The sequence below is a fragment of the Argiope bruennichi genome, chromosome 9 (assembly GCF_947563725.1).
Source record: "Argiope bruennichi chromosome 9, qqArgBrue1.1, whole genome shotgun sequence".
NCBI classification, from domain to species: Eukaryota; Metazoa; Arthropoda; class Arachnida; order Araneae; family Araneidae; genus Argiope; species Argiope bruennichi.
The window spans coordinates 75,568,825-75,640,913 of record NC_079159.1 but is presented as its reverse complement, the minus strand read 5'-3'; the positions used below and the strand labels follow the sequence as shown (position 1 = coordinate 75,640,913).

The window sequence follows — 72,089 nt, the reverse complement described above, 5'->3', positions numbered from 1 at the left end:
GATGAAAATTAAGATGCATCAAGCTCATACACTCTCTTCTAATGATGAGATGCAAGGAATTCAACATTGTTGTATATTTATTATAAACTACTTATTTGTCAGCAACTCTCAAACTGTTGCATGCTTACCCTTCTCAGAGAATAGCTCATTTATCTGGAAGGGAACATCATGCACTAACTCATCAGAGTCACGCTATAACCAATTTCCTTTTTGTAGCATGTTACCTTTTTGTTAATTTTTCGTCAGTTTAGAGATGACAAACAAAACAAGAGCTAATTTCTCTTTTATCCTCATTTACAAATAAATAATTTTAAAGCGAGGTGATTTTTCTTAAATTATTTAGATTTGAAATACTTTATGGGATCTTTTACAATGATCTATTAAACATAAATTGCTCTGTATTTAGCCATTACTATACAATTTCAGAAGGAAACTTTTTCGGTCACTTGCAAATAGTTTTATGGGCACAAAATTTAGAAATCATATTGAAGTACCAAAATGTTTGTTTTATTTAATTACTTGGATTTTTTGTTATATTCATATACTTTAATTTATCAGACAAAAATTTTGTCTCCGTTAGAGAATTTTAAAATAAATTTTATTTAAAATGAAAAAATTTTCTAAAGCATTTTATGGAAATATACAAATATCTCCATTCTAAAAATATGAATTAAAAATTTGTGAATACGACATTGGATGTCCAAAATGTTTTAAGTCACAAAAAAATGCATTATTTACATGATTATATCTTATGACTTGTTAATTAAAAAAAAAAGAATATTTAGAATAATTGTTTATCGACACTCTTTTTTTTTTATCAAAATCCACAAAATAAAAAAATCCGAAAGATTCAAAAATGTTCGATGTGTGCCTGTATGAGTAAGTACGGGCGTGTAAATGATTAATATCTTGCTTTGGGGGGATTCATTTTTTTAAAGTATCCGACTAGGTTGAAAATACGAAATTTGGATTAAAATTAGCATTTTTATTGGGTTTTTATTTTTATTTTATTTTTTTATTTATTTATTGCAGTTTTAAAAAATAGATACGTTTCTGTTTTCAGTGATATCTTCATTTTGTCTGTATGCTAATTAGAAGCCAAATTATAACACTTTTGACATGTAAGTATTTATAAGCATTTGAAGATTTTAAATGCATTTTCTGAAAAACGAGTTTTTTTTTTTTTTTTTTTTTTTTTTCATTATTCTACCGTAAGTGTATCATGATATCTCAGAAAGTAATTGAGATATCTTAATGAAATTTATAATTAGTATTCGTTATGTTATATTGAATGCAATAAACAATAAATTTGATGTTGAATGGTCTAGAAGTAGATTTATAATTATTTAATGCAAATATTGTTGAAAAAAATTCCAAAATTTCACGGATAATTTCATATTTTATACGCAAAAATTTTATTTTTGAATATAATTCTTAGATAGTAGTTAGTTACACTCTAAGATATGTTACACATGTGATGTTACACATATGATGTTACAAAGAAAAATGAAAAACAGTTACAATTTGTTTTCTCTAGAACCATGTTAGTTTTTGTAAATAAGTGCTAAAAGTTACATCAAAATATATTTTTTCTTCAAAAGCTACATATGTATTTAAATAATTTCACTTTTGTTCATCATTTTATCCTTATTGTAGCTGTGTGTGTGTGTTTAATCCAAGGAAAAATGCTTTCTTGTCTTTTTCTTATTTATTTTCGCGCGCACACACACATATAACAACACACATGGACGATGATCACACATAATATATGCATTTAAAAGTAGATATTGCTTCTAACAAAGAGCGAACGAATGATTCTTTTTGCCGCTAACAAAAGAGCGAGCGGTGCCTGCTTGCACCAGTTTCACACCAACTCTAAGGTTCAAGTATTTACAATAAAAAAGCTTAAGTGCTCTTCCCTCACATTCCAAACATACAAATGGTTTAGAGCATACTGCGCCATCTATGTTCAGTATTAAATTTTACTATATGAATGAGTATACAAAGAATAAAAATACAAATAAAATAATGAAATAAAAACAAAAATTACAAAAAATAAAATCACATAAACACTTATATTAATAAAAAACTTCAGAAAAATATTAAAATATTTCTTTTTTGTAAAAATTCTCTCCGAACCTAGTCGGATACCTTAATTAAGTTACAAAAAAAGAATCCAACATAATGAAAAATTTAACTCAAATTTACTTTTTTCTCCCAATAAATTACAAAAAAACACTTCCTCATCTTTCATCATTCTATCAGTGAAAACGCTCTGCCCCTCCCCTCCTCTATCTTTTTATCGACGGTTACTGTAAATACATTCAAATTATGTTGCAAAATACTTCCATTCATATTCAGAGTATTCAAACTCTCGCAGTTTTTGAATTAATGAAATCACGTGCTTTCAGAGTTATTTTAATCAACCGTAATTTCATGACTGACGACATTTAATTACTCGCCAGGAATGTGATTACCTTCAACTATTCAATTGCTGGACGGGGGAATGATTTTAATTACAATTTTGATTCTCATCGGGAGAAATTCGATTATGTTCGTGAGAAAGACAATGTGTCCTCTAATTAAAGAAATCCGGTTTTTCCTGATTATTATAAATCAATTAGTAAAAATTCCGATCAAATGAGGCTCATCAAGGTTACATTCCTGTTAATTGGTGCTATAATCCTTCCTTCATAATACTGTATGGGTGATTTTCCAATAAACTGGATGCTTTGACAATAAAACTTTGAAAATAGAGATTCCTAACACTAAAATTATCGCATATATGTACTTGTACTCCTTTTGAAAGCGTCATATAGTAACACCTGTATACTTTGAACTATTAATCAATATATTTTTAAATAATATTATTTCGCATATTTTCAATTATTGTAATTATCATTTTATTAAAGACATTTTGAATTATTTTATCATTTAAATATCTTCTAACTTATTTAATTAATTTTTATTATTATTTAATTTTTGTTATATCGGACGTTACATTATTTTTAAGCTATTTGTTATATCAGTTCATTAATGTTATTATGCTTTGAATTCAGCAAATTTAAATTTATTCCTGAAATTCTATATAAGTATATGTTTAAGTAATATCAAAACAACTTAAGAATTCGTTATAAAAAAGAAAATACAATTCTTTATTCTTGTAAAATTACGCTTTGTGTGCTAACTTCATTTAATTTTCCCTAAATATTACTAACCAAGCTCCAATACCTTTTTGTTTTCAGAGAAAAAGGGTGGAATTTAGTTCAGTTATATTAACATTCCCTTAGCAACACTATAGCTGTTTTGGGACGGACCTTGTAATTTTGAACTGTGGGCAGATGACGAGGACGATACTTGAGTTGGCACGCCTTCTCTAAAGTTCCATACCACACTAGCTGGAGGAGATTTGGCTCGACGGATTTAATGCGCACCAGACCCACTACCACGACGTTTCTTCGGTGGAATCGAGTTTGGAACCTAGAACTCTAGGATCTCGAAGACGAAGCTTTGCCACCAGGCCACCACGGTCTAGAAAGTAGTGGAAATATTCTCCCTTTGACTTTATCTTATTTTTTCACATTACAACATGTTTTGTTTTAAACTTCGTAGTATAGTAAACGGAATCGAATATGCATTTTCTTCGTCTTCCCATTAAAGATTAGTAGTCAAAATTTGATATAGATATCCAATTTCGTCATCAAGACTTGATACCAAATGTCTTTTACTTTTCTTTTTGATTATTAGATAACGCCCTACAAACAAAACTTAAAATGTCTACAAATTAAAGAATTTAGACATAGACTTCTAATTTTGATGGATGATAATGTATTAAAATTCATCTGTTCCATTAGTTACTTTTTTGAATTATTGCATCACGTATGCACGAATAGACAGATGTACAGACAATCAATAAGTATAAGTATGATCTAAAACTTGATGTTCAGCTATGATCTTAGAGCCGCCTTGATAAACCATGTGCCAAATTTCATTTATGTAGCACATTCTATTTTTGAGTTACAGCATTCGTAGTCACAAAGAAGGACACGCTGGAAGTCTTCATTTGATGAATTTCACCAATGACTTGATAGATATCCACACTTTTTATTAAAGGACAGCATACTAAATTTATTCTTTTAATTTATTTTTTTTTAAGTTTTTGTTGAAAGTTGTAACGATGTCCTCCAGCATTGATATTATATAGTTCAGCAACGGATTGTAAAACCCTTCGTGCTTTTGCGCATGCGTTAGGATGGGTTTAATCCTTCAAAATAGGGGTAAAAGGAAAGATGAAAGGAGGAAATGTTTACATTTACTAGTATCTAATAGGGGAAATCCAAGGTCAAAGGCAATATCGGAAATGCACTCATCGTTCCCCATTTCACCCTTTAATAAGATGGAATAGTCGAAATGCGGTCGTCTCAGAATCTGTTGACAAACTATAATAGCTGATGACTGATGGTTTATTCCGGTTCCGCCAAGGTCATAGGATATTATCAAAAAAATTTCAAAATATCTCCGAGAAATAAACCGAAAAATGTAGGATTCTGAGAATATGATAACTGGTTGCTACTTTTACTTGTAGTATGAGAGCAATTCAACAAAATTACGTGATTATTGTAATTATCCTATAGGGTCCTGACGATCCGATGAGGTCTCACATAATTCAACATGAACTGATTAGCTCGGGTAAATAATCTAAATAAATCGCTTAAATAATCATACGAGGGCTATTTCCTGAAACAAGGACAAGTATTACTTCCTAATCTGTGAACTTGCCGTATATTATAGTGGTCGAACATTAATTTAGAAGAGCAAAAAGACCAGGTTTTTCTGAGAAATTATCCCCATACGTTAAGGGTTTAAGAAGAGTCAAATGAATTAAATTATTATATCTCTCTTTGGATAATAAATCAAATATTACATCTTCTGAATGCTGTTGCCGGTATAGTGATTTTCTTTGCATAAAGACATTACTGTGTTATATCTAAAAATTTTCAATTAAGTGCTTTTTCAGATGACTGATAGAGATTTGGCTATAACTCAAAGAAACATTCCAACAATTTTGGAATTTCCAATTTTGGAATGATCTGTTTTGAGATGTTTTTGTGTTGCCATATCAAAGAAGAAATTAAATGGATCTAAAATTTTCTGGGGGGAAAAATCGCATTTATGCAAAAATAAAGATATCTACTTTTATAGCTCACGGCAAGTATATTGTAAAATAGTCGTAAAGGATCAGCGATCTTTACGACTATTACCCTACTTATAAAAATTTTTTGCACAAACATGCTATATTTAGACATGCGTTTCTTTTTGTAAAATTCTTAATTAAATATGTAATAGGACAAATCAGCTTTACAATTTCAACAGATGTTGGATGTATTTGTAATTTTAATTATAATTATCTTTATTTTATTAGTTCTGTTCTCGTGTTTTCCCCCCTGTGTTGTCTGTCTGTGTGTGTGTGTCTGTGTGTGTGTTTTTTTTTAAATTATTATTCTTTAAATGTATGACATTGTATCTGGCAACCAATTCAATGTTCAATTTATATTATGTTTTTGGCAACGGCTGTTATATTGCTTTTATTTGCTTGAGCTGCACTCTGCTGCAGGCATTCTGTAAAACTTTATTCTAAATGGAAATCAAACATGTTTGTACTTTCAGAAGCTTTTAATTTGATATGTAACGATCAACTTATGTTCACTTTATATGCATAAAAATGTCTTTCTAGTTCTTTCAATAGATTGCCCTACATTTGTTATGTAACTCTAGACACAGCATCTGTTTCTAAGTCTTTAATGCTTGATTACAGAGAAATTATGTGGTAAAAATCCATAACATGCCTAAATTGAATAAAACAGCCATTAATTGAAATATCTGATTTCACAAAGTCATTGCATTTTTTTTTCTCTAATTTCCATTACTTAAAATTTTAAGTTTTAATTATTCACATGAATATACTATATTAGTTACATTATTACTAGAGAAATAACTTTATCAAGAAATAGAAGTCAGTTTTTTTTTCCCTCTATTACGATATGTTTCATTGTTTTCATTTCATTCATCATTTCATTTCAATTGTTTTTTTTCCTCTATTTCATATGTTTCATTTTTTTACAATAATAAAATACCTCAAAAAATAATATAGAAAACTAAACAATTTTCATATACATTTTTTTAAAAATAACGTTGTTTCTTCAAATTAAAGAGTTTGGCTCTTTTCGATTTTTATAATCTTATTTGTCTTTATTTATTTTATTTTTAATTCATACAAATAAAAATTATTCTTATTTCTTATTACTTCTCCTTAAAACGTATTTTTCAAATATTGTTTCACTGGATTGTACGGCTTCATTTCACTAATCACCAAGAATGTTGATTATGTGTCGTGCTGCCATCTGTAGGCAAGAAAAGAAATATAAACTCATTTTTGATGTGAAATAAAATTGCAGTTATAAGTAATTTATAGGTCATTATAATCAAATGCAATTTTTACACTTCATGAATATATTCAATTTAAATGAAAACAAATAAATTATAGGTAACTACTAACATTTAACAGTCATTTCTTCAAAATTAAATATTTTGTACTGTATTTTTCACATAATGTTTAGAGATAAAAAGACAACGAATTCAGTTTTTTTAATTGAAAATTTATCGTTTTCCAGCCCATTTTTAAGGGACTATTGAAAGTATAGACGCTGAACTTCTAAAGAACACTCCTAATTACTGATGGGACTCATTATAAGGTAAAGGTAATATTCTTATTTTGAATGATACAGATATAAAATCACTATGTCATCAGTTTGAAGAGACCCATGTACCTTATGCAAAGCCATATCATGAAAAAAACTAATGGACAACAATTTAAGAACTCCAAAATTCAGTTGTGCTTTTTGAAGTATTTTCAAAGTAATTTAATTTAGTACTTTCATTCAATTCTTAAGAGACGTATGCTCAAGTTTATTGAAATTAAAATGAAGTATCATTTAAATTTTGAAACATTATTCTACCAACTTTCATATTAATTTTCTTTTGTATGTTTTATATTAAGTTATTTTATAATTCTAAAAAAATTGTGATATAATTTATAATCTAAAACATATTCGATATTATAAATAAAGTTATTTAGACTGCGTTAAGAAAAAAGTTAAAAGCAATTTTTCAAATATTTTGTTTAAAATTATTTATAAATTTGAATTCTCAATTTTTTATATACAAAATAAAGAAAAAAAACTCTCTTGAAACTGACACGCAAATAAATATTTGTATCATTCATTTTGCCGAAGTTTGCAACTTAAATTAATTATATAGAGATTAAATCAAAATAATTTAGAAACATAAATAAACCTGGCGTCTTAGCAGATAAATAGTTTCAAAAAGTGACGGTTTAATCATTTTAATTTGAAGACAGAGGCTTTGAAGCAGAATTGTTTAGCACATTCGCTACCATAACAAATACCTAATATTTGGACAATCTAATTAAATGCATCTTTCTTTGCCAAATATAGTAATCATCTAATTATATTGATATACTTTTCGCACGCGAAAGTATCCAGCGGGCACAGTCTTCCCAAAACTTTCCCACATATTTTGTAATATGGGTGTTATAGCCAGAAACAGGACCGGCCTTCTGGCGGGTGCCATGATTAAGGATTAAAATAGTGCTCTAAACAATAATAGTGTTTACACGTTCTGAAAGTATACAAATTTGTTTCCCCATGGCTGGCTGATCGCCGACTGACGCAGTTATTAGGCAATGATTGCAGTGATACCTATAAAAAAAAGGGAAAAACTTCATTTATGAATAATGAAATCCCCTTCAGATATGTTGAGAAAGAGCGGCGCGACTTCTGAGCTCAAGCGGCAGTCAGAAGTGGAGGCTGAGGCTGGGTTCAAATGGACTTGTAAATCATCAGGTATTTACTTTTTTCTACATCTAATGTAATATTTTTTATGCGCGCATCTGTATATGTTTGTTTATATTAAGTTGTTGAAACAGAAAGTAAAACGAAGATAAATAAAACGATCAACTCCTAGTAATGCACATTGCATTACTGCTTTACCGGCCACGACCGGAATGAAAACAATTAAGAAAGAATTTTGAAGGGAGCAATCAACAGATTAAGAAATATACGAAGTTTACAGTATATATTATAATCTAGTACAAGTGTGAAAAATATTGTTAATATTAGGTAAGTACCTCATTGTTAATATTAGGTAACTACCTCATTGTTAATACAAGGTAAGTACCACATTGTTAATATTAGGTAACTACCTCATTGTTAATACAAGGTAAGTACCTCATTGTTAATATTAGGTAACTACCTCATTGTTAATACAAGGTAAGTACCTCATTGTTAATATTAGGTAACTACCTCATTGTTAATACAAGGTAAGTACCTCATTGTTAACATAAGGTAAGTACAGTCACTTACCTTACCTACGTATAGGTAATAGCGTATAGTATAGCATATAGTAATTTGATAATTCATTCTATAAATTGTTTAATACTGTTAGATATAACCATGTCCATGCCAAGGATATATCCCCTCTGGGTGTCAAAAAAGAAAATTTATCAGAAAATAAAAAAGAAGGAAAGCTAAACTTCAAGAAGTCACAAATAGATCCGTTTTCTTGGCTACGAAGTAAATATGGCAAAGAAATTGCTTCGACTTCAGAAATTACAATTCAAACTTCAACTGGGGAAGAAAGTACATAGTCTTGCAATGAAAATGTTGAAGGCGGTGAAATTTGTTGAAGAACAGTGTGTTTATACAAATATGACAGAAAATAATGATGGAAATTACAATAACAGATACGATCAAGAAAGTATAAATGATCCTGGTTTAGGATCAAGTATTATAACTGATAAATTTAGAATCTTTTGTGTTAAAATCGGATCCGAACAACACAAAGGAGTTTATTGCTAAAAATGCTGTTCCACCCCGTACTATTTTAGAAAATTCCAAATGGTGAAACCCAACTTCGCAGCTGGTTAATTTATTCAAAAACGCAAGACTCTGTATTTTGTTTTTATTGTACACTGTTTTCCAAAAAAAAAAAAAAAAATTTAAAAAAAAAAGAAATGACCAAACTACACGATTTATAGATAGCTGTAATAACTGGAGAAAGCTGTCAACTGTAATCCAAGACTATGAGCGTTCTAGTTGTCAATGTTTATTGCTTGGGAAGAATTACTGAAGCTACTTTATGTTGGACTATTGATAACAAAAATCAAGTTAATATAAAAGGGAAACGGCATGACTTAAATTACTATTTCAAAGAATTGCAGATGTGATTCTAATCTTCTACTTGTAGGAACCCACGAAATTATAGGTACGCCTAATAATTGAATTTGTTTTTAATTTAATCGAATTATTTAGTAAATACGACCCTGTGCTAATGGATCGTATAAACGAAATAATAAATTCTAAAAATAGAATTGTGCATAGGTCACAAAAACAAAGTCCTTAACAAAACAAATCCTTACAGTCCTTAACAAAACCTTAACAAGTCCTTAATTAAACATGATATAAAATCAGCCATACACTATAGTACCCAAATGGATTGTACGTTTGATATTTTCCATAAAAAACAAACTTCAATCATTATTATGTATGTAAATTTTCAAGAGAAAAGGTTAAATATAAATGACTCATTTATAGGGTTTATTGAAGTAACTGATGTGGCTGGCGAAGGACTAGCAAAAACTGCAATGGAAAAATTAAGTGAGATTGATTTAAAAATTATGAATTGTATAAGGCAAGCATAAGACAATGGTAGCAACATAAAAGGGGAATATAAAGGTTACAGTCTAGAAAACTTTCTCTAAACCCGCATACAGTGTATGTGCCTTCCCTATCACATTCCTTTAATTTGTGGTGCCAATTTCAGCAGTATATATTGTAAAAATATTTTGGAGGTATTGCAACGCTTATATTGTTTACTTTCTGCATCTACAAAAAGATGGTAAATTATACAAAAACATTTGAACATTACTCTTAAACTATTATGTGACACTCGTTGGGAAGCCAAAATATATTTAATTATAGCGATGTATACACAGTTTGAACAAACTTTTAATGCCCTAGAAGAATTTATTGATGTAAGTAACGATAATTCGCGGTATCCGAAGGTAAAGGTTTATTGGATGCAATACAAGAAATGCCTTTTATTTTATGTTTAATAGTATGCTGTGCACTATTGTCCAAAATTAACACTATCCATAAACTATTTCAAGCAAAAACAATTGCACTGGACTCGGCTTTCAATTCAGTCAATAAAATTAAAACTGAAATCCAAAATTTAAGAACAAATTTTAACGCATTTTTAGACGAAACAAAAGTGCTAACACGTAATTTGAGCATTTCTTAACATTTTCCTGCAAAACGAATTCGGAAAATGGAAAAGATTATATTCCGAATTTGCCAAAGACGAAGTTATAAAAAACCCGATAAAGGAATTAAGGTATTAATTTTTTAACACTGCAATTGATACTGTTATTGTACAAATAGAAGACAGATTTGAAAGTATACCAAATATTATTTCTTAAATTAATCACTAATATAATAACTTTAGAAAAAACATGAATTAGAAGAATGGTCTAAAAACTTCGTAAATTTTTATAACAAAAATGTAGATGAAAACCTAATACAGGAAATTTGTTTGCTACGGGATTTGATTTTGAATGAAAGAGATGTAAATAATGCACAAAACATATTGCAATACATACTAAATAATAATTGTAATAAGTTATTTCTAAATGTATTAACTGCGTAAAAACTTTTCTTTACGTTGCCAGTTACTACAGCAAGTGCTGAGCGTTCTTTCAGCAAATAAAAATTAATAAAGAATTATCTTCGGTCAGGCATGTATTCAGAACGCTTAAATGCACTTGCTATATTAAGCATCAAAAAAGAAATTGAAAAAAAATTGTAATTTTTCTGAAATAATTGATGTATTAGCAAAAACAAAATCCCACATTAAATAAACGTGCATTAATAATATATGTCCGTGCTTGTATATATATATTTTTTTGGCTTCACAAAAAAATTAAGGCGCCAAATGGCTTCTTGTATCCGAACCCTTCATAGAGAAGGCTGGCTCTGACCAGAAAACGCCTTGTGTAGCATTGGCGTACAATAGTTACGAAATATTAACTTCGGCGTAAATTGAGCATTTTTGCTGAATCCATCGAGCGATCCTTCGTGAGGTTTTCTTTTGCTATTAATCCATGTCATGTTGTTAATATATCTGAAAATCGGATGTGTGTTTTAGACTCTTTGCTTCCAACCGACTGAAACCAAAATTGCATATAAAACTGCAATTGTTATCAAAAAAATCACATATCAAATTTGATGTATTTAAGTCATTACGTTTCGAATAATTGCGTTTACTTGTTTCTAAAAGTATACACTGACAGATAATCAGATCTTGTTCTATTCGGCTCAAAATTTGATAAGTGTTTACCTCATATATGTTAAATTTCTGTACCACGGTTCCTCAATATAATCCTCTTTGTTGCGACTCTATAGCATTATTTCTTATTCGCAAATTTGTCCTTGATCGCAACTGTGACGTCACAGCCTTTAAGTAAGAGAATTTGAAGGGATGTGATCAGACGATTTCTGATTGGTCTTTCATTACGTCACTGTATGGTGTCAGAGTTTGAGCTGATTGAGCTGATAGTATGAGCTGATTAGGGTTTGACGGTTTTTCAAACCTGGTTTTAAAAAACCGGTTTTTTAAGTAAATTTGTCACATTCGAAAACCGGTTTATAAAGTAAGAAAACCGGTTTTCCAGAACGCCTGGATATTCCAATTTTTCAAATATATATATATATATATATATATATATATATATATTGGTGGGAATTGATTTGTCTAGCAGCTGGGGGCTTAAAGCGATGAGATGCGAATTTATTATCAAGTGTAGGTATAATTGAATTTCTGTTAAATGAACTAAAAAAATTTAACACTGAAATAAGTTTCAAATTATTATATGCTTTAGAAGAACGAATTCAAGAAAGTAGAATTAGCGACTCTTTTGCTGTATTCGCACACTTCTAGTTCAGCGGAGAGATCTTGTGTACTTTCTTTAGTTTCAAAAAGCGAAATTATTAAGTTATCTGTAAAGATATTCTCTAGATTATTTCCAAATTCTTATGTGGAAACCGATTCTGATGAAGAGCAAATCTTAGAAACTATTCGTCAGAGTAATGCTTTTTTAAAAGAAGCCATGGAAAAATCAATTCATAAGTTTCTTGAAGACCCTGAAGAAAAACTTGCAAATCCAAAGACACTGAAAGATGAATTTTCATTATTTGAGGCAACGAATAAAAGAAAAAAAATCTTAAATTTGTTATTTGATGCCATGAAAACTATAAAACCGAGCTCAGTAGTTAATGAACAAGTATTTTCAGGCAATATTGTGTCCAAAATTAGACTTAGCTTTAAAATTTAGACACCTTCAGTTGACATTTTATGTTTTTTAAAATCCTATTTTCTTAGGAGAAATTAAAATTAATGAAAACAATACAAATATTATTCAAAATTTTTGTTTAAGTTTTCGTTATTTTGTGTAAATAATATGTATATGTAATCTTTAATTTCATTGAATTTGATATTGATTTCGTTTTTTTTTTTGTTATTTTATATAACTTTTTTTCCATATTCTATTTTTTTGACAAAAATTCGGAAACCGGCTAAAACCGGTTTTTTTGGAAATATGGAATTCGAAAACCGATTTTTCAAAAAGTCGGTTTTTGTATAAACCCTAGAGATGATGTTAAAAACTCTACAGCATAATTCTGTTCGTGTTCCTTTCATGTGTTGATATATGTCTCTGCGCTGTGCTTTATGTTAATAAAGAAATTTTAACTCGTAAGAAATGAGTATATTTTATTCCAATAACCAGAGCATAAGAAATGTACAGAACCTGCAGGTTACAGTTGTAACACTCTTCGTTTTGTTGTTGCAGTGTTAATTTATATTCAAACAGCCGAACAAGCAGACTTCCTCTGTACGGATTTTGTTTAAAATTTGACAGACATTTGCAAATTTGCTGCAAAAACCGTATACTAAGTATTTTTCAGTCCCTTTGTGAAACTCTTTTTTAAAAAATGCCGCAAGCCCTTCCATTTATGAAAACCAATCTTCTTCCTCCCCACTTGCATTCAGCGAGTACTCTTTTTTACATTGATGATCAGTTTTAGAATAGTACCAATCCACTGGCATATAACGATCGCGAATATGCTATTTTAGGACTGTACGAAGAATTTCGTGAAATTAAACATTTTTATGTATTGACCGTCTTTGGCAACCAGCTAGTTCGCTGAAAATATTGGTTAGTAAAGATTCGATTGTAGGTGGTCTTAATGCCTTTCTGAGCAAAATATTTCTAAATTTCAAATTTTAATAATCTTTTAACTCGTATTATTTTAGAAATCTAATACAGTTACGCTTATTGTACCATATGATTCCCAATTTTTCCATAATTTCAACCAACATTTCAGTTTAGTTTTGAAATGTATATAAGTATACATCAAAATTATGCAAAAAACATAATTTAAAAAATTGCCAATTTTCAAAAAAATTTGCAAGACAATAAAATTGGTACCATCAGGGAGATAATTTTACAAATCAGTTCTGTAGAATAATATTGTCAAGAGTTATTGCAGAAAAAAAATGACTAATTTTTTCTGATTTTTTAATTAATTAAAATTTTAAAAAAAATCGTTCCGAGGTAAACATTCCCAGTCTCCAAAATATATATAGTATATATACCAAGTTAGCTCTAGGTCGAACGGCATGGCCTATAAAGCACCAGCACACAAACATTCATCTTAATTAGTAGAGCTAATTTGTAGTAAAAAGGATCCGTATAAAAATTTAAAATTCATAATTCATCAGAACATTTAGTCTCAAATTAATATAAGATATAATTCTTCATTTCATTAAGATCGTTTTTTTATTATTAGATGTATATGTCTAATACTAATGCTTTAGAAATTAACTGCTGGGCAAAATTTAGTGTGGATATTGTCTACATGCAGTATTCTGAATACCAAGCTAGCTTCAAATCATAGATAATTATTGAATTTATCTGAGATATTTTAAAAGGTCACAGAAATCGTTTTCTTGAGTTTATTTTTCTGAAAACAGCATGTTTCACATTTGCTTGATTTTATATAGCCCTGTAATGAAACTTATACTTTTCTAAAAATAGTTTGCAATATGAGTTAACATAATAATTAATTTCAGCTTCTGTCAAAGTGATAGCAACAAGTTCATGAAAGCTCATTTTTCTTATGCATGACACTGTAGCATTGATGAGTATGTGTATGTTAAATTTTGTTTTTATTTTGTATGATATATATTATTGGAAAATATGAATAAAATATTAGTTAAATATTAATTAAAAGCAGAAAAAATTCAGTAGCAAAATATTAATATCATTGAAAAGATAATTTTCCAACTTAAAGATGATATAAAAAAAAATTGAGCTGCAATATTTCCGAATGTTATATGGACACACAACAAGATTTCGCTTGATTTTTAATCAATTAAACTTTTTAAAAAATCATCATGGGGGTGAAAAACCGTCCTGAATTTTTAATTAATTAAACTCACCAAAGGGATGAGAATGTTCCAAGATTGGTAGTTTTAGGTCAAACGTTCTGGTCCCCTTATACACACTTTCATCTTTATCATTTGATTTTTATTTTAAACTAGCTTTTACACGCAACTTCGTACGCGTGGAAATAGATTGGAATTTATAGCATCAATGGCTTTATCTTTTATTACTCCTGCGCATGCTTGAATTTTCAACGCCAATTGGAGCAACACAAATGTATGAATTTTCTACGCCATTCTACGCCATAGATTATAAACTTTTAATTTCCTTTATTCTGTTATATTTTAATTCAAATGTACTTCAGAATGAATCCGAAAGATCGATTAATTAACAATGTTTAATTTTAAATGTATCGAACACTAAAAAAATAAACAGAATCGTTTGAAATAATAGTCAAAATCATGTTAAGCCTAATCTCATTGGCGTGGAGAAAAAAACCGTGAAGCTTTACTCATTTGGCGATTTTTGGCGGGAAAGTTAGTTTTTAATTAATAAACAATTAATCACTCAATTAAACGGAATAAATAGTAGCCAATGTCCTATTCCAGTCTATAATCTATCTCTCAGCTAAATTTCATCCAATTCTGTTCAGCCGTTCCGGCGTAATTGACTAACAAACATCCATCCATCCAAACTTTCACATTTATAATAGTAGTATAGATAGAGATATAGCATTGATTACCGGTGATTAAAACAAAATCTTTTTCAAATACAGCAGCTAATTTTAAATTAATTGTGATCAAAATTATTTAACAGGGAGAAACGATAGATCACTATCAACTTCAATCACTATTACTATTTCTTCTAATAGTGTTCGTGCATGCGTGCTCGCGCGAGCTCCATAAGTCAGACTATTTGACCTATATCAACCAATTTGGCAAACTGTGGACCTCGGAGTGATTTTTTGGAACTTTAATTTGAATTTAATCAATTAAAATTTACACCGAATTTTGTCGTTATTCCGCTATAGCTTACTAAAATATTATTGTTGAAAAATAAATGTTATATCGTTTCAAAATTTAAAAAAATTATCTTTTTAATAATTCCAATTTAATAAATGTGCAGGGTTTTTCTAAATTTTAACAATGTTCCTTTTTTTTAGCCTAATTTCCAACATTAGATTATATTTTGCTGTGAAATGCGAACCATTTTCATTGTCTCATGAAATATTTAATCGCATTTTCTTCCATTGCTGATAATTTAGGAAGAAGGATTCTATTTAATATCTTGTAGTTTACAAAACGATATTTTTTTTTAAAAAAAGCGAAATTGCACTAACGCGGAAGAATTAAAAAGCAAGATTCATGCACACAATAAAGAGGAACTTAAGCAAGACAATTAAAAAAAAATATAACTTTAACGTCGGTCGATTTTGCGGAATCGTGGACATGAAATTATATCCAAAAGATTTATCTGATTTTAAATGCAATCAATATTCTCAATGAAGATCTGGTCGCCAAAGTTGACTAACAGGTAAGAAAGAGGATTAATTAATCACACAAAAAACAATTGACTTTATTTTCTTCTTCGTTTCAAATGACATACAGACATAATATCTTTCAGATTTTTAACATCTTTATCAAGATACTGTAACATCAAAGATATCTCAAAGATACATCAAAGATATTTATGCTTTTATACGGTATATGCTAAACCTTCTGCTCCTATTTTTAAAGAAAATTCTCTTCTTACCAGTGAAAGAAGGATCGTATAGCGAAAGGCAGTATGTAATTACATAACACGTGACTGAGATGCCATGTGATTTGTCTTTCATTAAAATGTGGTTGCAATGATTTTAGAACACCAATAAGAGAAGTCACATGACTACTATTAATTATATTGTTTTAACATATATAAAAGTCACGCACACAGTCAAAAAGTAGTGTGTATTGTATTCCACATCTTTTAAACAGTTGGGCCGAATGCTACCAACCTTTACATCATATTAACTAAGACAAGAAAGCAAATGCTGCCATCCTTCCAAAGTAGAAAAGTTAATTAAATATACAGTTAGTTAGGAATCAACCAAAATGTTCTAATTTTTCAAGAATAACTTTAGAAGAAATTATGACATAAGAAAATATTTTAATATCGTTTTGAAAATCGAAATTTTATATTTTTAACTATGCAGTTTTATTTTTTGTGATCTTCTTCTCTAATTTTTATAAATTTTTCAAAATATGTAATTGAATAGATACAGACGATTTTCAAAATAAGGAATTTTTAAGTACTGCATTGCTAGGTAATGTTGAAAATTTGAACATCTCTATATTTAAACTTAATTATTTTATAATCGTTTTATTTTTTAGTGTGTGTGTGTGTTGGCGCTCTACAGGCCAGACCGTTCGACCTACAGCTAACAAATTTGTCACATTTATATCTTGGAGGTATACACATTGTCGTGGCTGGTTCGTGAGTGCCTTCGATAAATAGGCAAATAGAAAACTTAACAAATTTATTGCAGATTCGTTCGAGTTACTCTGCTCAGTAACTCCTTCTCCTCCAAGAGCACACACTCGAATGACATCACTCTTTTAATTACACTCGCGCTAGTGGTCTAGCGCCATCTATGAACGTTTATTTCCCAACGCTTCAAAATCCAATCACTACACCCTCAACGTAAGAGTAATGTTTATATGAAAACATAAACATACCTCTGAATTAAAATTATGAATTGGATTTTAAAACGTATCTAATAACATCAAATTATCCAAGTAAAAATAAACACAAATGCAAAGTTAACTCGAATGAATAACTAATTACTAACAAACATTTAAGAAAGCAATGTGGTAAAATAAGAAATGCACAATTGAATATAAATACCATCTTGATAATAAGAAGCTCACTTATCAGCTAATATATACTTAATAATGTATATAATCACTTATCAACTAATAAACACAAATTTATAATGAATATAATCACTTAGTAAACATTAATACATAATTAAGAAAGGATTTCACTTGATAACATTACTCAAATGATATTGCAAATATAACCAAAACTGCTGAATGAAAATTTATAACAAACAGTAGAAAAAATTATATTCCTGTAACTAATCCTATTTCAAATAGTTTTGCACATTATACTCTTAATCAAACTTGCGAATACCAATTATTCAACATATTAAGAAAATGATAAACAAAACAAAAAACATTAAAACAAATATACATAATATCAAGCATAAATTATTATTATTTTATAGTCACTAATCCCATATTGATATATAAAACAGAAAAATGATATTAGTACTAAAAAATGTTTTTCAGTCTATTTTGGTAATAAACGTGACAGGGCATCAGCATGTGGCATTTTAGAACCAGGGCAATGTTTTAATGTGATGTTGAATCTCTGCAAGGCAAATACCCACCTTTGTAGTCGAGATGACTGAGGAGCGCACTTGGTCAGATGAGGAAGGGGGTTATGGTCGGTAAAAATGTGGATCTCGGATCCAAACACAAAGGTTTCAAACTTTTTCAAGCTCCAAACTATAGCAAATGCTTCTAGTTCGATTGTCGACCAAGATTGTTGGCTTTTGTTTAATTTTTGACTTGCATAAGTGATAGGGCACATTTTTCCATCAACAGTCTGTGATAAACCCGCGCCAATCCCGATTGACGAGGCATCACAATGAATCACAAAAGGGTTTGCTCATATTCGGAGTGTGTAGAGTAGGAGCGTGTAACAATGCTGATTTTAATTTTTCAAAAGCAACACTATGCATTTCACACCACGGTAATACATCAGGGCTTCTTTTCTTTGTTAGTTCCGTTAATGGAAAGGCAATCTCGGCGAAATTCGCAATATAATCACGATAATAGTTGAACAGGCCAAGAGCACTACGTAGTTGTTTCTTGGTTTCAGGTACGGGCAAACGAGAGATCGTTTCCAACTTAGCTGGATCAGCTTGATGCTTTCCTGAGCCAATTATATGTCCCAGGTATGAAATTTCAGATTTCGCGAAAGCACACTTTGAAAGATTAACAGTGAATTGCAGCTCTTCCAATCTATCCAGCACCAAATGAAGATGTTTCAAGTGAGAGGGAATGTCATGGGAGAATATAGCAATGCTATCAATATAAGCACGGCAAAATTCTCTGTATGGCGACAATGCTTTGTTCATTTCCCTTTGAAAAGTTGCAGCTGCATTTTTCAGCCCAAAAGGCATTACCTTAAAACGATATTGTGCTCTATGGGTCTTAAAAGATGTATAATCCCGCGAATCTTCTTCCATGGGAAGCGAATAGTACCCCTTCAAAAGATCTAACACACTAATCACATTTGCCTGTCCTATGGAATATATTAATTCCGTTGCGTCTTCCATGGGGAAATCGTCGGTTTTAGTCGCTGCATTCAAAGCTCGATAATCCACGCACATCCTGATAGATCCATCCTTCTTGTTTACACAGACTATAGGATAAGCAATGTCAGCTGAGCTCTCTTCAATTAGATCTAGTTTTAGGAGTTCTTCGATTTGGGAGTCTATTTGAAGTTTCAGCGCTTCAGGAATCCTGTCGACTGCGCCAAATGTCATGGCTGGTTAGTGAGTGCTTTCAATAAATAGGCAAATAGAAAACTTAACAAATTTATTGCAGATTCGTTCGAGTTACTCTGCTCAGTAACTCCTTCTCCTCCAAGAGCACACACTCGAATGACATCACTCTTTTAATTACACTCGCGCTAGTGGTCTAGCGCCATCTATGAACGTTTATTTCCCAACGCTTCAAAATCCAATCACTACACACATTATACACGTATAATACGTGTATAATATTGATCTCATGGCGATTTTTTTGAATTTTTAATTAGAATTTTAATTAATTAAATATTAAGTAAAATTTCGGCGTTTTTCCGCCGGAAAATATTACAGCACAAAATTTATTTTTACATTATATTGAAGATCAAAAAATTATCTTTTCAATGATACTAACATTTTACCAACAAATTAAATTTCTATTTTTAAGGAATTTTTAAAAATAATTTAATTATATTTTTCAACCATTTATTTCACTCAAAATAAATATAAAATTTAAGCTGCACGAGCACATTACACGTTAATTGGGAAAAAATTAGCTTTTATCAGCGTGTTGCCATCACATTACAAAAGTTCAGATATGCTTTCAGATATCTATACTTATATAAAGATCAATGTGTGTGTGTATGTGTCTGTGTTGGCGCTCTACAGGACAGTCCGTTTGATCTACAGCTACCAAATTTGGTACATGTATACCTTGGAGGTCGGGAATGTGCACTTGGGGTACTTTTTTTTAATTTTTAATTAGAATTTTAATTATTAATTAAAAGCTAACTTTCCCACCAAAAAATCTTCATTTTACCACCGCCAAATGAGTAAGGCTGCAGTTTTTTTCCCAGGCTAAAAAAGCTAGGCTTAAGATTTTTCGGCCGATTAATTCAAACGATTCTGTTTATTTTCTTAATGTTTGATGCATTTAAAATTAAACATTGTTGATGAATCGATCTTTCAGATTCATTCGGAAGTACTTTTGAATTAAAATAACACAGAATAAAGGAAATTAAAAATGTCTAATCTGCATAGCGTTTCCCCAACTGGCGTAGAAAAATTCACGCATGCGCATTATGTTCTGATTGTTGACAATATTATCAACGGATGATTCTTGATTTAAATTATTTTTAGGTTAGTTGCATGCTTTTAATGACGTTCAGATTGTTTGAAATCATTTTCGAGAGATAAAGAAATCTTGCCCGGTTGTTAAACATATGAATATTTCCAGATTGTTTATTCCAGATTCTGCCAAATCTTTACTGTTAATCATCACAAAGTTCTCTGGCAAACCTTGCGATATGCGCAAACTGGGTCCTCATGGCGCTTACACACTACTACTTCATTTATAATGTTTTCCTGCGATTAAATCCTTAAGGAAAGCAAGAGCACATGAACTACCCTTCAAGTTATCCAATCAAATTGCGTGTTTTCATGATATCAGATGACAAATTTTCAGTTCCGTTTTCTTTCCGATCAAACTGCCATATTGACTTTTTAGAGCCATTTTTTGGAAATTTGTTCTTTAAACGTGACACTATTTTTACGGTAATATCTACTAATATTACAAAAATTATTATGCATACTTCCGTACTGTTAAAATCATCTTAAAAATAGCTATAAATTGATCGGAATTTTACAATTTTTCTTGTAAACTTCAGAGAATGTTATACCAGGAAATGGTGTTTTACATTGCATTAAAATTTTAAAAAGTATCTTTTCGATCGTACCATATTGATCTACTCGCAACTTTTTTCTTTGATTTTATAACATTTTCAAAATTAGTTTTAAGCAATGCCAAAATGAAAAATTTTATTGCTTCTTTTGTCTTTTTATTATATCTATTTTTTTCACCATTGTTAAACTTCTAAAATATTTTTACATTTTGCTATAAATGTAGGTACAAAGTACAATTCATAAATAATAATAGAAAAACCTTGAAAAACGCCCATTGTTAATCATTGCTGTGGGTTTCTTTTTAAATTATAATTAAGATATTCATTGCTCTCTCTTCATTTCTGATAATCTCTCTTGTCAGAAAATTTTCAATGTCTTTGATTCGTACTTGGTTTTAATAGTTCCCCTTGTAAAGTGTTTTAAATCGAAATATTTTAATATACATTAATTCAATTATTTGTTTATTACTGTGTTATTAATTGACAGGGTTTTTTTCTATCTGTAGTCTCAATTAAAATTTTGGCTTTTAATTAACAAGAAATGATTATACTTTAAATGATTAAAAACCTTGCTTACTGACTAGAAAGTTGCTTTTGCATGCTTTCTAGAAAACTACCCGTTTTCTTAAACTTCAAAATATAGCTTGCAGAGCATCTTAAATTCTTAAAATTAAATAATACTCCAAGCAATTTAGAATTCCACCGGCTTGTTTATTCTTTCAACATAACAGCGTATCTTACAAACATTGCCAGATTCCAGAAGGTTTACAATTGATCATCAGCTATTATACAAAAAATAAACAAAATATGTTTATCAAAGAAAAAATCGTTTGCCTTTACTTTTTAATAATATTTTAACAAAATAAAAATGGTAGCGGTTATAAAATGCCTCAAAAGGAATCGTCTGCTAAAAGTCTATTAACAGATTTAGATTATGATATTTACCGAACAGATGCTAGATTTCATGCAGAACAAATTTCATAACTTTTGTAATATATATATATATATATATATATATATATATATATATATATATATATATATTTGCTGATTCAATAAAAACGCTGGGCTTTATAATAATATTAAATCTTCAGCCTTAGAGATAATATAATTCAATATATCTAGTATTTATTACAGAAAAGAGAAGAATGTAAATTGCACCAAGCATAAAAAATGTTCATGTTTGCTAATTTTTGAAATTAATCCATAATTTGTAATAAACAGAAAATTTAAAAAAAAAGTTAGAAATTTTTACCATAGACATGTTTAGTAGTTGGAGTAGTCTCCCGAAATTTTCTTGCATATTCCCTGATAAAATTGTCATCTCACCTCACCCTGGTTAAAAAGCCATGAATGCCTGGAGAGTTCAGATTTTTATTTTTAAAATCCCTCTTACGAGCGCTTTATTCTTATTAACATAAAAACGATATTGCGAAAAATATAAAATGATATAGTAAAGAAAACCAAGTATGGACATTTTTCTCTTGACTGAAATCAAAATTTGATACAGATAGTTAAAAATTTTAGCAATAAAATCATCTAACAAATCTCATGAGTCTACTAAATGGTTGTATTTCTGGGTTATCGAGAATGCAAGCTTGCGAACGAGCTGTATCTCTATTAGCACAAGAGATTATATGATATCTTCATAATATTGCTCAATATTCAGAATGCCGTAAAATATCGTGAAAATATTGTAACAATAGTTTTAGAACATTTTCTGCGAACACAGACAAGAGAGTCGACACTTTGACGGATTTGGTTCAAAATTCAATACGGTTTTATATTTTAATGTTAAAACTGTATACGAAATTTGATTCAACTAGACTAGAATATTTTGTTATTAGCCCATTTTTTTGCACTTGGGCAGATGGATGGACAAATTTACTAAGAATGGGTTCCGTTCAAAATTAAACAGAAAGCTACAAATTTGTTATAAAAACCGCATACTAAACTTTATTCATCTAGCTTTAAATCGCCTTTTAATTATCATATTCAGAGATAAACTTTTTTACTTGGATGAATGTATTTTCTATGTATTTCAGTAGTTTAAAATCTGTTTTCGACTGGCAAAATTAAAGTTTGCCCTCGATGCTTTTCAGTAATTTCCATAGTGTGTAAGACGCTGTAAGCGACTAGCACACTGTCACTTTAATTGCAAAATCAATATTTATGGTAATCATAATAAATCACAATAATAAAATCAATATCAATATTATTAAAACTGCAAAATCAATATTTATCTTCTTCGAGAATAACTTCTCCTTTTTTTGTGGATGTTAGTACCTGCAACAAAATTAATTGTTTAAGGCTGTTCTAACAAACAACATATTTCCTTTATTTATATCTTTTATATTATTTTCTCTTATTTTATGTCTTAATAATATGTTTGTTATGCCATATGTCAATATATTTCTTTAAGCAGATACATGATTTTATTTCGGAATAAACTGATTTTCATCTTTATCATTTGCGATCTAGCGTTTACCTTTGTAATTTGATAAAATATATAAAACTATTGGAATATTTATTACATGCATTAATATCTTTCTGTTTGTCGGTTAAATAGCTCATATTTTTCGTAATTATAATTATTTTTATTTGTATATGAATAATTTTTTTAATAATTTATACAATCAGAATTTTTAGTCAAATATATCTGTCGTTGGTAACTCTTTCAGACTTTATAGTTCGCGCAAAAATAATTATCTGTTTGCACACAAATAAAAATTTGTTACATTCGATGAAAGCATTATTTTTGAACTCAAAAGCAATCCTTAACATAACATTTAAAATTTAGAAATAAACCTTTTTTTGCTAAAATTTTTAAGGGATGCCCCATATTTCGTACCACAGTGTTTCTAATTTTCTCACACGTAATATAGAATGATTTAAACATATCAAATTAATCAAAGTTCATCATTTAATATCATTTTTTTAAGTAATCTAACAGTTATGATTTAAATTAATTAACCGAAAACAGAATAATAATTAATAATAGTAGAAAATTTTATTTTTTAATTAAACATTGCTATTCAAATGTATCAAAATATTATTCTCCATTGTTCTTCAGCGCAAAATATTTTAAGGTTTTCTTTTCTTCTTTTTTTTAGTGCTAAGTATAAAGGTACTGGAAAAAATTGAACAAAATCCACTTGGTTCGTTTCGCATTTTTCTTATGTGTTGCATTTAGCTTATGTTCTTCCACTAGATCTTTCTGACTAATGTGTCAAAAATAGTTTTTTAGTGAATATTAGAAGTATTTAAAATGTTTTTATAACATTATTCACAGAATGAACTCTCATATTTTGAAATGCCTTTTCTTCATTAAATGGCTTACAAATGAAACTATCACGCAATAAATATTTAACTGTGATAAGTTCAGGATATTAACCACATGGTTTAAAGGAATTAAATGGATACTTTTTAATCTCAAACTAGAAATATGTAAGAAAAAGTAAACTATCAGAACTATCTACACAACTACACAAAACTATCTACACAAAAGAATCCTGTATGAAAACGAACGAAGTTTAAATAATTTTTTTATTTAAATAGTTTAGCCTTGATGGATCTTTGACTCTTTATCCGATGGCCATACATAGCGGTAGATCTGAATTCAAAAGGAGGAGTATCAATTTTCCGAACCACCGATGACGGTCTATGATTTCGGATTTTGATATTTCAACCGACGCTTTCTGACTTGAATGAAACTGACCGTCGTCCATTTCGGCGGTCAAAAACAGGTTTCCGACAGCCAAATTTAGCTTTTGATTATATCCCTAGTGTGCTAAATAAAAAATGTAGAGTTCATTCATTTTTTTTCTTATAGATTGATTTTTAATTTGCTATATAAATAATAGCAAAACGAAAAAAATGAATATGGTTTTGAGATTAAATAAGAAAAAAAATTAATTCATATGTCAAATTTAAATTGTCTAGAATCAGAACTATGGCAAATAAGAATTAATTGCCTGGTATTGTTTATACATATTTCCTTATATTCACTATGCAAAATAGGCGATAAGCGAATAGATAATTCTTGCCGAAATCGATTTGACTGTAACTCTTTCACTTCGCGGTTGCAGTTATTTCAAAATAGATATTCTGCCTGCGGTATGTTTGTGTCCTGTCGCCATTTTGAGCAATGTATTTTTGTCGAAAAGCCGTGTTTTTGTAATTTTTTTTCGTGTAAATAAGACATTTTGAAAAGGAAAAATGGATGCCGTAAAAGCTTTCAATTCGGAGGTAAGGAAAAATGCGGTCTTTATGTTGTAACTATATGTGTTGCTGTTTAATTCTCCATGGTTTAGTTTGTTGCGTGATAAATTTGTAGTTGATTAAATGTTATTGCATAATTTTGAGTCCAGCCGGTAGATGTTTGTTATTTGATAAAAATTTTAAGAAACAATATCTATTATGATTCCTTGTATTCGTTTATTATTCCATATATTAAATTTTTCACAATTTTAATTGGCTGATATTCCATTTCATAATGCAGCATGCATGTATCCTTCTGATACAAATGCCAATAAATGTTTGCATTTACCGCAGTTTGTATGTCAATGCTTGCAATTTTACATATTTGACTTTGCTTTTCTATTCTGTTGAACACGATGTTAGTACTTAAAGAGTGTAGTTGTAAATTTAAATGTTTATTGAATTTTGAATGCAGCTTGCTTTTTTTTTAAAGTTTATGCAAATGTTACATTTTATCTCCCTTTTTTTTAAGCATCCAGTTTTAGACCATTTGTTTACTCTTCATACCCTGTCAAAAATTCTGTTTTTCCATTCAAATAATTTAATTTAATTCAGTTAGCACAAGCAACTTATATATCATTATACATTGCTTTGCTTATATTTTTGGTTCTAATTTGACATCTGTAGTTTTCAGAATTTTGATTTTTATATCTCTTTGGAATATGTAAAAAAATTTTTAATTTATGCATTTTTTTTTGTATTTTGAATAATAAATACATGTTGTGAAAATCGTTCTTAATTTTCTTTAAATTGATAATCGGAACTTTTGGCATGAGTAATATAATGTCAGTGCCAGTTTTTAACACATGAAAGTATTATGTTAGTTTACTTATGTCAGACATTTATAATGTTTTTCTATTAAACTGTCTTACATATGCGCAGTAGAACTTGATTATAATATCATTGTTGGGAGTTGTAATAATCTGTAAATAAAATCTTAAAAATTAATAAGCATAGCTAAATAAGATACTGTTTAGGCAGTGGTTTTTAATACTCACATAAATATATAATAAAACAATATTAAAGCAACATTGTTTTCGTGGTCATTGATATATTTATTATAAGCAAATAACACAATAAATAAATACCTTACAGATTTATTTTGTTAATATTGACTGTCTCATAACTGAATCAAACATTAGATAACTCCTTAAACATAAAAACTAAAGATTATGGTTGGATAATCAGTTTTAGCAAATTATTAACATTAATACCATGTTCTTTAGTCAGATTTTCATTCAGATTTCAATTTGTTACTCAATTAAACTTTCTGATATTCTATTTTCGAGAACAGATTTTGTCTCAGTTCCAAATAATTGATCTGTTTTATTGTTGATAAATCATTTACCTAACCCCATAAAGTGTTTATATATCACACACTAAAGAGTAAATTTGATTAAAAAGTGCCTAATAGTACAATACTGTATGATTACTTTTGTTGAAAATGTTTGTGGCATATGAATTAGAATACATATTTATATTAGAAGTTTTTTTTAAATTTCCTTACTATTTTTGTAAACATTTGCAACAATAGAAATCATATGGATAAATCTCTATTTTCATGTATTTTTATATTTGATCAAGATTTGGAATGAAGATGGTCTTATAAATATAGGGTATTTTTCCATTAACTGGGTGCAAATGTCGCCAATTGTAAACCAAAAGCGAATTTGGCATGAGAAATGCGGTGAATTCTACATGATTGGCAGTTTTTTTGCTTGTGACCGGCTAATGGAAAAGTACCAAATATAGAAATAAATTGGAATATTTAAATCGTAATTGAATGTTATTCAATTCATATAAAATTTTTGAATAAATAAGGTTCCATGGTATTGGCAGAACTGATAAATTACAGAGTATTTAAAAATCATCTAAAAAAACAGGAAATGCAGGGAATTTTAAGTTTGAATCACGAAACTGCTGATCTCTGAACACAACAAGAATGTAGCCATAACATCAAACATGAAACAGCTATGCAATCCAGGAATCGAACCCCCTTTTCTACTTCCCCCCCTTTTTTGTATAGATTAGTCTCATTTGAATTTTGGTTACAATTATTTTCTTTCCATGGCATATTCAGATTGCAGTAAATAAGGATGCTTGAGACTGCTATGACTTCATGAGAGAATAGAATAAATTTCTTTGGTGAGGATAGCAACATTCAATCTATGGAAGCATCACAGTGATATTTAGTCACTTCCACATGAATTTATTGAATGGTTTGTTTATTATTTGAGAAATTATCAGCTTTTTCAGAGCAGATTAGAGATTTTTTTTTTTAAACAATGAGCTGCTCAAAATCATATTTAATACAGATTGGACAGATAAAAATCTGAATTAAATAAATTTGTTGAATGGGTTAGAAAGTTCCACAATATCTGTTTGCTTGTAATGCTCATTTTGTAAGAAGATAATAAGCTTAAGTTATATGTGTAAACAAACACATATTAGTCATGTCAAAAGAGGAAAATATGAAAAATTGCATTCAGTTCAAAAAAGTCATACTAATATTGAACTTTGTGTCTTTAAGGAATACAGTGGAAGATGATATTAAAAGTCTGAGAAAGTGAAATTTGATATCTGAAATCAAGCCAATTTCAAAATTTTTAGTTGAAGAACAATTATTTAAAACTGAATTTTTTGGCCATTAAAGCTTGTTGCAACATAATCATTCTTTAATGCATTCAACGATATACCGTAAATATTTTCACATATGTTCATTGACTATGGAATATAAAATTTACTAAGAATATAAAAATGTTGTACATTGTATGTTGTGGATTAGCTCCCTTTTTACAATAATCTTTTGAGAAATCTTAAAACAATTAAAAAATTACAATATACTTTGATTAAACTTTGAATTGCATTTCACAAAAATGCCAAATGGATCTTGTAAAATAATTGTGTTAATCAACCAGTAGTCTCCACAAGATATTGGAATTCAGTATTTTTAAGTCTTACTAATACTTAGGGACTATTTGAGAATTTTAAAGAAGTTTTATTAAATATGTTATATACATTTTTTTTACAAATTAGCATGGATGGATCCAAATGTAAATTTGAAATTACTAAAACATGTCAAAGAACTTTTATGCAAAAATGACAATAAAATTTTAAATCTAGGTACTTTTGGTCTACACATGTTCCAAATTATTTCAGTATGGATATATACTTGATGGAAAGTAGATGTTACTCTAAGAACAATGTATAGAATATTTGAAATAGTCCAAGAGTGCATGCTGAATTACTGAAACTTATAAGTTCTTCTGAATTTTCATAGAAGTATTATTCCATCCATTATGTAGAAAATGTCAATGTCAAAAATTTTTTTGTCTGGTTCTGCCATGAGTGATAATATGATAAATATTTCTCACAATAAATTGATTTTGGTTAAAGTTAGTTTCTCAAATGTTGCTAATATTCCTAAGCCATTTCTTAAAAATTTCAGGCATCTAAGTCAATAGTACCTTTCTGATATTAAAATATTTTCATGCTTATTATAGTTAATGAAAAATATTTAAAAGAAAGCATAGTCGAAAAATCAAAAACATTAAACAGCTTATTTTTTAGGATGTTAAAAATCTTAGACTGAGAAAAAATATCGATATTGGAATATTGATTCCAATTTTTTTCATTGCTAATGGAGTTATTGAAATAAAAATAATAAAAAAATTAATAGAATGTTTTATGTTTGTGAAGAACACTATAAAAAATATTTGAATTCTTGTCCAAAAATTTTTCTGTTTTAAAGGCTGCATCTTGTTTAAGTTCATATTTATTGAAGAATAATGGTTTATTACATGAAAAATGAATGGTTGATTTGCTTCATCTTCTTTATTCAAATCACCGTCTCATCATGTTCAGATTTAGGAATGTGCAAATATCCTATTTGAGATTTTTCTGAAACAACTAAAAAGGGAATACAAAGAACAGCTTGATTCATTTGATGATTAAAAAAAAAAAAATATTTAGATGATTTGTATTCTGATATTTTGAAGTCCAAAAAATTTACTGATTTTTGAGAAGGCAATGCATGGAAAATGGATTTAATATTAATTAGGATATGCTTGTTGAAGATCTGAAAGAAGATTCTTTAATTAATCTAAGAACTGTATATGATATTGTAAAGTTTTATGGAGGTGTTTGAAATGTTCCAATTTCAAAAGATTTGCTTCAGTGTGCTAAATGAGACAATAAATAGATAATAAATTCTAGACATTAAATAGAATTTTTTTTAAATGTAAATATAAACATTCTTTTGATATTACTAAATGGGTTCAGCAAATTCTGCAAAATCCATTTGTTGCTTACTGCTCACTTTGTAACCCTAAGTAATATGGGAAAGCGGTGATGTTAAAAGAGGGAAACATTCAATAAATTAATCAGTAATTTTAATTTTAGCTTAGTTTAATTTAAATATCTCTGATATATTATGAGATAAATGATATATGATCTTTTAAAAAGAATCTTATTTATGATTTTTTAATTTAAAAGATTGAATTCATTTTATCTAAGATTTAACATTAAAAAAATATATATTTATGTAGTTTTTGTATTTAAGATTAGTTTGTTATTTGGAGCTTAATTTTAAATACATGTTTAAATAGATAAACAGATATATCTTAATCATCTTACTCTACTACTTTAATAACTAAATTTGTTTTTATTCCTTATTGTTTTAGCTGTCATCATTATATGATGTCAAGCCACCCATTTCCAAAGCTAAAATGACATCTATTACAAAGAGTGCTATCAAAGGCATAAAGTTTTACAAGCATATTGTTCAGAGTGTTGAAAAATTTATTCAAAAGGTATGTGTATTATAAAATTTTGTACCAGAAAAGACTATCTTATTAATTTGTTATTTAATTATATAAAAAAATCTTACATGTTTTTTATAGTTTTGTTTGATTAAACCTCCACAAATTTTGTTTCTGAGCTTGTAATTCCTTATGTGTATTATGAAACATCTGGGTCATCTCACGGGCTCATTAAGAAATATAATTTTCATAATCTTAAATGCATTTTTTAAGCAGCTGCATAAGTAATATTTTTTACTGAATGCTTATTACATGTTTTCTCCAGTATTTAAAAACTAAACTTTGGAATGATGGCATTGATAATTTCAATATTTAATGCTACTGTTCCATGTGCATTAACTGCTGCAGGGGAAAAAGGGGGAAAAAAAAGAAAAAAAATCTGATTAAGTAATATTATGCCAAATCATTAATCCATTAGTATCCCAAATGAAGTAAGATTGTATTCTGACAAAAAAAAAAGTATTATAAATGTAAAATTTAATTATTACATTTTTTAAAGAAATATAATAGAAAATCAGAAGAAAAATATCATTAAATTTTTTTGATAGATATACATGAACATTTTAAAATATTAAGTATCAAAAATAAAAATGAATCAAAGACATTAGTTAAAAAATATATTTTGGCTTCAGAATCTATTTAGATGATGATATGTGCAGTTGAAAAATATTTAGGAGTTTGTAGACACATATAGGCATTGTCCTGAAATAAAAATAAGCTGCTGCAGCTCCCTATATTATTCCAATATTATTCAATGTTTTGAGAATGGTATTGAAAATTAGTTCTTGGAATATCATCTAGTTTGTAATGACAGGAAGCTTTTAGATTTCTAATTAGAAAGTGATTTTGGGCACTTAGATAATTTGTAAAAAGGATATTTTTTAATGAAAAATCACATTTTTCAAATTCTGAATCATCTGCATTTGAAGATGTCGAAAATCAACAGGAAAGTGAACCTCCTTCATGTGGAAATTATTATTATAGGGTTAAAGAATTGAACATTTATTGAACTGTATTCCGAATATTCTTAAAACAGGCCTTTTGGTTAATTTATGCATTTTTTCCGTTATGAATATTGAACATTTTTACATTTTTAGACAAGGTGAAAGTCATATGTGTAAGTAAATAAGTCCTATATGTAAGTGTTATAATCAGGAAAAAATTTTAAGAATTTGCACAAGCGAATTAATTATTATGAATCAAAAATTGGATACATCAAGAATCATATGACAATGAAGTGAATTTTAGAAATTGAGGAGAGGAAGAGTTGAGATTGAAGAGAAGTTGATACCTTGGAAGAAATCAAGTCGGAAACATTGGGACACGTGCAATTTTTGTTTACCAAAAAAAAATAAATAAATAAAGTTGCATATATTATTAAAAAAATTTATTCAAAATGCAGTTGAAAATTATTTTATATATAGGCATAAGAATCTTATCTGAAATAATTCCGTATAAAGATAAAAAATTAATTCAATTCCTAATTTTTATATTTATACAATATCTTAATTTTTGCATTTAGTGATATTTGTCATACATTTTTATAATGAAAAAATAACTGTATTAATAATAATATTAGAAAAAGAATATGTATATAATATAACATATCGCAATAAAAATATCTACAAAATATATATATGCACAATGCCACAATGGTATTTTTGTTAAAGAATTTTATTTGAATTTTTACAAAGAATGACCACACATCCTTGTTAAGCCTAACATTTTTACATCCTTTGTTGGAGTTAATTTCTCTTGTCTGTAACCATTTGGCAGATTGTTTCATGCCTCTGCCTCATTTAGTTGTTTCATATATTATGGACTTGTAAATGAAAGAAAATATCTTTGTGGAAAGTTTAGGATAATTCAAGACCTTGCCTTTTAATTGTTTACAAAGGGAGAATTTTTTTTTTTTTTTAAATCTACGTTGTAAGAGGAATTATAAGTTTCTCATTAATTCCATAAGTTAAAAGTTAAGACTATTAATGAAGTGTTAACCCAGAACATTATTTTTAGATAATGCTGATGTTTCTCATTTTGTAATCTTCATCATTTAGGTGTATAGGATTGTTACACATTCAAAAATTAATTTTATCCAATTACAATAATGTAAAATAAGATATGTATATGAAAGAAAAAATAAAAAATCTTTGTGTTTTTATATATATATTTATATATATACTTTTATGAAAATAAAATTTAAAACTTCAAAATCCTGTAATGTCTTATGCAGGAATTTTAAAAATATGCTTATATATTTCCTAAATAGGTAAAATGTTGTATTAGAGCAGTTTTGTATAATTTGAAAAGTTTGCAACTGATTCATTTGATTTAATTTTCAGTGTCGGCCAGAATATAAAGTTCCTGGCCTGTATGTTGTGGATTCCATTGTTCGGCAGTCTAGGCATCAATTTGGAGCAGATAAAGATGTATTTGGGCCAAGATTTGTCAAAAATATTACTACTACTTTCCAGAATCTTTTTAAATGTGCAGAAGAAGATCGAGTATGCTTGATCCTTTCTATCTTCTCTCCCGTTTTCATGCTTTTTCAACTTGTAAAGCTTGTTTAATGCTCTAAATTTTCTATTTCTTTGCAGCCAAAAATAATTCGTGTGCTTAATTTGTGGCAAAAGAACAATGTTTTCCCAATTGATGTAATTCAACCTCTGTTAGATATGGGGCATCCAAATACTTCTAATGAAAGTAAGTAGCTTTTCATCCTTTATTGCTTTTTCTAATTTCAATGAATCTTTGAAAATTCAAATTTTTAGACTCATCTTATTTAAAATTCTATTATTTGTAGATTTTATATGAATTTAAATATCATTGACTCATATTTTCCTTATCTAATTTGTTTTAAGTAAATTTAATCATCTTCATTGCTCAGAAAATATTGTGATTGATATATATATAAATATCACAAAAAAATATCCAAGCATCTATTTTACAGTTGTAATTCAGAAGTTTTAAATAGATAACCTGTACAATATATATATATAATATTGAGAGAAGAGGGGGAGAGAGCAATATGTGTGGAAGGGGAGGGCCAGCTATTTGCTTCATTTTTCTCAAATTGAGTAAATGATGGTCTTAAGTCAGAACCTTAGGCTTATAGCTGGAGAGTTGCAAGTTCAAGGTCCTAATGAATGCAATATTCATGATTTATTATACAAGTATAGTGCACTTAAATTGAGGATGAAACATCAATTTGCTGTTTGAAAAGAAGTTAGGAGAGTGAATACTTGTTCAAGTATCTATTCCATATTTTGATCATGAGTAAAAATTACGAGATCCATTCCTATATAGCTCTTCACTAGTTGCTAAATAGGACATAGATGTAATTAAATTAATCAAATGCAAAAAATTTTAATGTAACTCTAAGTTTGCTACATTATTCAGGCATGACACATTTCTGCAGAAATATTTATTTTAGCATTTTATTTTTCTTGAGATAGATGACTTTTCTTTTTTCTAATAATCCTGCATATTTTTAATATTTCAATCTGATTTTGTACATATTTATTTATTCATTCTATTCTTCAATTGGTATTCTGTTATTCATTCATGACACATTTGTCACAGATTTCATCATTTTCAGAATCAAATTTTATCATTCTTGAGATCAATTAATGCTCTTTTATGGTTATAATTTTACAATATTTTTTGTATGATTTTCTTCATATTATTCTTCAATTACTCATTTGACTTCATGGTGTTTATGTTTGGCATATTCATTATTTTATAAAGTTCTGCCTTTTTTATTATTCCAAACCTGTCATTTCTGATTATTGCAATTTTATGCACATTGAGTAGCATTGGAAATAAATTCTTATCTCTCCTAAAAGAGAATGCTTGCTGGTCCAAAAGAAAAGATGCCACTCGAAATTCTTTTATATAACAACATTTTTTTTCTTTGAATTTGTGTGGAGATTCTAAAAAAAAAAAAAAAAGTAAATGAATAAAAACTTTGTCTCCATAAATTAGTTAATAAGGTTTGTGTTATTTTTGCTGTTGTAAATTATTTTATAAATTGTTAAGTATAATCTGAATTTTCTTTTTTTTTTTCTTTCATTAGCTACATCTGCCAATGAAGAAAGCAGAATATCACGCCATAAAGTGGAAGAATCCAATTCTTGGAAAGGGTGGCCACAAGGTAATGATGAGCCTCCACCTGATAACAGAACTTATGCAGAGGTAAAATTATTTGTCATCAATGCATTTTTTTTTTTTTTTTTACATTTTTGTATATATATTATTCAAGGTAAAAATATTGTAATCATCAGAAAATGGAATCTTGAATTATTGACGAATTTCAGCATTTCAGACTTACTTTATTTCCCCTCCCCCATAAAACGCTTTTGGAATTATGTGCCTGTGAGTACAAGATTAAAATTTCATGAGATAAAATTGATGCTGTAAGTTATCTTTATTCAAAAAAGTGTAAATTTCTGTCCAAATTATAGTAGAATTTGCACATGAAATCAACCTATTATCTGTATGTATATGAACTTGATAACTAAAGAAATATATTGAATTAGAATATGAAATTAAATATCTTGTTTTGTTATCAGAATGATAAATGCTAAATTTTGGACCAAATCTGGTTGGATAAAAATCTGTATATTCTTATATATATTAATGCAATTATTCAAAAAGGCTATAGTGAAAATAAATGGAAGTATGTGCCTTTTTGGCCAAAAGTATAAATGAAATCTTGAAAATTATGATGGAAAAGAAACTATCAATTAATGAAGTTTTAATTCATATATCGTGCAAATTTGATTCTTCTATAGAAAGTGAGGTATTTCATTGTTTAATTGAGTTTCTATAACATAAATTTTATTTAACAAAATTTTAAACTCATTTCTCTAAATTGAGTAATATATATATTATTTGGAACTGATGGATATTAGTTTAATTCTTGTTAATGAAAATAAATTAGGATATCAAATTTTATCCAGTATATTATCAAATACTAGCAGGAAATGTATATTTTTATATGCTAGATTTTATGCAGACATTCGTGTTTATGTATGCTTGATCCTGTAATATTGTTTACATTTTCTAGAACTTTTTTTCTTTGTAAATTATTATTTGAGTTGCTTATTTTTTCAACAGCTATAACTTATTTTTTATTTTTAAATAGATGTCTACAAAGAACTTGGAAAAATTCACTAAATCTGAAATGGTAAATGCTATGGAAGATGAATCTCGTTCATCTTTGTTCCGGGCACAATTAAAGCAAGAAAATTTACAAGATGATACTACTGTAAAATTCAATAAGGTATGCTAATATTTCTTTACCTTCTTCACACTTGGATTCATAATTGCTTTTACAATGAATTTGATTTCCCCCTTTTTTACTACAATAACAAAAATGTTGACTTAAAGTATCCAAATATAATAATTTTAATTGCAAAAACAATGCTATGTATGAATTTAATTTCTAAATTATTCATTATAATTTTAAATTGTCAACTATTGGATATAAATATCATTTGTACAATAGATGAGTACTTTTTCTATGTAGGTTAATGAAACTTAAAGTAGGCACCATTAGTTGGTAGATGGCCAATTTTTTTTTTTTTCATGTTTAATATTATTTGGTTATTATAGAAATACTGTGATTCAAATAATGTAAATTATGAACATTATGCTGCTATAGAATCATAATTAATTGTAATAATCTTTATGACTTTCTAAAATGGATGCATAAACTTAAAAATCTAGTGGCATTGGGTCCTGAGATCTGGGAAACCTGGCAATATCTCTTTTAAAAGGAAATTTTTTATTCAAAAACATAAAAATATTTGTGATGAGAAGAGGTTTAGTGTGAAAAATATACACTTTTAAAAAATATGGAAGAAGAGAGACGGAAAAAATAAATAAAATTGGAGCAGTCTTTTATTGATTCCTTAACATTTTCATCAAAAATTGACATCTTTTGGATATCTTTAATCTAATACTTTTCTATATATATTCCAAAGTTGTGTTACAGAATGCTAACAACTATAGATAAATGATAAAGCTTATAAAATGTTTTTAAAAAAATTTCAAATTTATTTTTGGATTAGAATTAATAAATTTTTATTAATTTTATTCTCCATTTCTTACTTTTAATTATAAACCTCCATATTAGTTGTAAATTGTTGAAGTTGAGTTTGTGCATTTTAATTATTAATTTGATAGGAATTATGAATCGGGGATTTTTTTACTTCCGAATCCATTATTCTCAGATTTTTTTTTATTGGGGCTCTCTAACTTTCTTGAATTATGTCTTGTTAGATTTAATATTTCATTATGATTCTCAAATTAGAATTTTTTTTCAAATAACTCGCCATTGTGACAATTTAGATAATTTGAGTTGCAGTCTTAAAAAAACCAAAATTGCACATTAATGAATGACTTTTTTTTTTTTTTTTTTCAATTTCTAAAATGAAGCCATTTGGTGAACCTTTCAAACATTTTATAAGACATTGATATAATACTTTTTAATCAAACCATTTAATTTAATTTTAAAGATATATGTTGAACATTTTATGAATAGTTTTTCTTCATAATTTCATGATTTATTTTTATTGAATTTATTAGTATAAGCATATTTATGATTAATAAGATCAATTTATTAGGAAAAGAAAATGCATTTGCAAAATTATTCAATTACATTCTGAAATTTACAGTTTACACATCTCTAAAGAAATATCTTTTTCTTTCAAGTTTAATACTCTGAACCCTGCTCTGCATTTTGAAGTGTTAACTAATGAAGTAATATGAAATTGATATATAATTTATTAAATATTATTTTAATTGATATAGGTATATTAGAACAAGAAATCAGAAACTATCAAATAGTTGTTTAATTGCTTTCAACAGGAACTGAGCATGATAATGCTATGAATTTTTGAATTGAAATGTTCAGACTAAGAGAAGATGTAAAAGTGAATTATTTGATCTTGATAAAATTAGTTAAATCTGTATTACAATCTTTCATGGACTAATTTTTGATAGTCCGTTTAATTATTTAATTGGCAATATAGTAAATGATGAACATCTTTGAGAATGGATAGTCTATATATCAGATCATAAAATATTTGTTCAAACAAAATTCAGAAATTCTACAAAACGAAAGCGAAATTCAGAAATTTCTACAAAACACCATTGGTAAGGATTTTATGAAAATTTATTAGATTTTCCATCTAATGACAACTTACCAAAATTTGATTTCTCATGAATCTAATCTCTTCCATTTCTGATTCAGTTCTTATTAATATTGATACTTTAACAGGCATTTTGGATTCTGATGTAATACTGAAAGATTTAGTGAAAAGCCATTGTCTTGATTTGAAAATTGCTAAATTTACATTATTTATTAGCTAAGAAAATTTTAATTCCCAGAACTGCCCTTTCAAAAAGTTATAAAAATAGTAATCATTAAAAAAATATTGAGAAAACATAATGCTAAATTATATTTTGAAGTGATGTGAATAATTACTTTCAAAATCAACTTTGTTAACATAAAAAAAAATATTATTTTATTTTTTTCTTTATTTTTTCCCCCCAGAACTGTTTTTATTCCCTTACAATTGAAACTGTTTTAAATTCTGCATGTAATTATGTGCATCACAATAGCAATCTGAATTATTCAAAATTATGTTCGATTTCAAGACATCATGCTAGTTCAAGATTTTTAATATGGAGTTGCAATCATTCCTGAAGAATGTTAATGTTAAGAAAACTTTTAAAAAATTATAAATTTGTGTCAGTGATTGTGGTAATCACAAGGAGGGTTTTCGTTAAGTTGCTTCAAACAAGACTTTATAAACAATTTATTAAATATTTTGAAATGATGAACAGACCATATTTTTGGAAATTAATTTAATTCTGGAATGCAAGAAGTTTTATAATTCTGTAGGAACAAAAATGAATTATTATTGAAGTTTCATTGAAAATTTTTATCAATAAATCTTATTTAATAAACCTTATTATTTTATAAATAAATCTTTATCCTATTTTCCAAAAGTAAAGTACTTTTTTTCTTGAAGTAACCATTAGCTGTATCTTACTTAAATGTTAAGCATATATAAATGCCAAATCTCTTTCCCGCTCCAAAGAAATATCTGCCATGCCATGAATTTAGTTTTGTATAGCATGGAAAACATTGTTGTTTATTGAACAATGGCATTTTTTTTTTTTTTTTTTTTTCTTTTCCATAGAAACTCTTGGATTTTGATTATGGTGACGAGGAAGATGAAGAAGAATCTAAAAATGATGAAAATAATCTTTCTAACCAGCCTAATGCATTGGCATTAAGGTAAGTTTATTTTACCTTGTTTTAATGTTTATTTTATTTCTTTAGTAAAATGAGGGTTTTCATCATTGAATTGGAATCCTTGGAAACTTCTAGTGAAAAATAGTTTTATTTTTATTTTGAACATCTATTTGTTATCTTGATTTATGAAGTTTATTTTCAAAATATATGATCAATCATGTTCATAGAAAGCTGTTATCTCTGAGAGTTACATCAGTCTCTCAAATAATTGTTGGACCATGGTGCCTTAAAGGTAAGGTCTTGCCTTCAGGACCAAAGGATTCTAAATTTTTATTTTACCAAAGAACCACTGAGTAAACAAATCTGATGTGCATAAATCTTTTGATGCCAAATGTCCTCCCATGCATGTGGTGTTTAAGGAATGCCATCTTGGGTGTTATTTTCATCAACTGACTACAGTTCAAAATTATGAGTCCATTATAACTAAAATAAGCTAAATCCAAATAATTGAGCTGCAAAATGAAGTCTTGCTTTAATATTTTGTTAGCATTTGTAACTGATCTTCTGATATGAAGTATTTGCTAATTGTGTACTAAAGAATTTATCTTTTTGAACACTTAATTTTTACCTTCCTTTCATCACTTTTTATTTTGAATTTTAGCATGGCTCAGAATTTGCTGTGCAATCCAGAACTTTTGAGAAAACTTCAGCAAATGCAGCAAACCATTCAACAAAATGCTCTAAATTCAGAACTTAGTCTTCAAGGGCAACAACCTGTTAAAGATGAGCCTGAGGAAGCCCCTTACTCATCAGATTTGCCAAGTAGCCCAACTCAGCAATCTGTAAGATATTTTTAATTTCAGGTTTTAGTTATGTATTTACATATTTAGTTTAAAATAAAATTTCAGAACTAGTTGTAAAATAGATATTGAATTGTAATTAAAAATTCTTTTTCAGTTTTGTATATTTAGTTTATCTATTTATTTATCTGCCTGAAGGTTCAAAAATAAAATATTTAAAATTAGAAAGATTTAATCTGATATCAAAAATATATTTTAGCTACTTTAAAAGAGTTCTTTTCTTAAATATATTATTAAATATACTAATTAACTGATTGAAAAAGTTAATGAAAGTTTTCTTCACTTTATTTTTCATTTGAAACTGTTCTTTTTATGAATTTTATTTGTTGCTTTTGATGTATTATAAATTAAGTTGTCCACTGTTTAAAACTTTTATTCAAGAAAACTACATATTGTAGATTTTTTAAGTAATATGCACACTTAACCCCTTTTATTATTATTTTTAGATACAATTTTTTCATAGATCATAGATTTCATAGTTTTTGAGATCTGAATGTGAACTATTAAGTATTTTTTAAATTTATAATTATGAAAAATGCTGGCTTTTGTTTGGGAAAACTATTGTGCTTATTTTTAAGAGTTTATTTTTATTGTGCTTATTATTATTATTTTGTATTATATGGGAGGAGGGAAGTTTCTCCTTTAAGTATTACTACTTGATGTAATATTTTTCTGTACAACTCTGTCCTGCTGAAGCATACAGGTATAATGAATGATGACAGGGTTGTTGAGGATAGGTAGTAGTTCTATGGTGTATTTCAAAATAATCATTACTGTCCCATGCATAGCCCTCTCACTTTGGGACATATATTGCATCACTGAAGTCGAAGCTAATGCAGCCACACAATTGTTAAACTCTCCAGGAAAGCAATAACCTGCTGACACATGCAGCAAACTTTTTAGCTCCGTATTTGTTCATACTTCGTCCCTCAGAGAAATGCATAGTTTAGTTGAAATATTGAATATTCATAGGCTCATTGAACCAACTGCCTTTTGATAATTGCATGGATTTAGTTAGAGAGGAGGAGGTCTAGAAGATTTTATGAATATATGACATCCAGTGTATGTCCAGTGTTGAAGATTGGTTTGTGAAAAATTGCTAAATTATTGGAATGGTGATTTCAACATTTTACTTGCTATTTTGAAAGGTTCCCAATTTTTCAATGAGATTGTAGTTTGGTGATTTCTATTTTTTAAGGTATACGTTGCGTGAATAGTGACAACATCAGTCACTTACGTATCTCGTCCTGTAAACTTTATAATTGTTACCTTCAAAAATAGAATGTCAATAGCATTCTTATTCTGAAAGATGATGATTGAAGAGTAATACTTAATTGCTATGATTGCCAAAAATAAAACATGCAGATTCCCAGCCCTAAAACATCATAGGTCCCCTCCAGATTTTATTTGATCCTCCATACATTGAGGATGAAATACTTCCTTTGACTTTGATGCTTTTTGCAACAAATATGATTTCTGGGACTGCTATCAGCTATTGTCTGAAATCAGATTTCTGGCTCATTGAAGTTTTGCTACCTTATGTTACTGCATGCACTGCGACCATAAATGAGATACTTGATTCCAAATGGCCATTGCATATATTTCCTATCGCAAAAGTTTTCTCATTAACCTGGTTGAGATGGAGCTTCACTCACTGACTGATGTGCAATTCCTATCTAATTTGGAAGCCAGTTTGATTCATGTGCCTTGTAATTTGTCTTTGTCCTTTTCTGTTAAGACTTTTTCCAGCTACAGGTTTAATATTGTATTTCATGAGCACTACTTGTAAATATGTCAAATAGTTCATTACAAAATATAAACATAAACTATTCATATCTTAATTCACCAAATGGTTGAATTTGACTACTCTGTTTTTCTGCTCAATTATATTATTATAACCTTAATACCTCTTAACATTTATTTATCTTTATTCTTATTTCCACTTGATATAAAAATTTTGCTCAGTATTATTGCTTTATGATGAAGTTTAGATGATGCATGCACAGTTAAGCATATGACTCAATTGTTGCAGCATCCATATTAATTTTACCACTTCTCTGTCTTCAAGTGCTAGGCTGTCTAATTTTTTATCTGATGAGCTTATGATGTGAAAAGAATATTTTATCTGTTTCTTCTGAGAAATTTTGTAGTTAAAAATATTTTTAATTCTCCCACCTTTCTATTTTGTACTTGTTAGTATTTTAATAATAATGGTATTTTTATCTTAATTAAAAATTCAAAAGAGTGTTGGAATATAGGTATTTTGCTAGTTTTTCTTATAAAGAATTGTAAAATGTGAATGAAAAATATATATTATATAATTTCTTTTCTTGTTTTTAAAGCTTGGGGCAAATATTTGGCATTTGTTTTTTATTATAAATGTGTTTGAGTTTATCATTCTATATTTTGTTTTCTTTTATTAATACATCTCCTTTATAGCTATACTTTGCCATGTTCAGAAAAGTAATATTATTGAATGTAATGTTTTTGTAAAAGTTAGGTTTTCTGTCGCAAAATAAAGTTGTTTCAACTACTGTTAAAATTGAGTTTTTTTTTTTTTTTTCTTTCTTTGTGCTTTGAAGCTATAATTAATGAAACGTGCACCAATATAAACTAATGTATTTTTTAGGCTTTCTTTGGAAAGTAATATGAATTTTTATAGAAATGAAAGAAAAGTTTTTTCATTTTGCTATTCATAGCATATTTAGAATAATTTATTATTCTTTCTTCCATGGTTATTTTTGGGGGGTTGAAGAAATCAAGATAAATTATGCAAAAGCAGGAAATGTGTTTTTTATGAACTCCATGTAAAGTTTTATGTACCACAATATGATACAGCAAGCATATATTAACCCCTTACCTGCCGAGGATAACTTGTGAGATTCGGTCCCCAGTGCCACGTATATATATACATATATAGTTGTGAGACATATATACGCCAGGGGCAGTTAACACCTTGACTTAGGGAGATGTATATATACGCCCACGGCAGGCAAGGGGTTAATAGTAATATTCAAGACATTCAATCATTGCTGGCAATAATAAGATTAAGTTTTAATATAAGCATATATTTTCATTTTTAATGTATATAATAAATATGGTATAAAGTCTTTAATTGTTAAAAAATGCTGTAATTTAAGATGTTCCCTAATTTTTAAAAGATTTATTTATAATTTTAAAATTACGTATCTTAAATATAACTTCTGGCATAAACATATATCCTGATTTGAAAGCATTGTATTCATAGAATTTAAAACACAGTATTTATAGCATTCAATGAAAGAAATCTCACCCATAGAAGTTCATAAATTCAGAAGCATTTTGGAATATTACAACATTATTTTAGAGGGAATGTAAAGATGAATGTCATTGAGAACCAAAATTGTTCCTTCCTTTTTCTAGCAATTACCTACATCTACTTATCGACAGCAAGCTCTACAACCCATGGAACTTAAACAAAAAGAGGCTGATAAAGATGACCGAGTTTTACCACAACCTCCCCTTCCTCCTAAGGATTTAGATGAAAGATCTCTTGCCGCGATCATGACTCCTCGAGTAATTCATCCCAATTCTCTCTTAGCATGCCCTGGTTCTCAGCCTGATTAGCTTTTCTGTTACTTGCCAACTTTTACATTTCATTTCTGGAAAATTTTGTGACTGCAGCAATACATTTATATTGCCTGTTTGCATTTAGTTAGTAGACATGCATCTTATTTCAGCTGTAGAACCAGGCATGATTCCCTTTACTAAATTTGGAAGAATTAACATATTCCATGCTTTTAATCTTAACCAGTTCACTTTCATAGCAGTTATAGCTTTTACTGATAGTGAATTTCTGAAATTCCTTGAAAGTGTTTTTTGGTGTTGAGTCATTATAGATATTTCATTTTAATCAGATGCTAATCAATAAGCTAGAATTCACTTTTTCTGTTATGTATCTTTTTGATAAAGACTCAGCTTATAATAGAAAAATCATTATAATATTTTTAGAAATTTCACCTGTAACAAATTAATTTAGAGTGATTTTATAAACTGTCATTAAATGTGATAATTTATAAAAGTATTCCAAAGTTTTTTACTGCTATAATGCAGTTTCCTTGTATATATGTAGTTTTTTAAAAATTTTATATTTTAAGTCTCATAATCTTTTCTATTTTATGCATGATTTCATTCAGATTAATTATATGAATAATATTTCAGTTAGATGTATATGAAGTGTCGAATTCTTAGTAGAATGTTTCTGGAAAATAAATCAAGCCTTTCATTAAAATATATATAGATATATTCCAAATTTTGTACAATACTGCTAAAAAAAACACCCTCTGAAATAGGATTGATATTTACATTAAATTTTGAATAAATACATTTTAACTTAATCATATTTTGAAATTTTTTAATGAAAAAATTTGAAGAAATTTTGTTTAAGCATCAATATATTAAAAAAAAAATTCTGTGAAGGAATACAAGTTTTAAAAAATGTTCTTTGTAGTGAATGAGTTAAATTAGAATTTATTGATAGTGAAATAGAACAGTTGTCAAAATAAACAAACAAAAAGTTAAATTTTTGTGTTGTAATATACTATTTGAAATGCAAGATTTAAAAAAAAGAGAGAGCGAGAGAACTATTTTGTCATTAATGACTGTAGAGAGAATTCCATTAAGATTCATGATGTAAAAGAAAATTATCAAGATTTTTGGCATATTGGTGAAATCTGTTATTCCTTTTAGGATAGAATAGAATTTGCTTACTGAAATTTTTGTTATAAAAAAATGAAGAGAAAAGAATTAAATATGATTTGGAAGAAGTCTGTCTAATTTTAAATTCTCACTAATTTTCATTTTTGTAATAGCTTTAAAAAAAAAATGTATGATTATATTAACAAGGAAAGTGAGCTTTATTTTCTTTTAACAGTTAAGATTTTAAAAATTTTATTGTTAGTGTTTGTATAGCAGTTAAAGATAGCATGGAACATGTTAATTCTTTTTCATGCGAGGCTTTATAATGACAAACATTTATTTTCCTTCCTTTTTTTAGTTAATACCGCCTACCAGTCTTGCCTCTTATCAGCAGCCAGGCATGGCTCAGACCGATAAGGATGACAGGATAATTCCTGATCTCGCAGTGCCACCACGAGATTTAGATGAAAGATCTCTGGCTGCTATTTTAGCACCACTCGATAGAGGAGTAAATAGATTTTTGCTTATAATTAGCAATGTGGTGGTTCCCAATTAATGCTTTCATGGCTGTGCACTATTCTTTTGCATTTTTGTAGTTTTTAAGACTATGTAACATATCTGTAGTTGTGACAAAACAAATTTGTTCTAATTGCCTGCTTTAAATTTTTTTGACTTGTGTATTATTTTATACTGGGCATAAGATTACTTATTAGTTAAATCTCTTGTGATGAAATTTTTTATGAAGAAAATGACAGTTATTAAAATAAAGCATAGTTTTATTGCAATATTTCTGGATATGGGAAATTAGCATTAAAAGAAAATTATTTATATTATGGGTTGTTCAGCACATTTTAAGTCCTTATATTTATTTTGCAATAATTAGCATGTTTTTTTTTTTTTTTTTGCTTGTATTTTATTCTAAGCTTAGACATTTTATATTTTTGATAGTCATTATTCTCAAAGGAACATTTTGGTATTATGTACTATGCATTTTCTTTTCAAATATCGGCTGTTTTATAGCTATAATGTTCTTTTACATAGCATTGCATTTAATAATCAGTTTTAAAAAGAATTATTTATTTATACATGTATATTATTTGTATACTTGTATAAATCTCATAATAATTTTGGCTATTAATTAGAGCTGTGTAGCAAAGTCAGAAAATTCATTGTAATGTTCTTATGCCCAAACTATTAGTAAATACTACTGATTTCTTCTAGCTCTCTTAATAATGCCTTTATTCTGTTCCTAATTCTTTCATTCACTTAAATAATGCCTCATTTCTTTGTTTTTATTTATTTTTAATTACTAAAATGCAAAATCAATAGTGCTGTCCATGTAAAATGCTTATCCCAATTTTTCAGCTTAAAGGCTGTTACTTGATGATTACTGCTTATTGGAACCAATTATCTTCCTTTTTTTAAAAAAATTGGATTCCTAAGTGTCTCTATGCTGTAAAAGGAAGGAACTAGTTTGTCGATTGCCTTTATTGTAAAGTTAATTCTCTCAATCCTATTATATAGTTCAAAACTTGCCCCATTGTCCTACTTCATTTCACTACTGCTAGTGAAGAATCGTTTTTCGTAGCAAATGTAATAAAATATATTTATTTTTAAAATTCCATTATCTAAAGCTGTTGAGTCTGAAAGATAATTATTTATCGATGGAAATTTTATGTTTTGTCTTTTTAAAATTTACTGCCAATTATATATATGTATATAAAACCGTACTTCTTTAATTAGATTTTAAATGTGTATATTCATATTTAAATCTTCATAGGAGTAGAAAATTTTCATTGATTATTTGGAAGGAATGTTATGGTTGGAAATACTGTCCTAGTAAAACCATTTCCACTTACTTCTAATTTAAGAAATTTTAATCAATAAAAAAGTATTTTTTAAATTAGAATTTGATGTTCTTATATAATAAGGATTTGGTGTGTTTACCATCTTCTTTTTAAAATTTGAGATCTAAAATCTTTGTTAAATATAAACAAATCTTAAAAATTCTTGGTTATATGATTAACAAAAATTAAAACTTAAGAAGTGGGTAGGTAAATTATTTATGAATTATCAATCAGAAAAAGAATAGCAATACGTAGCTTAATGATTTATTGACATGAAAACTTAAGAAGTGGATAGGTAAATTATTTATGAATAATCAATCGGAAAAAGAATAGCAGTATGTAGCTTAATGATTTTTTTACATCTATTTAAGTCTAGGATTCATGGCAGAATTTCAAAAGTAGGTATATTTTTATTTTAGCATTATATAGTTAAGGATGAACTACTGTAATTTATTTATTATGTTGATAGTAATTAAGTAATTTTATTTACAAATATAAATCTTTTTATTTAAAAATTAATTATATGGATATAGAGTGATTTATTTTTTCTTTAGTTTTTTTTTTCAGGTTAATTAGTTAGAAAATTTATTTAAGAAATTTTAAATATTTATTCAACAAAATGTAATATCTACTATGTCAATATGTTTTAAAAATTTTGAAAATTAATATTTAAATATAATTAATTTCAGTTTCTAAAAAACTATTTATCGTTTTAGCATATTATTAAGTATGATAATTTCTAAAATTTCATCGTTTTTTTTTTTTTTTTTTTTTTTGAAGATAACTTTTTTTAGAATGAATGTCATACTTGAGCGTGGCTCTTTGATAAAGTTGCTGGGAGAATTGTGTAATTCTTAATTGAGATGTAAATATTTAAATTAAACATTAATTCTAAGTTCCTAACCTACTCACCACTTTTAATTAAAATAATATTACTAAAACAGAATAAAATTATGTATCTAATCTTAATATTGTAAATAATTAATGTTGTAAACCAAGGCTTAGTATTAAGCTCAATGTTGCAGATGCCATGAACATTCCTAATATATTTTTATGTGCATTGTAGCTAGTTGTGTGCTTATAATATATAGTTTTGAAATTTGTGTTGAAAAACAAAATGCAGATTATATTGCTAGGTCTTTTTTAACGAAGCAAAAATCTTTCATAAAGTTAGGTGGGTGTCATTAAATATGCACTTATCTGTAAAATATAATAATGATTGCATTTTTCAAATTCATTCATTTTATAATTCCATCATTGAAAATTAAACTGTCTTCCCCTATTTAGTAAGGAAATTAATATCTTTTAATTACTAAATCATAAATGTATCAAGTCCTTTTTAACTTTTAGTTGATACCAATTTAGTCATGTTGCTTTTGCTGTAAAAATCTTTATTTCCTCTACTTAATTTTTTTTTTTTTTTTTTTTTGCTTTTTTCGTTTATTTCTATTTTAATCTGCCTCAACTGGAATTGCACTATGCTATGATTTTTATGTTTTAGCATTTAAAAAAAAGCATGCATGGTTAAAATTTTGATTTTATTCAAATTGGGAACCACCAGTTTTTAAGTTATTCTGTTATGAATTATTTTCTACTAATTTTTTTTTTTTTTTTTCCACATTGAACCAAAATTAATTTTTGGAATTATCTTATTTGTCATTAACAGGCTTATTTTCAAGATGTTGCCTTTCCTTTCTTTGGAATATTTTTCTTAATTTTCTTAAATGTATAGATGAATAGGTCTCATAAATCATTTTCTAGATAGTGTTTTATGATCCTGCCTGTTATCTATATAAATATGCATGCTTATTTTAAATTGATTCTAAAACTGTGTTATAAAATTTGAATAAATACATTGTTCCAACATATCTGCTTAAATAAATAGCTTTTTATATTTAAGAAAAGCAGAGATGCTTCTTTTTACTATAAAAAATTATGTCGGTATCAGTATGGAACTGTTAATAATTTTTATGGGTACTTGTGTATTGACTGCATGTCATCAGTAAACATTTGGCTTATCTGCATACTATTGATATACATAATCATTACTTCTTTGGCAATTAATTGCTTTTAATTTTTTGTATGTTATTACATTTGTACCATTTTATTTATATATGATGCTTAAGTTAACTGTCTTTAGCTGTAGATTGTTTTCTTGTGGATAATAATTTTTTTTTTACTTATGGCATTGTTTTTATACTGTACTAGAAAGCCATTATGATTTCATTCTCTCTCGGCTCTAAACTGTTTTATCTGTAGTCCAATTTATATTATTACTTTCTTGCCCTATTATGAAACACCATGTTTGAAGAGAGATTGATGTTGAAATTAAACATGAAAAAGGAAATTCCATATATATAGGGCACTGTCTTGTTTTTAACCCTATTTCACTATCTTAACCAGTTAACTAATTTGAATCTCTTCGGAAATTTCATATCTAAATTGTCATAAGTATATATTATATAAACATAATAAATAATTATTATATAAATATTATAATTGCCATTGAATAAACTTGTCATAATGCAAAATGTTGTACTTTTTCTATAATAAGTATACTCATCAAAAACAGCTGGTTAAGTATACCTGGCAATGAATTGGCTGATGAAGTAGTGAAATCCATTGCCACTCTTTTAAATGAGCCTGTTCCTTTTAACTATATCAAAATCTGTATAAAAACCATTCTCAATTTAGCAAAGCTGTCAGAATGAAACTGTAAAGAGGCAAACAAGTTTCATTATTCAAATATTCCATCACTCTTGCCCCTGTTTATCTAATAGAACATTTGATACAATTATTACCCATTTAAGAATTGGCTATACTAGACTCATATATAGGCACTCACGCATAGGTAAGAGGGCCCACCTCTTGATGTACAATATGTCAATACCTAATAACAGTTTAGCACATTCTTTTAGAATGTGTCCATATTTTAATTATCAACAAATTCAGCGTTATTATTAAGATCGTACATTTTTTTCTGAACCATAATTTGCATATACCTTATTGTTGGTGTTATACAATCTGAAATGGTTTTACTACCAAACTTATATATATATATGTTTGAGTTCAAGAGAACATTTTAGTTTTGCTTATTTGTAATATATAAATTGCTTGAAGTAACATAATTTATATATATTGACCTCATGATTTTTATTATTTTACTTATTGTTTATATTATTTTAATACTTTAAATAATTCTTTTGCTTAATTGTGCCAGTGTTAATGCCCTATAGTTATTTTAGGCAAAATGCATTTGAATTAGTTTATAGAACTTAGATTGTATTAAATATTAGAATGCATCTGAAATGGCATAATTAGTTGTATGAAGCTTCTATATAAATGTGCATATTAGTTACACGAAATTTTAAGGTAATTTTTTAAAAAAGTTTCACAGTTTTTGTTAAGGTTTGTAACTTTATGAATCTATATAATTTTTGTTTGCTATATTATTAAATTATTATAAATATCTTAACCATGTTTATGTACTGGAAATTTAAAACTAGGTTTATTGCTATAATTTTACCATTTCCCTGTCACCTATAGATGTTACCACCCATGTCATATAATGAAGCATCCAACATGATGCAATATCCAGCTGGCATGCCTTATCAACCCCAGCAACCTCCTATGCCAATGATGGAATCTGTGACCATGGATACTGGCTATGGTTCTGTCCTTTCCTCTGAACAACAACAGCACATGATGCAACGTACTGATGAAGATGAGAGACTCATGTATAGTATGCCAGGAGAACCTCCTCTACCTCCTCAAGATTTTGATGAAAGAACTGCTATGGTAACAATGGAGGAAAGATCGAGGAAGGAACGATCACGTTCTCGTTCAGGATCAAGATCACGGAGGTAAGTATTTTTTTTTTTTTAATCCTTTGTATCTTGTTGTGAAATATAAAAAAAAAAATAATTCCTTGGTTGTTAGATATTATTTTACTAAAGGTAAAATTGCTGAAATGAAACTATAACTAAAAATTAACTTTTTTCTATTTCAGTAAGTCAAATATATTCATTATTGTAATTCTTTGTTTTAATGTTGTCTTGCTGAAATAAGTAAATGCTTAGTTACAGTTCAAAATAAATGTCTTACTTAAAATGCTTCTATATGTATCCAGTTAAAGATTATAAGGAAATATTTATTATTTCAGAAGTGGAAGGCATAGAAGCCGTTCAAAATCTCCTAGGAAGAAGCGATCAAGGTCTCGTTCACCTCGTTCAAAAAATCGATCACGCTCCAAGGAACATGAAAGAATACGAGAAAAGGAACGTGAGCGTGAGAGAGAACGTGAAAGAAAAAGGAAAGGCATCCCACCAATTAAAAAAGGATATGTTAGTGGTATGTGTGTTACATTTACTTTACATCTTAATGATTAAATTCAATTTCTATATTAAAATAATATCCAAATATTTCAATTGTAATTGATTTGTGTTGTTGATAGATGTTTACATGTTAAAGAATTAGGCCAAAACAAACTAAGATGTTTCTTTTTCCAAGGTTAAGCTTCTTTTATCCAAATTTTAAATTTTCAAGAAATTTGTTGTAATAAAAGGATGATTTATTGCATTTTTAGCCTTGAAATGTTTAAATGATTACCCAGTTAACTGTAAAATTTATTTTTGGAATTCCCTCACTGAGTGATAATCAAAATCAAGCGATGACATTTATACATGTCAAATACCTTACAAAAGATGGCACAATAAATTTTATGATAAACTCATAGTAAAACAAATAAAGTTTCATTTTCATTCATAAGAATTAGCTATTCATTATTGAAAATTTAAAATTTACCAAAAATATTGCCAACGAAGCAAATATAGACACTATAAATTTGCGCAATTTGGATCCTAAAGGTGTGTAAATTTTATAGCTGTATTCGTCTGACTAATGTTGATGTCAGCAGCAAAGAAAAACATTATTGAAATTCAAAACTAACACCTTGTACCCATGAATCAGAAACTACTAAGAGCCTTAATAGTTTGTGATTTTTTTATTTTTTTATTTATCGTATTGCAATTGTTTTTGAAGAATACCCAATATATATAGTACAGGGAAATCTTGACATACAAGTTATGGGGAATATCTGATGTAATGGGGAAAAGTAATTAGTTCATTTTGTAAACAGCAATGCATTGTACGGGGAATTGAAGAATTTAGCCTAAGTTTTTGTTTTTTAAATTTATAGCAAGGTTACTAATATAATAAAAAAAATCATATTAAAGGACATTTATATTATATCAATGAAATTTTGAGTTTTTATATTGAAGTGTAATTTTTTTTATTTTCTATGACATATATACATGTTGACCACACCAAAATATTTTTATTGATTTTTCTTTATATCAAATGCAATTAACTGGTTACGCTCTTAACAATAATGTAGCTAGGTTTATCTGAAAAATGATGATTGGAAATTACAACAAAAATTTTAATATATTAGCAGTTTTGAAGATAGTAAATTATATTTTTATTTTATTATTTGTATCCTGATTGTGGTTACATATTTCATTGCAATTTCAGTTTGTAGTACAACCTTATGGATTGGACATGTACCTAAATCTTGCACAGAAATGGAAATCAGCAGTGCTTTTGGTCAATATGGCACCATATTGAGTATTGATGTATGATTTTTTCCCCCTTTCATCTAAATGTGTTTGATTATTTTCAACTGTAAACACTTAAAAAAAAAAAACTAAAAATACTTTTTTTTTTTTTTTTCAACAGATGATTCCTCCTAGAGGATGTGCATATGTTGTAATGGACAGACGACAAGATGCTTATAAAGCTTTACAAAAATTAAGAAATACTAAATTTCTTCAAAGCAGCAGTGTTAAGGTATGCAAGATAAAAATCCTTGTAGTTTGCTTTTTAACTCCTCTGTTAATTTAAATTTTTATGAAATTTGTGCTAATATTTAATAGGAAATGCAAATCAATATTAGAATTTGATATCCACATTATAGTTTTGAGAAACTGGATGATTGTTAGTATTTATAAGATATATTTAAAAATTTTCTGTTGTATTAATCTTATTATTAAAATATTTTTTAGTTTCATCATACTAAATACTAATTTCTTCTGCATTTTTTGTCTTTCAATTTTCTAGATGGCTTGGGCACCCGGTAAAGGTGTGAAGGGAAAAGAATATAAAGATTATTGGGAAGTGGAAGCAGGTGTTAGCTATGTTCCTATTGAGAAGATAGCTGCTGATCAGGAGGCTTTAGATCTTCTAGAAGAAGGTGGTTTTATTGATGAAGAATCCCTTCCTGAACATCTGAAAGGTAAATTGGCTGTACTATTTTTTTTTTATTTGTTTTTTAATAAAAAATGTTTTGTAAATTTTTCTCAAGATATACCTGAGAAAAGAATTGACTTGAATGCTTAAAACACCACCAAAACCTACTGTTTCTCACCTCCTAAGGTCTTGGGATTTAAAAAAACAACAACCCACATATTTGATATTTCATTCTATTAATGATACACTTTGAGTGTCAGCCATTTTTGCATTTAATCTGCTGTTGTGGATCAAGCAGGTTGCTACTGATGTTGTATTGAACTTCAGCTAGTAAATTACTGGGCTAGGTGTTATCCTTGTCATCTCATTATCATTTAAAATTATAAGTTCAGTCTTGAATGACCCTTATATAATTTTAAAACTGGCTTTAATCTAAATTTATTTTTTATTGCTAGAATAATAAAGTGAAGATGTTCATCAAATTAATTTGGATTTCAAATAGTGAGTCATAATGCTTAAAAAATAAAATGCTTTGTAAATTTGTTTTTCTTCTTCTGTTTATTAGAAATTGATCTTAAAAAAATAAATCAGAAAATTTGGATTTAAAATTCTATTGTGTTGACTAATTTATTTTGTTAATGATTATTTTGACTCAAACTAGATTTTGAGTACATTTTTTTAAACATACAATAAATAAATAAATAAATATTTTTTGCTTTTTTTAAAAATTCATTTGCTACTCTTGTTTGAGATCAAAATGGTGCCCACAGAATAATTGCAAACTATTTGTATTTGAAATAATATTTGGTTAAAATGCCATTGCTTTGTTGAAATTAATTGTGAATTTATGTAGAGCAATAATGTTAGGTAAATATGTATTTCTAGGGCAAAAATAATGCTTTTTGATAACTAACATCTTTCACAAAATTGGATAAAGGTAAAATTGCAGTCTTTGTCTTGATAATTTTCAACAGTAAATTGCTTTATCTCCTTTTTTAAACTTTTGTGATATTTCATTGGATATTTTTAAAAATAAAGTGTTCATTAGTGAATATCATACACTGCTATTCTTTAAATCAGTCTTATCAATTTCCATTTTCTAATATATATTTTCAAATTAATTTAGCTTTAAGGCAGGGTGATGATAAGTCCTCTTATGGAATGCAAAAATCTACACCTCCAGAGACCACAACATACAATGCAATACAAGCTCCTCCCATGGTCCCTCCTCCTATCATTCCATCAACATCTGTGAATTTACCTATGTTGCTACCTCATCCTATGCAACCACAGTTTGGACTCCACTTGCCAGGTAAGATAATAAAATAATAGTGAACAAAATAGATATTGCTATTTTACATGATTAATTTCCAAGAATTAAAGGGAGATTGCTTTTGAATAATTGATGTACATTTGTCAGTAAGATCACCATTTCTTTTCATGGTATGAAGGAAGAAAAAAAAATCACTATATGATAACCATACTATTAATTTCTAAAATGTTCACATATTTTAAATTGCAATTGATGTGCCATTCATTTAATTGCAGTGTCTTGTATACAGGACTACTGCATTTCATTTACATGGATAAACTGGACACATTCCATTGCCCCCCCCCCCCTTTTTTTTTTATCATTTCTAAGAGATCAACATAAATTCCAAAACTAATGAACATTTTTAGCTGGGACCACACATTAATCAGGGTTTCAAATCAAAGTTTCATTATTTTAATTTTTTTTGATTGATTTAAAGGTGTCCTTTTTTGATATTTTTACTGTATTTTAAAATTCTTTTAATTTATATAACAAAGTTTTTGTTTCCCTTCCCCCACTTAAAGTGCAGTGGGACAGCTTTTGCCCCATCTTTTTAAAATAATTTTGTTCTTATCATTTTCCCTCAAAATTTATTTTAATGATTTATGAATATTTGAATGTTTTTATGGTTATTTGAGTGTTTCTTGCACTTAACAGGCATAACAGTTTGCCAAGAAAATACAGATTCTCACTTTTTTGGAATCAAAATTTATCATTCTTGGAAACAATGCAAATATTCATTAAAAGAATTCCCTTTTTTTTTTTTTTTTTTTTTTTTTTTTCCCCTATAGGTTGGGGGAGGGGATGTGCAGATTCCATTGTCGATTCTCATATAAGGAAATTCTTCCCACATTTCTGCTTGTGCTGGGAGACATTTATTTCATCAAAATTTGAATGAGACGTTAGAAGATAAATTTAATGGGGCATAAGTCAAGGTCTAACAAAGAATCCAAGAAACATGCTCATTTTATTGCATATCATTTCTGTGCAGAATTAAATTGAGGGTAGGAGAGTCACACTTACAGACTAAATTTCAGTATTGGTAGAAATTTGATCTATAAGGTTACAAACTCAAGGTAATGCTTTAAGGTTGGATTTCTTTCTTTCTCATCTTTCATTTCATCCGATCAAAAAAGCTTGAAAACATTTTTAGGGATATTTCAATTTTATTTGAAGGTAGTATTTCCTGGGGGAAAAAATTTGTCTGTTTTAGTGGACTCTTGCAGAGTTATGAGAGGACAAAGAATTAAAACTAGAATTGTGCAAGAAAAACAGCTCATTTGTTAGATAGTAATGGTGACTCATGTCTTTATATCTATAATAGCCAGCAAAAAATTTGCCTTTTGATTTCTATCTTGAAAACTTAGGAGAAACTTTTCATAATACAAAATGACTAATTGAGATTTGTTCCATATTAAATTTTAAGTATTAAATTTTATTTCCCATCTTTTAGCTATCTTGTCATGATGCTGCATTGAACATATTACACCTAATAGAGGCTCTGACATTTTTGTAATGCACATGTTTTAATAGCATTGATAAATCTAGTTTTTACTATGTGCTCTATTTGTAAGCATAGAAATTTTTATTCAAAAGATAGAGCATAAATGAATGAAATATATAAAAAAGAAAAAATAAGGTTAAAGAGGGGTGATGAAGAAATGATAGAATAATGTATCAGTTGATTTATTATAGAAGGAAGACTCCCATCAGGCTTCATTTTAATGTTGCAACTTTGCCTGTATTGAGGAAATACATGTGCATGTTCCAGTCTAAATTATCCCTTATTTATAAGCTGTTAGATGAATAGAGATAAATATTTTATTTATTTTTATCTTGTTTTTTTTTAAAGCAGGAACTGTTATTAGATAAAAGCTCAAAAGAGCATTTGAGCAGTGACATAATCAATGATGTTAATCATATAGGGTTGAGTAAAAAGTTTATTTGCACTGGAATTCATTTAATCTTATTAAATGGTTTTATGATTGCGTAAATTTTTTCCTCCGAAGTTTAGAAAAGCCTGTGCAAATTATGTTGGTTATTTCCCAAAAAGAAATTACTTTTAGCAGACCTTTTATTGAAATGCATCTCCTTGATTAATTCAGTTGTTAGAGGGTAAGAGGTTACATTTAAGAGGCAATTGAAGCCACCATTTTTTATAACTAATGTTTTGATAAATACTTTGTTTAAAGAGTCCTGTGCTTTGAAAATTCATCTATATCAAAATTTTTTCGAATTGCCATCTCATGCAAATAATTTAGATAAACATATTCCCACTGACATTAGATTATTTTATCATCCATTTAATTATTCTTTCTTCGCTTGGTGTTGTGCACCTTTTTCTGTCTTTATCATTTGGTTTTGAAGTGACTGAGTACCTTCAAAAATTTAGGAAAAAAAACTTTTGAATTAGATTTTCTCCAATTATCTTTTTAACTTCATTGCAATGAATACCTTACTCGGGCAATATTAAAAGTATGTATTGTTTTTTTTACTAAACAATCATTTTTTTTTATTCTTTATATTTTAAAAGTTCATAGAACCAAAAAAAAAAAAAAAAAAAAAAAAAAGAAAGAAAAAAGATCAATTTGAAAGGACCTAATATCAGTTACAAAACATGACATCAGCTTTTGGATTCTTCTAAAATCATAATTTTATTGGCTGTCTAAACATTGATGGTTATTGCCTTCATTTAAATGAATAAAAGCTATGATCAACTTAAACAGGGTGTGCATTTTACTTCTGATTACTTCTCTATAGTTAAAAGAAGTAGTGATAATTTTACATGATTCAAAGAAATAAATTCTTGATTAAATCATCTCTATCCATGTAAATATTAATGCTGTTATGAGTCATTAATTCCAAAAAAAAAAATGCTTTTTTATCAGGAGATTTCCATAATAATAGTCACTACTGTATATGTATATAATATGCTTAGTAAATTTTATAGTTGGACATTTATTCTGTACATTCTGTGTCAAATTTTGATTTTGTGCTGTTAATTTAAAGTATATGAAATATCTATTAAAAATTTAAAAATTTGATACACTTATGGACCTCCAAATATAAAACCAAAGGAAAATGCAATTTGTTAATTCTTTTTGGATCATGAATTAGGAAAAACGTTTCTTCTTTTTAATTCCTGTGGAAGAGAGGTGTGCAGAAATACATACTCTCACAGGATGGGACCTGGTGAGTTCTGACTCTCTATACAGGTTGTAGCATTTTCTTCAATTAGCATAACATTGTATATTTCATAAAGAGATCTTTTGCATAGAAATGAAACAATTTTTATATATGAAACAATATATATAATTTTTTTCAATCATGATTTTTTAAAATATAGTATATTTTATTATGATCAGTAGTGCTTAAACCAACACCAAATTATTGATGCAAAATATAAAAAGATAAGGCAAATGATTATTTACAATTGTTTTAAAATCTTTTATAAAAATTTGCAGATCAGTATAGAGACCGAAATGATGCTATTTATATTTATGGGCAGTGAATTTTTTTTTATAAATCCTGTGCCGAGAAAACTAGGTATCTTCTCATTTTTTAATTGTCTATTTTACCATAAATAAATATGTTACTGCCTTTGGAAAAATCGTGGATCGATTATTCATAAATTTATCCCCGCCCCTTGAAAGGTATGTGCTCTTATAACCATTACTATGCATATGAAACTGCGAGGAATAAAATTTTTACTAGATTAACATTCTATCCCAAGTGGGATTATATATTAATTATAACAGCTGCTTCAAAATGAACATGTTTCTCTTTATATAACGGAGTGTTTTTTTCCCCTCCAAAAATTTGATAATTCACAGACACTTACCCAACTCTAGTTTGACCTCTGAGAAATACTAGGAATAAGTCTTTTGGGGAGGAAAAATAAAGTATTAGTGGTGCCATCTAATAGAAAACATTTTTATCCAAAAGCTTGATTGCTTCAATAGGTATTAAGTGTGTTTATAAGGAGATGTAAGGATTACAGTATTCAGTCCTGAGAAGAATGCAACTAGGTGCACCTATATGCTGTTTGTCATGAAGGGGTTAAAATGTTAGACTTTCAAAAAATTTATAGTAATTTCATTGCACTGTTTCTTGACTTAAAATATAGAAGAGATAATTGTTCATATAATTGTCATAATAAAATGTGCCTTTTGTACTCTAGGATTAATCTTGACTTTTTATTTGATAATCTGAAATATTATTTTATTTCCTAGGTCTGCTGCCTCCTCAAGCTATGGTAATGCAAGTCCCTATGGGCATTCCGCCACCAAATCCTATGTTGATGGTTCAGCAACAATCACAAAATATGTTAGGTAATCAAACCTTACCAATAGTTGGAGGTGTTCCACCAATAGTTCCACGCACACTTCCAGCTATCCCGAGTACTTTATCAAATATGACGAATACAACCGTGGATTCAGCCAATGCTTCATCGAGTGGAGATGCAACACCTACAGAAGAAGATGGAACTAATGTGTCATCACCTAATGTAATTCAAAATTCTGTTCCTAGTTCAGTGTCTTCTACTTCAACCATTTCAACTCAAGCTGGAATTCCAGCTACTCAGTACAATCCTATGATGAATCTTCCAAACTCTAACAGACTTTCTGTTCCACCACCAGTATCAACTACTGGAACTCCAATACCATACCCACCTCCTCAAAATGTTGGTTTTAATTTTCCACCTCCCGGAATGCGGCCACCAGGTATGGCACACAATTCCCAGTTTCCTTGGATGCAGAAACCACCTGGTTCTCCTTTTACTGAGTCAGATTCCAATCAGTCAAGGAATGTACCTGGTGTGCCACCTCACATGTTCAACAACAGGCCCCCTTTCCATGAAGTACCTTCATCTCTCCCTCAGAATTCACCGATGAAAGATGGTCATAGTAATAGAGATATGGAAAGAAGGCCAGGTGATATGGATCCTGGTAATAGGTCCCCTATGCATTCTGATAAAATGTCCCAAGAGATGGTTATAAGTACAGACGATGAATCTTCCATGGATCGAGATTATTCTCATGGGGAGATGAAGGGAGGACCTAGATTTCAAGGTGTAACAGAATTTCCCAGAATGCCTGTGAATATGCATCGTATGAGAAACCCAATGGTTCCAATGCAAGGTGGCCGATTTCCACCTGGTATGCCTCCATTTCCACCTCGTATACCAGGTCCTAGGGGACCTGGAATGCATCCTGGGCACAGAATGGAAATGGACTTTCCTGGACCTCGTGGACCAAGAATGCCTGGTCTTATCCATGGACCACGTAGAATGGATGGCCCACATCATCCAAATGATGGAAGAGACTGGTACCCGCGTGATTTTGATGGACCTCCATTTGAAAGGGACAGACATTTTTTCAATGACAGAAATAGGGACTCTTGGACAACTCCTGAACAAATAGAAAGAGATTCAAGACATATGCCTCGAAATCATGAGCGACATGATGAAAGAATGCGTGATATGGAAAATCGTGATGGGCCTAATTCTTATGGTCCTCCTGATCAGGTTGAAGATATTTTTGAATCTAGAGGGCGACCAAGACCTGGTAGAAAATCTAAACCTGATGACATGATGGAAGATATGTTCAAGGTACAATTTTATCAACGAGACAAAAATCCAGCATATCAGAGCCATCTTAACAAACAGTTGGATCGTAGAAGAAAAGATGATATGACCAATAGATCTTCATATAAAAATGATGATGTAAATAAAAGTACAGACCTGTCAAATATTGATGTAAATAATAGAACAGTTGGTGATAAAATGGCACGCAGTGATAATTCAGTTGATCAGGATTCTTCAGGACCTAGAAAAGACAGAGAATCACGAAAAAGGTCCCGTTGGGGTCGCACCCTTTCAGAAGAAAGAGAATTTCAACAGCAAAAACGAAATGAAATTGAAATGAAGTTCCAGAGTTATGAACAGTCTGCTCAGGCAGCTCAATTACTTCAACCGAATTCCCAAGAATCTTCTGAAAATACGGTTGAAATAGCTGATTGCAGCACAACAGATCCCACAAATACTCAGCAAAACGTTGATGATGTTTCAGTTTCTGTGTCAAGTTCTCAGAGTTTAAATTCTGAGAAACATGAATCGGAAGATTCTGCTTCTGAACTGCAAACAAATGATTCAGCTTTAAATTCTGATTTAAGAAATCCATCTCTTGAGTCTGATACTGTACATTCTATTAATACTCCAGAAGATACTGCTGAAAGTTTTGCTCCTAACTCAGTCTTTGACGCAACTGATTCTCAACCAAGTTCAGATTCATTTGTGATTAATTCTTCCAAACCATTCTTAGCAAATACTGATTCAGAATCATCTGGTACTAATCATGTTTCTGAATCGTTTAATGGCAGTATGGTGACTGATTGTAAATCTGCTTCATTGGATACTGATTCTAGTATCTCTAACTCGGTTTCAGAGCAAACAGATTTGTACAGGCTTCCTGTGTCTCTTACAAAAGAAACTGATCGATCATCCATTGCGGAACTGGTGTCAAATCCCAGTTTTGCGAATAGTGAGGAAAATTTTGCTCTAAAGAATGAGCCTACTAATCATATTGGTCTGAACTCTGAAGCTTCTTTAAATGATACTATTATAAGTGAAGATATTTCAGAAAATTCTAGTACAAATAAATCGCCTCTTTTGTCAACAGATAGTTAACATTATATTTCTATGCAATTCGGACAACTTGTGCTACAAATTGTATACTGTTTCGGATTGACTAATTAATTGCTTCTGTGTGCATTTTTTTTAAAATTCATCTGCCGATAAGGAGGAACTTGTTTGGTTGACCATTTGTTAAATATGACTCAGATTTGTACAAAATGTGTTCTAGATATAAATTATCTATTATATATTTTCACCTGATTTTATTTTACGTCAAATAAATTAAGATTATTGTTAAGTTTTAATGATGCCATTTTATTTTTTCCTCGAAGAAAAAAAACAACAAGACATACTCCTATTCTCTTTTCTGTTGTAAAAAATAGAAAGAAAAAAAATTAGTTTTTTTTTTAAGTTTATTTTTATTAGTTCTTTCTTTTTATAATGCATACAGAGCAAGAATTTAGAAAACATCGTTTAAAGAATGGTAAGTGAAATAGCAACCATTGGAAATAGCAACGAATTTTGAAGAGGCATGGACTAACCCTTTGGATTTCTTCCTGTAAACTTGCATTCAAATTGGTGCAAGTTGTCAGGTATTTGTTTTCTATTTTTCTCTTGTATATGGATGACTAATGCCACAGTCTTTTCCAACAAGAGTTGCTTAACTTTCATTGTGATTGGATATCTGAAATAATGGGACAGAAACTGCTTCATGTGAAAGAATTCATTCTACTTTTCAAGCTATTGCACATAAATTAATTTACCCATATTTTTTACGACAGATCACGATAGAGAAATTTAGTTACAAGTTGTGAAGAATCTAAAATATTCATTGCTGCAATTATTGCAGTTACTTGCCAAGATTTCATCCCAAACTGGTACTCTTTTTCAGAAATTTACTGGACCTTTGAATATTGTCTTTGAATCTTTAAAAAAACTTCTTGTGGTGAATAAAATACTTGTTTATGAAAATAATGCTTTACCTAAATTGTAACTTTATTTTTATTTTTTCCCTGATGCAAGATTTGATTAATGTATTGTAATTGAATTTTTTATACAATTAGCCTGTTAGATGTACTTTAAATAATATACATATATAGCTTCATTATATTAAAAATGTATTTACTTCATTTTTGTCTGATAACATATTTTTAGGCCTTTTTTTTTTCCCTGATTCCTCCCTTATAATAAATATGAAGGGACATATTTCCTTCTTAATTTTTTTTTTTCCTGTGTGTAATTTTTACCACCCACCCCCTTCTTAGATTGATTTAAGCTTTCACTTCCCATTTTGGATTCTGTTGAAGGAGCTTAATTTTGCTAGTTATGATTAATAATTGATTATTTGTATGTATAATAAATGCATATTTATTTTAACACATTAGCCTTTTATGTTCTATGAAATAAGTTTGTTTTTATATATAGCTTTAGCTATTTCTTGTCGCACTTCAGCTTTTCCATAAATTTTGGATTGGATGTCTAAATTATTGTCTTTGTAAATTATTTATTAGGTTTTTCTTTAAAGAAAATCATCTGAAGTAGATGTTTGTAATTTGTTATGCAACCTTAATATTTTATATATGTTATACATATTATATAGTGTATAGACAGACTTATGTTAGAAGTAAAACATAGAAAATGAATTAAATTATTGCTGAAATGTAAAGAAATGACTGAAAATACGTATTAGCTCTTTTTGAATTTAACTTTCTTTAGACTATGAAATATTTTTGTAATTAAGTTATTGAGCAATCTGTAGAGTATTTATTATTTTAGTCTAAAAGATTGTGGCATTAGAAAGTTTCATGTTAATGGAAGGGATGTAGCTCCGAAAGATCTTGCAGTTAACATATTATTCGAGCAATAAAATGAAAAAATATGTAATTAAAAAAGATGCCTGTGTTTTTATGTAAGTATACTTTTCATCCCAAACTTATTGCAACATTTAAATAGTGATAAGAGATAGAAGTGATTCACCTCCGAGTTATATCTTTCGGAACTGCAGTCTTCTTATTTTTTTGTCTCTGCTATTTTGTATAATTTGTTCAAATTATTTACTTGTCAGTTTTATTGATAAAGCTAATGTAACTTCTATGTGATTAAACTGTAGTTTGATTTGTCAATTTCATTCATGTCAAAAATCAAGGATCTTATTTACAAAGTTCTGAAAGGAACTGTTTCTTTTAAGGCATCCCTCTTTTGTATTAGGGCCAAAAAAAAAGAATACAGCAATCATTTTGTTTAATAGAATGGAAATTTGCAAATAGATAAACTTGGTAGGAACTATCAGTTCCAATCCTGCTCCCCTATCCCTTTTAAAACAATCAAGTAATTTTTAAGTCTTAATTTTCTTGCAGAGAATGCATTTATGTATTTTTTGGCTTGGTCCTTTCAAATAAAAGCAATATGTTAAGCATTTATATATCTCCACTTCATTAACATAAGACTAACGGCTTATATCAGAGTGTATGGAATAATTATAATGTATAGAATATATTTGCAAATGGTTTTATTTTAAAACTAACAAAAAATTTGGTACCTCGGAGCACATACAAATCATTCTTTGTTAAAGAGGGTCATCATTTTGCTTCACTTTTATTAGTGAGATGTATTTCTTTTATAGTGGCAGCAGACCAAAGTGAGCAAAACCTACTCTTGTAAATCAGCATTAAGTTAATGAATAAAGGATAACAAAAGTTTTGAGGCATAAAATAAGTTAATTTAAAACCCATATATAGTGGGAAATAATGCTACTATGCAGTTTATGGATTATTAAGTTTACACATGCCATAAAATAACTCAACTACATATTTATTTTATTATAAATTTTATTATTTTTATTTGAAAGTACATTTAGTTAAAATTTAAAATAATCAAGTGAGAGGTTATTAAATATCAAGGAAATGAGTTGCATATAAAAATGGAGTGGAATAAGTAACTATTCTAATAATTTGAGGATAATAAATATCTTTAATTCTTGCATCGGATTATTCGTTAATATGAGCAAAACATCAAATTGCCTAAACAGTGAGTAGTTTCTATCAGAATCATGAAATGATAGAAAATAAATATAAAATATATTGTATAAATTAAATATGTAATTTTGCACTTGGTTTAGCCGGTTCAAAATAAAGTTTATTGACAATATAGCAGATTTTCAGAACTACAAGCAAGAAAGATTAATTACTCAGTTTTATAATTATAAAAAGGGTTATCTGTATTTTTCAACATTAAAAGATAAAATGCATCATTAAATTTCAAGTCAATATATATATTTGCTAATTCTTATGCATAAATAAATTAATGAGACACTTGTGCTATAAAATAAAAAACTAGCACTTTTTTCCTTTCCATTCAAAACGGCTGTTGATAGCGTTATGAATAGTATCAGAAAAACCGAGCTTAACTCAGCAGTGTTTTTTTTCTTTCCAGAGAATATATTTAACTACAAATCGCATACCGATTACATATGAGTATTTTTCAATTTTACCTGCATATGAACCAGTCATTCAAATATAAAAAAAAAATCATGAATGCACTATTTAACATGTTATTCGAAGCAATCTGCTATATTACAGTTTATCAATCATTATTTATATTTTTGAACCTACATTCAGTTTTACTATGGAGTGATCGGATACGAGAGGGCGCTACATGACGTCAGCATGAGAGCAGATAGAAAAAAGATCTAATGATTAGTTATAAATTTTGTGTGTTTAAAATCGTGCTTTTTCAGGAAAGACGCCTATATAGATAATAAATAAATTAATTTTGAATATAAATGCATAAAGTAAAAAGCGGGACTCGAACCCGAGAAAACCCGCAACACACTCTTCGAAGTACAATATAGTAGTCAGAATAACATGGCTGAGGCGTAAGTTAAATAAACTTATTCTAATAGTTGTAAAAAAAAAAAAAATGTCTTTCCTGAAAATTCGATTTTACACATACACACACAACAAACAAAAATCTTATACAGATAAACTTACAAAGCAAAACCTTAGAAACAGCTCCAACTATTTGGATCAAATTTTATGAGATACACGAAACAAATATATATATACAAGAATTGCTTGCTCATTTAAAGATATAAGATTACTTTCTGTTTAACAAAATTCAGTTAGGAAGGGACTGTTATGTAAATCACTTCAATAAAACTACTACACACTTACTTTCTTTTTAATTCTCTAAGTTTTTCAGCTACATATAAAATGTTTATGTTTGCACAGGATAATAAGAAAGGAACAGTGAATTCCATTTTTGTCCAATCGAGTTATACTTTTTCCTGTCAAAATGCATAATGGCAATTTTATTTATTTAGATTAAAATGGCTATCCAAAACGGGCTCTTAAGTTTGCATCCGGATAAGAGTGGGTGGAGGGTTGATATTTTAATATCGATTTTTCACGTCTAAGTAAAAAGTTATTAACCATTTGCCTATTCACCTTAATACTTACCTTGTTTAATGCTCTGAAAAATAAAAATATGTATTTGTTTTAATTTGAATTTCAAAAAAAAAAATAAATCGTCAAAGTGATGCACCGTCTTGAATGGTGAGTGAGAGGCACCATCCCAGTGCAACGGGTTAAAATGTAAAAAGCAATAGGTATTAAAAAGACCTGTATAACTAATAAAATTGAATGATAGCACGTAATATACATTTGCTTTTCATCTGTTTAAACTAATTTGAAAAAATGACAATTTCAAACCAATATAAAAAAAAAGGGCATTCGAAAAGTTTATTATTATTATTTCGCAGTCAGAATTTGAGAAAGGGGAGAGAAATCATGTTCTGAAATGTTGCTATATCAAATAATTTAAAAAAAACTTTTTTTTTAAAGTTAAAAATTTAATTTGAACAAGTAAGAGAAAAATCTTTCTCTGTACCTATTGGTTGTCGGGAAACATTTAACAAATAGGGCTCGCAAGCATAACTTTTTTCGGCAAGTAAATTCAGATGTGATCATTAAGACGAAACAATCCATTTCAAATTTAATTTTTGAAAATCGACCATTATTATACCATTTGAAATCCGGAGCGGGGGATCGAACTGAGTACAATTTAAAAACTTACCGATTACTTTCTCGTACACGAAGTATAGAGAAAGTATTGTAATCGTCATAAAATTCGTGCTCGAGATTTCGACGAATCGCCTCTTTTAGACTTCTCTGAATTCGAAAAACGCTTTGAGCTAGACGGATGAAATTTGGTATACTATCTTAAAATAAAATGTGTAGATTTCTACCAAATTTTGAACCAGACCCATTCAGAAGGAAGTCCGTCTGTCCAGTTCGAATATACAGTGGCACCCAAAATTGAGTATACACTATACTCTCCTCTTCAATTTTATTCTTTTTGATCTTAACATTCCTTTATGGCTAATATTTATAAGAACGACAAAATATACATTAACAAAAGTATTAGGCGGAGGAATCAATAATATTTTTATTACAGTAATTTTTATGTCAAAAGTCACAAAATTGAGTATACACCTTATAAAATATGCGACTTGACTACCACTATTTATTTTCAAATGAATTAGTAAAATAGTTTGTTACTTTAATTGGCAATCATATTGAGCTCCAGAAATGAAACAAATGTTGAAATTCGGAAACTTGTTATTGGATTGTCTGAAGATGATAAATCTCTACGAGAAATTGCAAGGGAAATTCAACGCAGTCACGGATGCGTTCAAAAAATTATTCGGAAATATAAAATGTATGGACAAATTGCTAATAAACCTGGAAGAGGAAGAAAAGAAATCCACAATGCCACGAGTTTTCAATATTTGTATCTATGACGTCAACCTAATTATTGGTAGCTGGTTATATGATATGACTATCTTATGAAAGGAAGTAAAAATATATTTATAAGTAGCACTTGACTGAATTCCAATACACATGAATATAAACTCATTTTTTGAAAACATTTATAATATCATTTGTATAAAAAAATACTTTTACGCAAAATAATGTAATTTTGAATAAAATTATAATCATGCTATTCAAAATCCTTTTATCATATGCATTATTTTTAGCTCAAATATTAATATTATTTATACCAAGCAACTTTTAAATCTTCTAACTTTTTAGAAAAATTGCAAACAATGCCAACCGATTTTATCGAGAGAATTTAATTATTTTCTATCGATTCGATTATTTCCTGAACTCAATTCAATTATTGCAACTCTTTACTGATTAGTTCTCGGCTTTTTTTATAATTTCCGAGACAGGGCAAGAAATGCTCTTGAACCAACGTCGGCAATTGAATCCAAACTGAATTATCGATAAGAGTCTCAATTATTCTGGGCTTTCTATTTTTGTCGTTGAATTGGTCATCCAAATGGACGTTGAGCTGTGACTTAATGCGCCTTCCTATTTGCACAAAATAACTAGATTTAGCACTTTGTGTACATTAGAAGAGCTTGAACTGATACCATTGCCATCTTCTGATTTGGATTCATTTCAAAGTCTTTGAAGTTATCGATGCCATAATATATGAAGAATGACTCGAGAGTATTTTTAAAGAATCAGCTGGAATGGTCTCACTGAAACTTTCTGGCAATGAATGTCCTTACCTTAGCATATAAATTGTGGACCTTGGGCAAGTTCGTGAACACCAAGGATTCTCCGAATATATCACCTACGAAATGTGAGATCAGGATAGGGCAAATGAAATATACTTCGCGGCACCTGCGACGCGCAGCATCGCTATCCGCTATGGGCATAACTTGGAGAACAGATTGACGTGGTTTAATCATGAGTAAAACAAGTCTAGAAGTAAGATAGGGATAGGGTGGGATGTTACAATGTAAGCGGAGCTCTCCCCCCTTCCTCCTATCTTCTTCTGACCTTCACCTAAAGTGACAAAGTTGTGTTTCATATTATAAATATAGGATCTGAATATGCACTTTAGTATCCACCATTTCGACTGTTTCAAAATAAAATGATACAAATCTACAATTTTCAAGTCATTGACAAATTTTATTTGTATAAATCGAAGTATTTTTGACTCATCGCGTTTGAATATGCAGATCTGTAGCCAAACAACTCAAAGAAGGATACGATACATATCTACAATTCAGATTACAAAGCTGCGTGCCAATGTTATTCATCTAAACCTTTACGTTGTTTTAGTTAATCGTTCTTACTTTTAATCGGGGAGATAGACAAACAGACAGACTTTCTGTGGATGGATTTCGCCTAATGTTTTACAGAAATCTACAAATTTGGTGTAAAGACCACACACATTTCATCCATCTGGTTTATAGCATTCTTGAGTTATGATTTCAGAGACGGTTATAGTTCCAAATATAAAGGATGTCCCAAAATGAGCGCAAGGTTTGAATTTGGCACCATTCGTGCAGTAAAGTGATGGCAACCTTATCAAAAATGCCATTTGACAGCTGATAGTTTAGGGTTAGTAAAAATGAAGCGTTACACGATAGAACAACTTGTTTTCATTGTTGAACAATATTTAAAAAATAATGAAAGTCTGGCGGTCACAGTTTGAAAATTTGAGAATTGTCCTTTTGGATCGCGTGATTTAATACCATTGGATCTCTTTTTATGGGGTTATTTGAAGTTAAAGGTCTATGGCAACAAGCCAGGGGTATTACATTAACAAAACTCAGCCACATTTATGTAAAATGAACGCGAAAAATCTCGACAAAAGAGTGAGTATGCAACAAAGCCGTGGAGGCCATTTGCCCTATGTGTTATTCCATACATGACCCTATCCTATGTATTTTACGATTCAATAAAAGTATAACAATTTAAAGAAAAAAAGTGTTTTTTATTTCATTCAAATCTTGCTATCATGTAACGCTCCATTTTTACTAACCCTAAACTGTCAGCTATCAAATGGTTGCCAACACTTTACTTCACAAATGGTGGCAAATTCAAATCTTGCGCTAATTTTGGTACACTCTTTATAATGTAAAGCTTGTACATAAAGCACAAATTTATTTTTCTAAAGTTTTTTAATGGTATGCTATTAATGGAATTTCAAAAAATTGGAATTTATTTATTAATTCGTATGAAATTGTTGAAATGTTTCATACAAGTCATGATCATGATATCAATAAAAATTATCTCAGAATGCATCAACATACTTATGTTTCAAAAAAATATTGAAAAGGCATCAGTTAATATTGCTATATGTTGAACTTTGGAAAGTCTAAAATATGAAGATTTTTCAAAATCAGAGTTTGAATTTTTTGACCCTTTGAACAATATTTTGTTTTTGTATATTTCGTATAAGAAAACATAATGATGTAATGAATATTGAACAATAAATTGAAATCTCGCACTTTATAGAATCATTTCCAATACTTGCTGATGATACTTGAAGTGTCTGACAGAAGTACCAAATCTTGATTACTCTCTTGACGTCAAACCGTTGCGTCTCTATATGAGATCCAGTAAAGGATCATGGGTAATTTTTTTTTTTTCAGAATTTTATTGGCTCGTTTTTTATTTAAGCCCACATAATTAGCGCCTCGAATGACATCATCCAAAATGACGTCCACGCGAAGATGACGCATTGGACACGTAATGAGTGTTTTGTGTCCACGAGTCACTCCGACCGAAATCGATAGTGGAAAGCTGGAAATCACAGTCATCACGAATTTATAACTTCCTCGATTCTCGCGAGTAAACGATGTTGTGGGGAAGTGATTACGACCTAATCAAATCTACTTAAAATTGAAGGCGGCGCGCGTGCAGGTTTACATTTAATCAGGGGCCCTCTCGTCTGCGGACGATTTCCTGCGCCGCCGGCACAAGCCCCGGTAATTAACTGGCATCTCTCAATGCACTGCAAAATTCATGGACTTATTTCCTGCGCTCCATCGAACTCAGACTGAGGGGATGCATTAGGACATCTCCAAGCCGCCTCCCTCATTCATTTTGACTTTGCCCAGATCGGTCCTGGGTTTGTAATTATGACAGAAAGGCCCCCAATGTGATTGGTTCTGGAAAAAGATTTGTTTGCTGTTCTGGAAGAATGTCATTCTTTTCTTTTAAATTAAATTCTGAAATCATGGATGAAATGAAAAGAAATCGTATTATTTATTTTATCTAAAAATATATCTTTTCGTTGTAGATATTAACGTTTTAACAAAACCAGCGGAATTGGTTCCTCCCGAAATTTTTTCGTATATTTCTGAATTAAGGCGTAACCCCCGAGGGCAAAGTCGTGAACGCCACTTGTGCTCACATTTTTATTTTAAGAGTCCCATATATGAGAGTCGTGTACATTATAATAAAGTAAAAAAAAAAGTATTTTGGATTCTTCTCTTTCGATTAAATGAAATCAAAATTTTTGACCATATCTACAACTTTAACAATAAGATTACATACCAAATTTCATTCATTTAAGTTGAGCATTTTTATTTATCTCGCTTACATGTATACGAAAGTACAGACAACAGAGGGTTAATTCCTTGATATATTTGATTCAAATCTTTATAAGAATATATACTCTATACGCTAAATTTGAGTACCAAATTTTATTTATCTATTTTTATAAATATTTAGTTGCTATGTTTCCTTGCACTCGGAAAGCTGTATAGACAGACTTCCTTTGAGTAAATTTCTTTCAAAATTCGAAAGAAATCTAAAAATTTGATTATGTAAAGATCTAAATTTCATACATCCAGCTTAAAGCATTTATGAAAAATTGAGTTTACAAACAGAAAAATAAGTGTATGTAATTCCAAAAAATATGTTTTCGGACCGAAAAGAGTCTAATACATTGATATTTGTCATAATGTCGAAGTTTTTTTTTTTAATGATTACAATCCTTTTTTTTTTTTCTATACTTTGTTCACTTGAAAATAATCACTACCCTGCATATCAATCCAGTTAAATTGCTATGAAAAATATCAAAATAGAGAAAAAAAATTGACAGTGAAAGAATAGACAGATAAAATATCTGCAGTAACAATGAAAACAGTTTGAATTTCAATACAACAATAAAAAATATTTTTATAAAATATATCTAAGAATTGCACAAAAACTAAATTTATCTTGTAGTTCATATAATATATATGTAAATTTGAATCTGAATTGATAGTGTAAAAATCTATTTTAAAAAAAAAAATATTTTCGGAACTAATCAAAGACAAACGCTTAACAAACGATTTAAAAAATAATTACACTTAATTTTAAATTCCTATTTAAAAATATATATACAATCTGCGAAATCTCGTTTCTCCAAAGTTTGCAGTAAGGATTTGTACTGTAGAGTTCCAAAAGACATTTTCCTTTTCTATTACTGTTATAAATATTTAATCCAGTCATATTACACTTCGACATGGAAAAAACATATAACAGCAATTTTATTAGCTTAAATTGATGGGTTGTTTTTCCAAAACAACCTCTATATTTATTCTTCGATTTCCAGCCGTCAAGGGGAGGGTTGGGAAGAAGGTAAGTTGAGATAAGAGTTTTTGTCGTTTAAATAAAAATCTATATATTTGAGAAGAAACGTTTAAAAAATATTATAATTATTGGAAAAACCTATATAATGAGTTGTCGAGCATCAAGTAGTTTAGACAGACCAAGAGAAAATTTTAAATTATTTAAAATTCGAAAAATATTTTAAATTTCTTTTTAATTTGAGAGCCATTTTCGAAATTTCACTTGCTTGATGTTACTTAAAATGTTACTAAAAAGGAAACAGTTTATAAAAATTTGAAACCGGCATCTTTATCATTTTTTAAAAAATGTAAAAATGGCAAAAAACAAACACACAAACAAAAAAAATAAATAAAAAAAAAAATCTGTAGTCAAAAAATTCTTTAAAGTAATTTTCTTGTCTCTTCTAATCCCATGTAGGTTATCTTGAAAATTTGACTAGTAAATTTTTAATATTTACAATCAAAGTTCACTATCTGAAAGTTTCAGTACAATCTATATAGAATTTCTAAAATTCCTATGGGGCTAGAAGAAAATTATTCTGTGCGAACTGGAACACTCTTTCAGTTTCATTCACTACTACCATATACATTAATTACAGCCATGATCAAAAATAATTATGAAAAGCAAGTAATTTTTACTTTCTTGTATGCAAAGTATAACGGAAAGATTGTAACAATCAAAAAATTCAAACTCGAGATTTTGAACATTTCAGATCTCACCGATTTCAAAAAACGCATTTTTGTTATTATGTCTATTGCAAAAATAACTCAAAAATGCTTTGAGCTAGACTGGTGAAATTTGGTATATGATCTTTATACCAGATTTGTAGAATAAATTTTGATCAAAATCCATTTAAAGGAAAGTTTGGCTGTCCAAATATAAATTAATTGCTAAATGAAGAGAACTAGACTGATAAAATTTGGTAAGCAATTTTAACATACGAAAGTGTAAATGTGTATCGAATTTGGAATGAATCCATCCAAAATTGACTTTCTACCGGTCTGCCATTTTACAAGTGTTTAAATGCGACTATTAAAAAAATAAAATTTGGCATGTGATTATGTTACTATAAATATAGTTCTGTCAGATTTCGTCTTCAATCGAGTTGAAACAACTTCGCCAAAACATAAATTCGATTTTCAGGTATTTATTACAAATTCCAAGATTAATTGTCTACATAAATGCCAAGGATCACACGATAGATTCTATAAAAATGTTTAAATTTACATCAAAGATCACTATTGGTGGTAAAAATTGCAACAGACAAATCACAGCCATGATGTAAAAGAAAGAACATGTATTCATGACTCCTAATTAAAATATTCTTTGTTATTAGTTTGCAATTAATGTAAATTTATCTTTATTGTAAAAGTATTTAAATTTTAGGTAATGCTTATTATTTGTGTATATATTTTATGTTTTGTCAAATGGACAACTTTAAATGGATTAAAAGAAATGTAGCTGGTATAGTAATACATAATTGAATGTCTTTTTTTTTTTTTAGTTTTACACAATTTCACACCTTTGAATGGATTAAAACAATATTTGGCACTCATAATCCTTAAATTGGTTGTGTGCTATTAAAAAAATGTCACGCATCCTGAAGAGATGAAGGGAGCATAGAGATAGAATAAAATTACATTTTTCCATCATAATTTTGAAATATATCATTGCACAAAATTTTTGTGCTATCTTAAAATTTGAAAAAAAAAAAAAAAATTACATTTCAAGAAATATTAATTACATTTCTCTATAACTGTTTCTCTTATTTCAATCAAATTTTCAAAATTAATTTAAACGCAATTTATAACAATGTCTTTGTTTCTGTTGAAATATTAAGATTACTTTACTGTTTAATTATACCTGTCATTCGTGGGCTATTCATCGTGTTAAAGTTTATT

At 28.6% G+C, this 72,089-nt stretch overlaps 2 protein-coding genes across 4 annotated transcripts; one reads left to right on the top strand and one right to left on the bottom strand.

Annotated features, from left to right (window-relative positions):
- Positions 1 to 18,266: 18,266 nt before the first annotated feature.
- Positions 18,267 to 18,809, bottom strand: LOC129984981 (uncharacterized). The gene has a single exon (XM_056094917.1). It carries the CDS (start codon positions 18,807 to 18,809, stop codon positions 18,267 to 18,269), a length of 543 nt encoding a protein of 180 aa, XP_055950892.1.
- Positions 18,810 to 24,949: 6,140 nt separating this feature from the next.
- Positions 24,950 to 61,988, top strand: LOC129983831 (SR-related and CTD-associated factor 4-like). 3 transcript variants are annotated; one of them, XM_056093485.1, is made up of 17 exons: positions 24,950 to 25,087; positions 29,782 to 29,910; positions 32,262 to 32,423; positions 32,517 to 32,622; positions 33,995 to 34,113; positions 35,066 to 35,203; positions 38,133 to 38,230; positions 38,850 to 39,030; positions 42,451 to 42,603; positions 44,084 to 44,233; positions 49,119 to 49,435; positions 49,735 to 49,922; positions 51,105 to 51,205; positions 51,309 to 51,419; positions 51,690 to 51,864; positions 52,945 to 53,130; positions 57,363 to 61,988. In XM_056093485.1, exons 1-17 carry the CDS (start codon positions 25,058 to 25,060, stop codon positions 59,816 to 59,818), a joined length of 4,800 nt encoding a protein of 1,599 aa, XP_055949460.1. In that variant the 5' UTR covers positions 24,950 to 25,057; the 3' UTR covers positions 59,819 to 61,988. The 3 variants fall into 3 exon arrangements, with proteins under 3 accessions (XP_055949460.1, XP_055949461.1, XP_055949462.1); XM_056093486.1 differs by lacking the exon at positions 44,084 to 44,233; XM_056093487.1 differs by lacking the exons at positions 42,451 to 42,603; positions 44,084 to 44,233.
- The last annotated feature ends 10,101 nt before the right edge of the window (positions 61,989 to 72,089 follow it).

What these genes read in the sequence shown, in the direction of transcription:
- LOC129984981 (XM_056094917.1), bottom strand. Translation starts at nt 18,809, where the DNA reads ATGCCTTTTGGGCTGAAAAATGCAGCTGCAACTTTTCAAAGGGAAATG.
- LOC129983831 (XM_056093485.1), top strand. Translation starts at nt 25,058, where the DNA reads ATGGATGCCGTAAAAGCTTTCAATTCGGAG. An exon ending in AATGTGCAGAAGAAGATCGA is followed by an intron (nt 32,424 to 32,516) that starts GTATGCTTGATC and finishes ATTTCTTTGCAG; the next exon opens with CCAAAAATAATTCGTGTGCT. An exon ending in TAAAAAAGGATATGTTAGTG is followed by an intron (nt 49,923 to 51,104) that starts GTATGTGTGTTA and finishes TTGCAATTTCAG; the next exon opens with TTTGTAGTACAACCTTATGG.